Here is a 72,089-nt window from a genome sequence, read left to right on the forward strand (position 1 = left end):
CCTTCTCTGTGTCATTGTGATTGTGTTTATTGCTAATGATTGGGAAAGTTTCTCCTTTGTATTAGGAGAAGGAATTGAATTGATTAAAGAAAGACAGACAGACAGACAAACTAACTATTTTTGGTATTTTATTAGCTCGCTGAGATTCCTTGTGAACCTCATGCCTACATATCCCTAGTGGAAGTCAGAGCTTAATGTAGTTCGGGGAACTAACTAGGGGAATTAATTATTTTTTTGGTGCCTTGCTTGAAGCTCAAGGTTGAAGCTTGAATTAAATCTCTGTTTACAGTAAAGAGACATGAAATCATCTTTACAGAGAGGTATTTGTACTATTCTACCACAAACATTTAAAGGAGTGACAGAATAACTGAATTCATTTTATTCAAGAGGGGGACCTTACTTGTGTATGTGCAAGTATACCAGTCAATTGCCTCTTAAATGAAAGAAAGATGCTCATCCAAATTAGGGAAAGTTACCACATGTCTGGGTTTTACTGCCAGCTCATGCCTTTCAAAATCCTAAATGGGAGACTTGATTAAAATTGAAATGAAATGTAATGTTTGTTTGAATGTGGTATAGTAGTAAAAATATCTCTCTATAGAGATAAGCTATGTCTATCTACTATATACAAGATTTGACTTTAGCTGGCTTGTATGAGGCCCAAGCTTGAGGCTTTTTGATTGATTTTACTGACTTATTGAAATGATAACTCTACTGGGGAGAATTTAAACTAAGGAGTTTTTGGTGTTCTGTACAAAACCCAGAATTGAGGCTGACTCTAATTGGAGAGTGTTTATTTGATGGATTTTATTTGGTGTTCTGTACAAAGCCCAGAATTGAGGCTGACTCTACTTAGGGAGACTCTATTTGTGTGCCTTGTACAAAGCCCAAGGTTGTGGCTAACTGCTGAGGATAACTGAATTTTTGAGACTATGAATGACTCTATTTTGGTGTGCCTTGTACAAAGCCCAAGGTTGTGGCTAACTCTAGCTAGGGAAAACATTATTTTCTGCCTTGTACAAAGCCCAAGGTTGTGGCAGACTCTTGACAGGGGAGTTTTATTGTTTGGTGCCTTGTATGAAGCCCAAGGTTGAGGCTAACTGTTTTTGTTGGTTTTGACTCTATTGAGGAGATTTTATTTATTAAAAGACTGTTTTTCTTTGGAAGCTAACCCTTTCCAGGGATTTTGACTCAGCTGGAGAAATTATTTGGTAAAAGACTGACTTTATCATGTTTTTGGAGGCTGACCCTTTCCAGGGGTTTTGACTCTTTTGGGGAAATTATCTCCTAGGAGAATGAATCTTTAATTATTTATTAATTGACTTTGGAGGCTAACCCTTTCCAGGGGTATTAATTAACATGAAGGAATGTGTGGAAGCTAACCCTTTCCAGGGATTTATATTGAAATGATGGATTGATTTGGAGGCTAACCCTTTCCAGGGATTTTTATTGAAATGATTGATTTGGGTAGCACTCCATTAATTATTAAAGGATGAAAGGATTGGCAGAAATATTATCTAGTGGAGACTTCTTGTTTAAAGCCCAAGATGAAGGTTGACTCTTACTGAGGATAAGCAAATATGGATCCTAGACTCTGCTAAGGAAGATTGATGAAGATAAGGGTGACAGAGACTGTCCATGTCTCTCATTCCAAAAGGTGTACTCAATGCAAAATTGAGACAAACTTAGCTTGTTTAAAGGCTGGTTTAAATTGGAAGAAACTCACCAGGGTAGGCTAAAAGGTGACTAAAGACCTGTTCCTATGTTTATAAGAAACCTGATGGGTCCTTGTATACAAGCTCAAGAGGAAGCTGGAAATGCTTTTAAGAAGCCTGTGGGTCCTTGTACAAAGCCCAAGAGGAGGCTAATCGAGGGTCCTTGTTATAGCACAAGAGAAAGCTTATGTAGTTTTGAACTTATTTTGGCTCTAAGCAAAAGGGGTAAGAGGTTTCACCGGGAATAATTCCTCTTTGGGTGGATGTGCCCTTTTTTTTGGATTCTAAGGTTTTTCCCAAGATGTTTCACCGGGAATAATTCATCTTGGGGGTTTGAACTACAGATCTCTAATTAGGAAAGAGCCTTCACCGGGAAGACATTCTCAATCCTAGGCCATATTCCTATAATATATATATATAGTTTAACTGTCCTAGGGTTTACACTCAAACGTAGTTCTAAACAAATATATGTACAGTTTATATTTGACAGTAATTTAAATAAAGACTGTAAATTGAAAGCTTGTAAAGCCTAACCTGGATGGAGTGGAGGCCTTTGAAGAAGTATGTACAGAGCCTCAACAGTATTTTTGTGGATAACAGTTGAATATATATATATGATAAACACTTAATGGTTTTTTGAAAACAGAAGAAGTGAAGATGGACAAAGGTCACATAGGTATCTGAAGAGTTTCACCGGGAATAATGCCCTTCAAATACCAGAAGAATGTTTTGAAAACAGAAAGAAGATTTTGTAAATACAGTTTTTGAAAACAAGCTAAGAAGAGAAGGTGTTTGGGACTTACACTCTATTAGAGGCCCAGTACTTTACAGTACTGGTGTAAAAGCAATTTGAAAATGATTTGGAATGATACAAGGTTTTGTTGTTTGAAAACCCTAATCATTTGATTTATTTGGAGATTGAAAACAGTTTTGAAAATTGACAAAAATCAACTTAACTAAGGTAAAGATGAAGATCTATGCCTAATTAAGACCTAAACAATTAGGGTTTTATCATAAACTTTATTTACAAAATGATTAGGTTAAAACAAAGTGAATATATATATTTAAAGTATTTAAGAAAACACTTAAAACATACTATTTTAAACCTAATAAAAATATATGAAATAAATAATATTTTTATGATTTTTTTATTATTCACAAAGTAGATATATTAAATGACAAGTGTGTGAAAAATGAAGTGAAAATAAATTAATTTGATAGGTTAAATAATTGGTTAAAGTTGTGAAGAAATTAAATGGGAAAAAGTGGTAAAAAATAGGGTTTTGTCACCAACCAGGTTTGAACCCACGCCCTTTGTATTACCAGCCCAAAATAACACCACTGAGCCAACGCGCGCTTGGTGTCATATGCATGATTCCATTGCAATTCATATATTACTCAAATGCATAGAAGCGAAAAAAAAGAAATAAAATCAAAAGGTCTGGGGCGAGGGGGATTCGAACCCCAGACCTTGGGCACGTGCAACACACAAACACTCTTTACCACTGGGCTATAACGATGTAGTCGTTAATGAAACAGGTATCAATCAAAATAAAATAAACTTAGACCTGAATTTGAAAATTGCGCGCCACCACCATCTTCGTCTTCAACCTCAACCTCTCAAATTTCAAATTTATGAACTTGCTCATTTCTCAACCATTTGCAAAGATGTAAAGACCAAACTTGCTCTAAATTCACTCACGATTCTAAATATGTAACTAACATAGATTTATATTAACTACATCTAACTAATTTACCAGAAATCGTGAAGAACCCTAAAACTTAAAAATCAAATTAAATGGCTATGCTGAAAGATAAATGACTGATGATAGAGGGTTTTCAATCCTCTGATGATGCTGAACAAGATAGAATCGAGCTATTTCTTAAAGAATGCTTAAATTAAAGAGGTGAGGTTCAGAAACTTACCTCTGAAAATGGAAGTCGTGAGGATGATAGAGAGCAACTGAGCTTGTATGAATGATCCCAAAAGCTTCCTTGTGACTCAGTGATGCTAACTGAATGCTTGTAGTAACCTCAATCTTCCTGAATTACTCTATGGACCTCCCTCGATTTCAGCTTCAAGTGAACATGGAGGGTGATGATTCTTGAGTTACAGATGAGCTGCAGCCATCTGAACAGCTTCACTACCTCCTATGGAACGTGCCTGGATGCTTAGCTTGATTGGAAACCTTCTGAATTGCACTATGGACCTCCAACTGCAACTGCTCCAAAGTGAGAGCAACAATGGTGTTCCTCCACTTGCAGAAGTGATCCAGGTGCTTGGATCACCTCAAATGACCTCCCTTGAGATATTAGAATGCTTACTTTCCAAAGATAAGCTCTGGTTTGAAGAAATCGATTCTTCTTGCCAAAGAACTTTGAAAAACAATAAGCATGAGAAGAGAAAGAGAAAGCAAGGAATATGGTTGCTTTGGTGTGTTTTTCCACTGAAGTATGCTCCTCTATTTATAGGTAAATGGTTCAGTATTGATTGAGAGAGTGAGCTTGCTTAATGAGAGAGTTTTGGTTTCTTAGCCATGAAGAAATTTCAAAGAATATCCAAGTGTGATCATTGCATTTTCGAGCCAACTCTCCTATCCATTGATTCTATCTGATCTTAGGGGACATTTCAGATGCAAAGTGAGCTCTAATTGGTTGGTGAGAAGATTCCTTGGGTGATTCATCAATTTGCCATAAATTCACAAATGTAATCATTACATAATCACATGTTCTTATTTTAGGAATCTTCTTCAATTATCATGGCATGGTGAAAATGAATGCATGGTATGTTTTCAGATGTGTTATGGGTCGTGTAGCATCCATAATTGAGGTCATGTGCACAAAATTTCAAAGTTCAAAAATTATGCATGACCTATAATTTTACTTCATGAGGCCAACTTTGAACAAGCATAACTCCTAGCTCAAATTGAATTTGGAGAAGGTTGAACACAATTTGGAAAGCCCTAAACATCTACTTCAAATCATTAGTTTGAAGTTTCTTCAGAATCCTTTGGCAGAAAAATGAGGCCAAAGTTGGAAGAAAACTAGGTTAAAAACACTTAGAAAATTTCTAAGTGTTTATGACCTAAAACTTCAAAATCTCCAAATCTCTTAAATGATTGATTTCTTGAAAAAAGTTGCATTGTAAGATGTTGTTTTATTTTGCAAGATCTACAACTTTCATGTTGGAAGTTTTTTGAGTTGAGTAGGTGAAATTTTGAGTTCTCACCATGCCTTCAAAAACCCTAATTCCCGACTTTTCGCTCCTTGATGAATTTCTTTGAATTTCTTTGGTCAAATGACTTTACTATCCATATATTGATGATATTGATCCTTGAAAGTCATTTTTTGACCAAAGATCTCAAAAGTCAATGGTGATCCTATACAGTTGACTTTTTCCAGATAAGGTGAGATTTTGGACTTTTGTTTAGAATCAAGATCTTTTCCTCAAATGAATGATGTAAATGGATTATATTGAGGTAGTAGAGATTCTTGAATCATGTCTTGAGTTTTGGATTCATGCCCTGATTAAAAGTCAACTATCTTGGTGAATTAGGTCAAAAACCCTAATTGTCGACCAGATGAAAATAATGACTGTAGACTTTGAAATGAGGTGTGATGTCCAGTGGATCTTGTCATATGAGTTATTTGAAGATGATTGATGTCTTTGAATGATCCCCTAGGGCTTTTTATGGTTTCCTTAAGGTGATCCCTGATTTTAGTCCTTGATAAGGCTCAAAACCCTAGTCTGTTGATCTGAGTAATTCTGTACTTAGATGACTGGGTGTCTAATCAATCATGGGTGAAATAATGAAACTCTTGAGTCTTATGATTGTATTAGAGACTAATCCTCCTATTGATTGATCCTTTGCCTGAGTTTTCCTGTCTTTGAACACCCTCGATTGAATGTCAGACTGCCCTAGATATTTACTTTGACTTGATGAAAATCCTGAAGATATGTCATCTCAGGGGGGTCAAAAATTAGGGTATGACACAACACATTAACACTTGGGGATCCAGATGAACTTATTGTCTTAGCACCACTTTGTATTAAGCACATTAAAATTCTGACAAAAATCGGGCAGAGTAACGGCTGTTTTTGGGTAAAATCCTTATCTCAATGCCTTGGAATTAACCATCAAGGGCTTTCAAGGAAATACCTGCACACATAAACATACAACAGAACAAAGCCAGACAGACAGAACAATCACAAGATAGTAATAGAATGAGTCCAGAGGTACTAGGTCCATAAGTCCGAATCTCCAAAGTGCTAGGGATAGTAACCGATAGTCCAAAGAGAACCTTATGTATTTTTTAGGTTTTGGTTATTTATTAGTGTTTTAGCAAGAAGAGTAGAGTATGGTCCAAGTGGACAAAAGAAAAAAAACAGAAGCATAAACATATGTCCAAGTGGACAAAGGGAAAATGGCAGAAAGTAAATATGATGAAATGATAAAATAAAGCGATAAAGCGAGAAATATAAAGAGCGGTATAGTAAAGAGCGGTAATATAAAGAGCGGTATAGTAAAGGTGCGGAAATTAAAGTTAGTTGTTAAATGTTAAAGATAACCATCTTGAAACTTGTCAAGTATGTTATCAAAGTTAGTAGGAAGATCTATGGTGAGTGAATGATGTACTCGGATTTAAAGTCAATGGGGCTTATCAGAAGCTTGATAAAATCATAGCGACTACACGATAAAAACCTCCACAAGTCTTAAATCAACTGCATACAATTCTCTTCCATATTTGATATTTTTTATTCGGGACACGAAATATTGCGCTATGTTAAGCAGATCGCCAAGTGATTTATGTAGAAATCACCCTACAACGAGGCCGGTCAAAACTTTATGTGCTAATGCATGCGAGAAGAACGATATGTAGATCGCCTTCCGAAAGCAATACCGCACGAAAAGAAAATAGGTAACGGTCTAGTCTTTACTAAGAATCCATAAGAATTCTCAAAGTATTAACACTTTCATCGATCAAAAGAAAAAAAGGAGAAGAAGAAGATAAAATGCATAAAGATAATCAACTCAGACTATCATTAATATCATTCATCTACTATTATGGATTTGGTTCTTTCAAACCTATCAACATCCTAGATCCAATGATATTAATGAAATGGAGGAAGAAGAATAAAATTCACAAAAGATAATCAACTCACACTATCATTAATATCATTCATCTAATATTATGGATTAGGTCATTTCAAACCTATCAACATCCTAGATCCAATGATATTAATGAAGTGGAGGAAGTAGGAAACCAAAACAAGCATAAAAAAGGCAAAAAACCACATCCTGCCAGTAGGAAATCGATTTCATGCAGGGGGAAATCGATTTCCATAGTGCAGTTTTCAAAAAAAACAAGTTACGCTCAGCAGGAAATCGATTTCAGCCTTAAGGAAATCGATTTCCTCAGTGTAAAATCCAGCAAAAACAGCATTTAGAGCCATAAAACTTGACTTGAACAAATATACAAACACCTTATGATCAAACATCAATTGGAGCACGAATTTTCCATCAAATCACCAACAAATAGCACCAATATAGCATCAAAGATGCATCACACACAAGCAACAAAGATCTACATCATGATATACAAAAAGGATGAAGAAAATTTACCAAATCTTGAACAAAACTTGGATCTACTTCAAGAATCACCAACACAAATCTTGATCTCTCAACAATTGAAGAAAAAAGAGTGGAATGGGTGGTGGTTTAGCTCAAAGTTTGTGAGGTTCAAGATGTAACTCACAAACTTTATGAAAGAACAAAGAGCTTTGGTGAATTTGGTAGGGATGAGGAGAGAAATTGCAAGGGGTTTTTTGGCTCTCAAAGCTTGAGAAATGAGAGAGTAGTGGGCTCTATTTATAGGATGAGAGCAAGAGTAGTGGTAATTTGGTCTTTTTGCATTTGGTAATTAGCTTGTGTTTAATTGGTGATTAAAGTGGCAATTAAATGGTAAGAAATGGTAAAATGAGGTTTAAGTGGGTTTAATGAAGGGATTAATTTTGATGAGGTGGAAAATTGGTAAAATGATCAAAGAAAAAGGTGCCAAAATGATGTCAAGCTTCCCTCCTTATATTTTTTGAATTTTGCCTTAAGGAAATCGATTTCCCCAGGAGTGAAGTCGATTTCACTCTGTTCCAGAAGAGAAATTAGCGCAAAATACACTAGGGAAATCGATTTACCCAGGAGGGAAATCGATTTCATGCTGTCCAAAATGTGATTTTGTTGAAGATTGCTGCAGGGAAATCGATTTACCCAGTAGGGAAATCGATTTCATCAGTCAAAAATGTGAAAAATGCCTTGTTTATTGCATGTCTTGGCTTGGTACCTACAAAACAAAAGCCTACAAAGAAACAAAGCAATATTTTTGGTATTTGGGTTAGTACAATATGCATACAAGATAATCAATCATTGGTGCTTGATGGTCCCTCTCATTGATGAGGTGAGTGCAACACCATAAACAAAACTTCCAAATGAAGATCTTGATTAGTGATTGAGATATGAATGATATAGGATCTTAGGGTCAAAAATTGGGGTATGACAGATGCCCCTATTTAAGTTTCTTCGATTTGGAGATACGATGATTGGAAATCTTCGTTTTGACAAAATCGAAGAGACTTAAATATATAAAACACAATTTTTGATCCTAAGATGCAATGCAATGTTAATGAATGCATGTGATGATAATAAAGCATGACAACACTGTGGAGTAACAGGTAATCCACTGGGGAAGACAAATATCTTGCTATAACTCCGCTGGGGAAACAAACGTCTTAGAAGCTCCACTGGGGAAGGCAAGACTTTGTTGGAGAGACGGAATTTTGGTGGGAAAAGAAACTTCTCTGGGAAAAACACTTGCGTTAGAGAGGTTATATCATCCTCTTTCACTGGGGATGAGAAAAGGGGATCATCCTCTTTCACTGGGGATGAGAAAGTATGCATCAGAATGCCAATCTTCCATTAACAGAAATCACACCATCGTGCCACTGATGGTTGAAGAGATGTACCGCCGTACCACTGACGATAACACATACCAACATTCCACTGAAGGCATGAAGAGAAATATACCACTGTACCACTGATGATATGAAAAGAGATAATTCATCGACGTACCACTGACGATAAAGATAACAAAATACACCAATGTTCCACTGAAGGCATGAAGAGATATATACCACCGTATCACTGATGATATGAAGAGAAATGCATCGACGTACCACTGACGATGAAAAGAGATGAATCATCGACGTACCACTGACGATAACACATACCAACGTCCCACTGAAGGCATGAAGAGAGATATACCACCGTACCACTGATGATATGAAAAGAAATACATCGACGTACCACTGACGATATGAAAAGAGATAATTCATCGACGTACCACTGACGATAAAGATAACAAAATACACCAACGTTCCACTGAAGGCATGAAGAGATATATACCACCGTACCACTGATGATATGAGGAGAGAATACATCGATGTTCCACTGACGATGAAGATAACAAAATACACCAACGTTCCACTGAAGGTGAAGAGAAATACATCGACGTACCACTGACGATGAAGATAACAAAATACACCAACGTTCCACTGAAGGTGAACTACTAACGTTCCACTGGAGGTAGAAAGAGATGTATCGTCGTACCACTAACGATAACGCATACCCACGTTCCACTGAAGGTAATGAAGAGAAATACATCGACGTACCACTGACGATGAAGATATCAAAATACAGCAACGTTCCACTGAAGGTGAACTACCAACGTCCCACTGGAGGTAGAAAGAGATGTATAAAAATGACATAATCAAGCATGTCCCAAGCTGAACACCAGAGCAGAAATTGCTAGCTATCTTTCGATGGCTTCAGAATATATGCTACCCATCACTAGGGAATATTGAAGCTGAGAGAACACAGTAGTTGAGTTCTAAACCAAACTCGAACCAGGCCAAAGGTGTATTGAGTGGAATACGTTCTTCTGCATATGAATACATCAACATATCCATTCTTTGTAATACACTCATGAATCAAAGTAAAACTTCTTTTATAATTTTCAAAAGGATTTTGTTGAAATCAATTTTCTCATTGTTTCAAAAATTACTATCAGCAATAAATGACATTTTGAGAGATATGAAAGAAATAAGATTGCCAAATAAAAGGTAAAGGCTCAAACTTTTTAATGGAATGGTAGCCTGCAAAAGGCAAGACCCCATGGATTATTACAAAGTTTGGAAAGTTGTAATTTTGTGGAAAAGGTACATTGAAATGTAATGACCCCATCCTCTCTCTCAACTGGGAATTCCTGAGCAAAGGCTTCTGTTGAAAAGTGTCGAACTTCTTCATGATAAATAGATGACTGCTGATGATCAAGTCTTGTCTGATGTAGTTACTTGCCATAAATCCCTAACTTTTGCCTGAACCGCCCTTTCGGGTTTTCAGTCCACCGGGTATTTTATTCTGTTTATGTCTCTAATTTTTGCCTGGATCGCCCTTTCGGGTTTTCAATCCACCGAGACGCTCTTTTTTGCCTAAGCCGCCTTTTCGGGTTTTCGACTTAGCGAGCTGTTCTTTTTATTATTTAGGCGAAGTATTTCTTGACTACATCAGCATTCACGGGACGTGGGAGCTCTTCTCCATCCATAGTTGCAAGAATTAATGCACCGCCAGAGAAGGCTTTCTTAACAACATACGGTCCTTCAAAATTAGGAGTCCACTTGCCCCTTGAATCGGAAGTAAAAGACAAGATCCTTTTGAGCACGAGGTCGCCTTCTCTGAATGCACGAGGTCGAACCTTCTTATCAAATGCTTTCTTCATTCTTTTCTGGTATAACTGACCATGGCATAAAGCTGTCATTCTCTTTTCTTCTATCAAATTCAATTGATCAAACCTGCTCTGACACCATTCAGCCTCTGACAACTTGGTTTCCATTAAAATTCTCAATGATGGAATCTCAACCTCAATAGGGAGCACTGCTTCCATGCCATAAACCAAAGAAAAGGGAGTTGCCCCTGTTGAAGTACGAACAGATGTACGGTACCCATGTAAAGCAAATGGGAGCATCTCATGCTAGTCCTTGTACGTAACAACCATCTTTTGCACAATTTTCTTAATGTTCTTATTTGCTGCTTCAACAGCTCCATTCATATTTGGCCTATAAGGCGGAGAGTTGTGGTGTTCAATCTTGAAGCTTTCACACAGTTCTCTCATCATGCTATTGTTCAGATTCGAGTCATTATCAGTAATGATCTTGCTCGGTACACCATATCTGCAGATGATGTTGTTCTTGATAAATCTGACCACAACTTGCTTTGTTACATTAGCATATGAAGCAGCTTCTACCCACTTGGTAAAGTAATCGATTGCTACCAGGATGAATCGATGTCCATTTGAAGCCTTGGGTTCAATCATGCCAATCATATCAATGCCCCACATAGAGAAAGGCCATGGGGAAGAAATAACATTGAGAAGTGTCGGAGGCACATGAATCTTGTCAGCATACACTTGACACTTGTGACACTTCTTTACAAACCTGTAGCAATCAGATTCCATGGTCAGCCAATAGTAACCTGCTCTAAGCATCTTTTTAGCCATCGAATGTCCATTGGCATGGGTACCAAAAGAACCTTCATGAATTTCATGCATCAACATGTCTGCTTCGTGTCTATCCACGCATCTGAGCAAGACCATGTCATAATTCCTTTTGTACAAAACATCAGCATTGATGAAGAAACTGCCAGCCAATCTCCTCAAAGTTTTCTTATCTTTATTTGATGCCCCAAGTGGGTACTCTTGAGTCTGGAGGAAGTGCTTAATATCGAAATACCAAGGCTTTTCATCTGTTGCTTCCTCAACTGCAAATACATGAGCAGGTCTATCAAGACGCCTGATTGTAATCCGAGGCTCCTCATTATGGAAATTCACTTTGTACATGGATGACAATGTGGCTAAAGCATCGGCCATCTGATTCTCATCTCGAGGGATATGGTGGAATTCAACTTTGTTGAAGAATGTCAATAATCTTCTGGCATAATCTTTGTAAGGAATTAAACCAGGATGACGAGTTTCCCATTCTCATTTAATCTGATTAATCACAAGCGCAGAATCTCCATAAACATCAAGAATCTTAATTCTCAAATTAATGGCCTCTTCAAGTCCCATGATGCAAGCTTCATACTCAGCAATATTGTTTGTACAGTCAAAACATATCCTTGCAGTGAAAGGAACATGTGATCCATGTGGAGTGATGATAATGGCGCCAATTCCATGGCCATGAATATTAGAAGCTCCATCAAAAATCAAACCCCATTTGGATTCGGGATCTGGCCCTTCTTCTGGCAACGGTTCATCCCAATCTTGAGATCTCAAATACATTATATCTTCATCTGGGAAGTCCATTCTGATAGATTGATGATCATCAATTGGTTGGTGAGCGAGGTACTCTGCCAACACACTTCCTTTCACAGCTTTCTGAGCTCGATATTCAATATCATATTCTGATAGCAACATTTGCCAGCGAGCAATCCTTCCAGTTAATGCAGGTTTCTCAAACACATACTTAATTGGATCCATTTTAGAGATCAATAGGGTGGTGTGGTTCAACATATACTGTCTCAGTCGGCGAGCAACCCACACCAAAGCACAGCTGTTAGAACAAGATTTGTTCTGATCAATTATCTTAGTTTTGATGATAACAATAATATGAATTTTGCTTAAGATAATATGGTACTCTAATCCAATGCAATTTCCTTTTCAGGAAATATATAAAGAGTATGCATAATTCAGCGCTCAGAAGCTTTGTCTCAAAGGGTTCAGCATGCAACATCAGAACATGGTCTGGCAAGACATCAGAAGATGGTCGAAGCAGAATCAGAACATGGGTCTATAGAAGCATCAGAAGAACATGAGATCAGAAGCACTAAAGTTCTGATGGTATCACGCACAGAAGCACTTCAAGGTCAGAAGATCAGAAGATTCTATGCACCAAGCTGTTTGACTCTGATGATATTCAAATATTATATTCAAACATCAGATCAGAAGGAAGTACAAGTGGCAGGCTACGCTGACTGACAAAAGGAACGTTAAAGCTATTAAAGGCAACGTCAGTAGACACAGCGTGAACAAGGCTCGAGGTAGTTGACAAAAGCGTATAACATTAAATGCGATGCTGTACGGAACACGCAAAGCATTAAATGCACTCAACGGTCATCTTCTCAAACGCCTATAAATATGAAGTTTTGATGAGAAGCAAGGTTACGAATTCTACACCTATTCTGTGAATATCAACTTGCTGAAACGCTGTTCAAATCAAAGCTCAGAATCTTCATATTCATCAAAGCTCACTACATTGCTGTTGTAATATATTAGTGAGATTAAGCTTAAACGTTAAGAGAAATATCACAGTTTGTGATTATAGCTTTTAAGAAGCAATTGTAATACTCTTAGAATTGATTACATTAAGTTGTAAGGAACTAGAGTGATCGTGTGGATCAGAATACTCTAGGAAGTCTTAGAGGTTATCTAAGCAGGTTGTAACTAGAGTGATCGTGTGGATCAGAATACTCTAGAAAGTCTTAGAGGGTATCTAAGCAGTTGTTCCTGGAGTGATCAGTGTGTGATCAGAAGACTCTGGAAGACTTAGTTGCTGACTAAGTGGAAAACCATTGTAATCCGTGCGATTAGTGGATTAAATCCTCAGTTGAGGTAAATCATCTCTGCGGGGGTGGACAGGAGTAGTTTAGTTAACAACGAACCAGGATAAAAATAACTGTGCGATTTATTTTTATCTGTCAAGTTTTTAAAGCCACACTTATTCAAACCCCCCCTTTCTAAGTGTTTTTCTATCCTTCAATTGGCATCAGAGCGCCGGTTCTAAGGTGCAAGCACTTAACCGTGTTTAGAAAAGATTCAGGAAGAGAAAAACGCTTCAGTAAAAGATGGCTGATGAAACTGCAAAATCTACATCTACATCTGGCTCTGCTGAACAACACAACGGTAACAATGGTTATACAAGACCGCCGGTTTTTGATGGTGAAAACTTTGAATACTGGAAAGATAAACTGGAAAGTTACTTTCTTGGTCTAGATGGTGATCTATGGGATCTTCTGATGGATGGTTACAAACATCCAGTAAATGCCAGTGGCGTAAAGCTGACAAGGCAAGAAATGAGTGATGATCAGAAGAAGCTTTTCAGGAATCATCATAAATGCAGAACTGTTTTGCTAAACGCTATCTCTCATGCTGAGTATGAGAAGATATCTAACAGGGAAACGGCCTATGACATATATGAGTCCTTGAAAATGACTCATGAAGGAAATGCTCAAGTCAAGGAGACTAAAGCTCTCGCTTTAATCCAAAAGTATGAAGCCTTCAAGATGGAGGATGATGAAGACATTGAAAAGATGTTTTCAAGATTTCAAACTCTTACTGCTGGATTGAGAGTTCTTGACAAGGGATACACCAAGGCTGATCACGTAAAGAAGATCATCAGAAGCTTACCCAGAAGATGGGGTCCAATGGTGACTGCATTCAAAATTGCGAAGAATCTGAATGAAGTTTCTTTGGAAGAGCTTATCAGTGCCTTGAGAAGTCATGAAATAGAGCTGGATGCAAATGAGCCTCAAAAGAAAGGTAAGTCTATTGCATTAAAATCCAATATTAAGAAATGCACTAATGCTTTTCAGGCTAGAGAAGAAGATCCTGAAGAATCAGAATCTGAAGAAGAAAATGAACTGTCCTTGATCTCCAGAAGGCTAAATCAACTCTGGAAGAACAAGCAAAGGAAGTTCAGAGGCGTCAGAAGTTCAAAGAAATTTGAACGTGGAGAATCTTCTGATGACAGAAGATTTGACAAGAAGAAGGTCATGTGCTATGAATGCAATGAGCCAGGACACTTCAAGAGTGAATGTCCAAAACTTCAGAAGGAAAATCCCAAGAAGAAGTTTCATAAGAAGAAAGGTCTTATGGCAACCTGGGATGAATCAGAAGATGATTCAGACTCTGAAGATGAGCAGGCTAACTGTGCGCTGATGGCGACAGAAGATGACGGATCAGAATCTACATCAGAATCAGATTCTGAAGAGGTATTTTCTGAACTTACTAGAGATGAGTTAGTTTCCGGGTTAACTGAACTTCTGGAATTCAAGTCTCAGATTAGTCTCAAATACAAAGAGCTGAAAAAGCTATTTGAATTTGAAACAAAGAAGCTTGAGTTGGAGAATTCTGAATTAAAAGAAAAACTTTTAAAATTATCCAATAATGTTGGATCTCCTTCTGATTCAGAAAAATCCACTCCTAGTCTAAACCATATTCTGAAAGAATATGATTTAAGTTTCAGGAAGTTCTTATCTAGAAGTATTGGCAGAAGTCAGCTAGCTTCTATGATATATGCTGTGTCTGGAAACAAAAGAGTTGGCATTGGTTTTGAGGGTGAAACCCCATACAAACTTGAACCTGTTGATGAAATGAAATTCACATACAAGCCATTGTATGATCAGTTCAAGTACGGCCACTCCCATGATATTAGGCACACTTCACATGCTCAAAGTTTTCACATAACACACACCAAAAAGCATGTGACACAACCTAGGAAATATCATGAAACTCTCATTAAAAATTATCATGTTGTTCCTCCTATTGCTTACAATGTCAAACCCAAGTTCAATCAGAACTTGAGAAAATCTAACAAGAAAGGACCCAAGAAAATGTGGGTACCTAAGGATAAGATTATTCCTATTGCAGATATCCTTGGCTGCAAAAAGGACAAAGCACAACATGTCGTGGTACCTGGACTCTGGATGCTCACGACACATGACGGGAAGAAGGTCTATGTTCCAAGACCTGGTGCTTAAGTCTGGAGGAGAAGTCAAGTTTGGAGGAGATCAGAAGGGCAAGATAATTGGCTCTGGAACTATAAAGTCTGGTAACTCTCCTTCCATTTCTAATGTACTTCTTGTAGAAGGATTAACACATAACCTCTTATCTATCAGTCAATTGAGTGACAATGGTTATGATATAATCTTTAATCAAAAGTCTTGCAAGGCTGTAAATCAGAAGGATGGCTCAATCCTATTTACAGGCAAGAGGAAGAATAACATTTATAAGACAGATCTGCAAGATCTTATGAGTCAGAAGGTGACTTGTCTTATGTCTGTTTCTGAAGAGCAGTGGGTCTGGCACAGAAGGTTAGGTCATGCTAGTTTGAGAAAGATTTCTCATATTAACAAACTGGATCTTGTCAGAGGACTCCCTAATCTGAAATTTAAATCAGATGCTCTTTGTGAAGCATGTCAGAAGGGCAAGTTCTCCAAACCTGCATTCAAGTCCAAGAATGTTGTTTCTACCTCAAGGCCATTAGAACTCCTGCACATTGATCTGTTTGGCCCAGTCAAAACAGCATCTGTCAGAGGGAAGAAATATGGATTGGTCATCGTAGATGATTATAGTCGCTGGACGTGGGTAAAATTCTTGAAACACAAGGATGAGACTCATTCAGTGTTCTTTGATTTCTGCATTCAGATTCAATCTGAAAAAGAGTGTAAAATCATAAAGGTCAGAAGTGATCATGGTGGTGAATTTGAGAACAGATCCTTTGAAGAATTCTTCAAAGAAAATGGTATTGCCCATGATTTCTCTTGTCCTAGAACTCCACAGCAAAATGGAGTTGTAGAACGAAAGAATAGGACTCTGCAAGAAATGGCCAGAACCATGATCAATGAAACCAATATGGCTAAGCATTTCTGGGCAGAAGCAATAAACACTGCATGCTATATTCAGAATAGAATCTCTATCAGACCTATTCTAAATAAGACTCCTTATGAATTGTGGAAGAATAAAAAGCCCAACATTTCATATTTCCATCCTTTTAGATGTGTATGCTTTATTCTGAACACTAAAGACCATCTTGGTAAGTTTGATTCCAAAGCACAAAAATGTTTCCTTCTTGGATATTCTGAACGCTCAAAAGGCTACAGAGTATACAATACTGAAACATTGATTGTGGAAGAATCAATCAATATCAGGTTTGATGATAAGCTTGGTTCTGAAAAACCAAAGCAGTTTGATAATTTTGCAGATTGTGATATTGATATATCAGAAGTTGTTGAGCCAAGAAGCAACGCATCAGAAGCAGAGCTTCTCAGAAGCAAAGAATCTGAAGATCAAGTATCAGCTTCTCTGGACAATCTAAGCATTTCTGAAGAACCATCTGTCAGAAGATCATCCAGACTCATTTCTGGTCATTCAGAAGATGTCATTCTTGGAAAGAAGGATGATCCAATCAGAACAAGAGCATTCCTTAAGAACAATGCAGACTGTCAATTAGGTCTTGTATCTTTGATCGAACCAACTTCTGTTGATCATGCTCTAGAAGATCCAGACTGGATAATTGCTATGCAAGAAGAACTGAATCAGTTTACAAGGAATGATGTTTGGGATCTTGTTCCTAGACCAGATGGATTCAATATAATCGGTACAAAATGGGTCTTCAGAAACAAGCTCAGTGAGAAAGGTGAAGTGATAAGGAACAAAGCCAGACTGGTGGCTCAAGGTTATAGTCAGCAAGAAGGGATTGACTATACAGAAACCTTTGCACCAGTGGCCAGGTTAGAATCTATTCGTCTATTAATTTCATTTGCCACTCAACATAACATCACTCTCTATCAGATGGATGTTAAGAGTGTCTTCTTAAACGGTTATATAGATGAAGAAGTTTATGTCCATCAACCTCCTGGTTTTGAAGACTCTATGTCTCCTAATCATGTTTTTAAACTAAAGAAATCGTTGTATGGATTGAAACAAGCACCCAGAGCTTGGTATGAACGCTTAAGTTCTTTCCTTCTGGATAATGGTTTCACTAGAGGAAAAGTGGACACTACTCTCTTTTGTAAAACCTTTAAAAGGGATATTTTAATTTGTCAAATATATGTAGATGATATTATTTTTGGAACATCTAATGCTACACTTGGAAAGGAGTTTGCTGAGTCTATGCAGGCCGAGTTTGAAATGAGCATGATGGGAGAACTCAAGTATTTCCTTGGAATACAAATAAATCAAACATCAAAAGGAACGTATGTTCACCAAACCAAGTATGTGAAGGAACTTCTGAAGAAGTTTAATCTTCTAGACTGCAAAGAAGCCAAAACTCCTATGCATCCAACATGCATCCTAGGTAAGGATGAGGTAAGTAAGAAGGTAGATCAGAAGTTATACAGAGGTATGATTGGATCTCTTCTGTATTTGACTGCTTCTAGACCTGACATTCTGTTCAGTGTTTGTTTGTGTGCTAGATTCCAATCAGATCCTAGAGAATCTCATTTAACTGCTGTTAAGAGAATTCTAAGGTATCTGAAAGGTACTACTAATGTTGGCTTAGTTTACAGAAAATCTGAAGAATACAACTTAGTAGGATTCTGCGATGCTGACTATGCTGGAGACAGAATTGAAAGAAAGAGTACTTCAGGAAGTTGCCAATTTCTTGGAAGTCATTTGATCTCCTGGTATAGCAAGAAGCAAGCAACTATTGCTCTATCAATAACAGAAGCAGAATATGTCGCTGCTGCTGGTTGCAGTACACAGATGCTCTGGATGAAGAGTCAGTTAGAAGATTATCAGATATATGAGAGTAACATTCCTATATTCTGTGATAATACTTCTGCTATATGTTTATCTAAGAATCCTATTCTTCATTCAAAGGCTAAACACATTGAGATTAAACATCATTTCATAAGGGACTATGTTCAGAAGGGTGTTATATCTTTAAACTTTGTGGATACAGACCATCAATGGGCTGATATCTTTACAAAACCCCTGGCTGAAGATAGGTTTAAGTTCATTCTGAAGAACATCAGTATGGATTTATGCCCAGAATGAGAAGATGAGAAGTTCTTACGTATGAGTATCTTCTGAAATGAATGTGGATTTTTTTTTATCAGAAGTTCTGATTAAAATCTTTTAGAAATTATGATTCGGTTATTACTAACGTCTCATTGTCTAAGTTGATTCAGAACCTCTTTTAAAGCAAAACAGCTGTAACGTTTCATCTCGGGATGGTAAACCTGTCGTTACTGTTCATGGATAAGCGCGCGTGCAGTTGAAGGGACGCCGACCATAGGTAACTGTGCTAGTCACCTCATTTGTCTTTATTATCTCTCCTCATGTCACGTAACATTAAATGCTATTCATCATTTGTCTCATTTTATTTTCATTTAAATATTCTTCAAACGCTTTTCCTTCTCTATCTCTTTACATTTCTCATCAACTTTTTTCTCTCTCTCTCCTGATTTTTTTTTTCTTGCTCAAACAAAGTTTTTTTTTAAAACCTAGCATTCATTTTGAATCCTTTGTCTGGATCTATGACTCAAAGGCGGCAGATCTCTGCATATCTCGGGATGGCTCTCCTAATACCTCTCAAGTCAGACCTCTTCTTTGATGTTGATATCAACTTTCACCCAAAGACAGAAGACTTTCTTGAGTTATGGGAAGAGGTTAAGAATGATATTCTTAACTTCTATGTTAAGAGAAAGCCCCGTTTGCAACAGCAGTTCTCTGTCTGTGAACTGTCCCTCTCTTCCTCTTTGGTCTCTGGGATCTCTCCTACAGTGGAGGTTCCAGTCTGGAAGACAAGAAGACCACAGGGATTCTTGTTGGGTTGACACAGAATGTGTCTTGCTAGGGTTTTGTTTTTAATTTTTGTAGTCATTTCCTCTTGGGATGACTTTTTATGTATTTGCTAGGAATGTTTCTCATCTTGTTAAACATAAGAACCTTTTGTAATCTTTCTTTTTGATTATCAATGAAAAGTTTCTTTGTTTTTACATTCCAGTAATTTTATTTGTCGTTTTATACATCTGAATCTTTTGAAATATTCTTTTTGATGTTATGACAAAAAGGGGGAGAAGATAAATGATAAATGATTTGATTAATCTATCAGTTGCTGGGTAAAGCTCCCACACATTTACTAACAAGAACTGCAAGTTCTATATGGTTTAAGTGTTTTGCAGGTATAAAGAAGTGAAGACAAGAAGCAAACACAAGAAGCAAAACCATAAGTAGTGTTATTCTGTAAAAAGAATAAGCTCATGGAAACTGAAGCAAGCTGAGTTCTGTCAAGCTTCAGAAATCAGAAGCAAGAAAGAAGAATGAATCAGAAGCACTGATAATAGAATTTGATTTGTCTATTTGCTCTGACAAAATTCTATTTGCTCTGACACATTATTTTAGCCTATATGGCTCTGATACATATCATGTGTTCTAATATACATTTTATGTTCTGACTCGTTCATGCTGACTTTTGTCGTTTAGTTTTTGTTCTGTAACATTTCAGGATGTAGAGATGCTCTGATGATGCTCTGGTACATTCAACAATGTTCTGATACAAATCTAGCATGAAGTGATGTTGGTAGAAATTCAAAGCTCTGAAGCTATCCGAGGGAAGCAGAAATCAGAAGCTGTGAATGTTCTAAAGATCCAGAAAACTCAAGTTCTGAAGCTGTCCTAAATGGAAGCAGAAATCAGAAGCTGTGAATGTTCTGAAGATCAAAGAAATTCAAGTTCTGAAGCTGTCCTAAATGGAAGCAGAAATCAGAAGCTGTGAATGTTCTGAAGATCAAAGAAATTCAAGTTCTGAAGCTGTCCTAGATGGAAGCAGGAATCAGAAGCTGTGAGTGTTCTAAGGATCTAAAGAAATTCTAGTTCTGAAGCTGTCCAATGGAAGCAGAAGTCAGAAGCTATGAATTCTCTAAAGACAGAAGCTTATGTGATCGTCTCTACCGAAATAATCAGGGAAGTCTTTTATTAAAGTTCTTCGAGTATTTATTTCAGGGGGAGATTATTTATCTCAGGGGGAGATTGTTAATCTCAGGGGGAGACATATTCATATGCTTATGCTATAGCTGTGTAATTTGTCTTTTGCCGTCTGCTCTTTCTGATCGCAAATTCATATCATTTATATATGTTTTTGTCATCATCAAAAAGGGGGAGATTGTTAGAACAAGATTTGTTCTGATCAATTATCTTAGTTTTGATGATAACAATAATATGAATTTTACTTAAGATAATATGGTACTCTAATCCAATGCAATTTCCTTTTCAGGAAATATATAAAGAGTATGCATCATTCAGCGCTCAGAAGCTTTGTCTCAAAGGGTTCAGCATGCAACATCAGAACATGGTCTGGCAAGACATCAGAAGATGGTCGAAGCAGAATCAGAACATGGGTCTATAGAAGCATCAGAAGAACATGAGATCAGAAGCACTGAAGTTCTGATGGTATCACGCACAGAAGCACTTCAAGGTCAGAAGATCAGAAGATGCTATGCACCAAGCTGTTTGACTCTGATGATATTCAAATGTTATATTCAAACATCAGATCAGAAGGAAGTACAAGTGGCAGGCTACGCTGACTGACAAAAGGAACGTTAAAGCTATTAAAGGCAACGTTAGTAGACACAGCGTGAACAAGGCTCGAGGTAGTTGACAAAAGCGTATAACATTAAATGCGATGTTGTACGGAACATGCAAAGCATTAAATGCACTCAACGGTCATCTTCTCAAACGCCTATAAATATGAAGTTCTGATGAGAAGCAAGGTTACGAATTCTACACCTATTCTGTGAATATCAACTTGCTGAAACGCTGTTCAAATCAAAGCTCAGAATCTTCATATTCATCAAAGCTCACTACATTGCTGTTGTAATATATTAGTGAGATTAAGCTTAAACGTTAAGAGAAATATCACAGTTTGTGATTATAGCTTTTAAGAAGCAATTGTAATACTCTTAGAATTGATTACATTAAGTTGTAAGGAACTAGAGTGATCGTGTGGATCAGAATACTCTAGGAAGTCTTAGAGGTTATCTAAGCAGGTTGTAACTAGAGTGATCGTGTGGATCAGAATACTCTAGAAAGTCTTAGAGGGTATCTAAGCAGTTGTTCCTGGAGTGATCAGTGTGTGATCAGAAGACTCTGGAAGACTTAGTTGCTGACTAAGTGGAAAACCATTGTAATCCGTGCGATTAGTGGATTAAATCCTCAGTTGAGGTAAATCATCTCTGCGGGGGTGGACTGGAGTAGTTTAGTTAACAACGAACCAGGATAAAAATAACTGTGCGATTTATTTTTATCTGTCAAGTTTTTAAAGCCACACTTATTCAAACCCCCCCTTTCTAAGTGTTTTTCTATCCTTCAACAGCAAGTTTTCTCAAGCAGCGAGTATCTTGTTTCGCACTCGGTAAACTTTTTGCTAAGGTAGTATATTGCATACTCTTTTCGACCAGACTCGTCATGCTGACCCAACACACATCCCATTGAGTTCTCAAGCACTATGAGGTACATAATCATAGGTCTTCCCTCAACTGGAGGGAGCAAAATGGGAGGTTCAAGCAGATATTCTTTGATGTTGTCAAAAGCTTTCTGACAATCTTCATTCCACACACATCCCTGATTTTTCTTTAACAGCTTGAAGATCGGCTCACAGGTAGCAGTCATATTGGAAATGAACCTGGAAATGTAATTCAAACGTCCGAGGAAACCTCTCACTTGTTTCTCAGTCTTTGGTGCTGGCATTTCCTGAATTGCTTTGACTTTATCAGGATCTACTTCAATTCCTTTCTGACTGACAACAAAACCCAATAACTTTCCAGAACGGACACCAAAAGTGCATTTGTTTGGATTTAAGCGGAGACGATACTTTCTCAAACGCTGAAACAACTTTAACAGATCTTCCATGTGCCCCTCTTCTGACTGGGACTTGGCAATCATATCATCCACATAAACCTCAATTTCTTTGTGCATCATATCATGGAAAAGAGTAGTCATGGCCCTCTGATATGTCGCACCAGCATTCTTCAACCCAAAAGGCATCACTTTGTAACAGAATGTCCCCCATGGGGTAATAAAGGTTGTCTTTTCCATGTCTTCAGGTGCCATCTTAATCTGGTTATATCCTGAAAAACCATCCATAAAGGAGAAAACTTCAAACTTTGCAGTGCTATCTACCAACATATCAATGTGAGGTAGAGGAAAATCATCTTTCGGACTGGCTTTATTCAAATCTCTATAATCAACGCACATGCGAACCTTTCCGTCTTTCTTTGGAACAGGCACAATATTGGCAATCCATTGAGGATATACAGAAGTGACAAGGAAACCTGCATCTATCTGTTTCAAGACCTCATTCTTAATCTTTTCTGCCATATCAGGATGACTCCTTCTTAACTTTTGCTTGACAGGAGGACAATCTGGTTTCAACGGCAAACGATGCTCCACAAAATCTGTGTCCAACCCAGGCATATCTTGGTAGGACCACGCAAAAATGTCAACATACTCTTTAAGAAGCTCTACCATCCTCTTCTTAACATCTTGACCAAGCAGTGCCCCAATCTTGACTTCCTTTTTATCCTCTTCAGAACCCAAGTTGATGACTCCCAATGGCTTTTTATATGGCTGAATAGTGTCTTCCTCGTGCTCAAGCAGTCGGGAAATCTCATCAGGAATACATTCATCACTCTCTTCTTCCGCCTCATACACAGGACACTCGAAGTTAGGAGAGGGCGCAGGGTCATTACTTTCAACGGTTTTATTGATTAATCTGCACAAATGATTATTATTTCAGGAAAAGGAAAGATATATGCAAACATGTAATCGTGCAGATTATGGAAAGGAATGAAAACACTTTTTAAGGTTTTTTGTGTTACCACTTTCCAGAAAAAGCAAAAAGATAAAAAGCATTTATATGCAGAAACAAAATGACTTTTATTGATGATTTTAATGTTTAAAACAAACAGAAAACAGCCCCAACAACTTCACTTTCATCTTGGGCAGAATGAAAGGATTTTGAAAAACATAAAAGTGAATTACTTTGAGACATGAGTACACTCAGGAATGTCAATGGTGATCCAGTTCTTAATCATCTTTCCATGGGTCACGAAGCTTGGCACTTCTAGCTCTGATTCATCTTCAACAATAGCGTTCACCTCTGGAAGAGTCGGGTGTAGAAACCCAGCACTATGAAACATCTCTTGATAAGGACGAAAAGCAGATTCAGACTTCATTACAGACTTGTCTGAGGCAGAAAATCCCAGACCAGCTCTATTCTTGTTCTCTTGTAGACTCACCACTTGTCCCCAGACTCCTGAATGTCCATTCTGAACCACCAGCTGAGCATCTTTGAAGGAGGCAATGGAAGCTTCATCCTTTTTGAATTCATCACTAACAGACAGGGCTTGGAATGTAGTTCCAATGACCACTTCATCAGCTTCTATGGTACGGAACGAAGAGAGATGACTAATCAGCAAAGCTTGTTCTCCATTTACAACGACCATCTTTCCATCTTTCACAAATTTCAACTTTTGGTGAAGAGTTGAAGTAACTGCCCCAGCCTCATGGATCCATGGGCGTCCCAATAAGCAATTGTACGCAGGGAAAATATCCATCACTTGAAAAGTAATCTTGAAGACAAATGGTCCAATACCAATAGGCAAATCAACCTCTCCGACCACTGATTTCTTCGATCCATCAAAAGCCTTGACAATTACATTGCTAAATCTCATTGGTGTGCCACCATAAGATAGCTTAGCAAGAGTGGATTTTGGCATGACATTCAGAGATGATCCAGTATCGATCAACACATTGGACATCGAGTCCTCTTTGCAATTGACAGAGATATGCAAAGCCAAATTATGATTTCTTCCTTCCTCAGGCAAATCTTCATCACTGAAGCTCAAATTGTTACATGCAGTGATATTACTCATAACCCCATTAAACTGCTTCAAATGCAACTTGTGATCTACATAAGTGTTATCTATCTCATCATCCAATAGCTCCAAACCTATCAGTGTCTGAACATCATCTTGGAGGGCAGCACATCCCATAGGATCTTCACCATACAAAGGACAACCATCATGATTGAACTCTATCACGCCTTTTCTAACAAACCTCTCATGTATCTCCTTCAAAGATCCACGTAGAGCACAAATATTAGGCACACGACAGTGTCTCAACCTATGTTCAACCATATTGACAGCAGACGCTTCATGAGTTGGCAACGGATTGTTCTGCACATTTGGACCAATATCACGGAAAGAGAGCATTCCAGAACGGACCAATCTCTGAACTTCATTCTTCAAGGCCCAACAGTTTTCCAAGTCATGCCCAGGAGCATTCTGATGAAAAGCACAAGTGGCATCAGCCTTGTACCACCAAGGGAGTTTCTCTGGAACAGGGGGTGGTGACCTTGGTTGAACCAACTTCTTATGAATTAGAGCAGGATACAGTTCAATGTACGTCATAGGGATAGGATCAACATTAACTCGAGGATACGGATTCCGCCTTGCTGGTTGTTGATTAACAGGAGCTACAGGCACTGAATTCACGACAGGAGTTACTGATGCCACTTGCTGAGATTGATTCCTGAATTGACTATTCCTCCCATGAGAAACAGCATTAGCATCTGATTCCTTCTTCTTCTGGAATGAAGAACCATATTTCTTCGCACCACCAGACGAATTGTCATTTCGAACCAAACGACCTTCTCGCACAGCTTCTTCCAATCTGACACCCATACCCACCATTTCAGTGAAGTCTACAGGAGCACTAGCAATCATCTTCTCATAATAAAACGGACCAAGAGTCTTCAAAAAAAGCTTAGTCATCTCTTTTTCTTCCATCGGAGGAATCACTTGGGCGGCAACCTCACGCCATCTCTGAGCATATTCCTTGAAGGATTCTTTCTCTTTCTGCATCATAGCTCGCAATTGATCCCTATCAGGAGCCATGTCCACATTATACTTGTATTGTTTCACAAACGCTTCAGCCAAGTCATTGAAAGTGCGAATATGGGTGCTATCAAGGCCCATATACCACTTAGAAGCAGCTCCAGTCAAACTGTCTTGGAAATAGTGAATCAACAGACGTTGATCATCAGTGTGAGTGGACATCTTCCTTATATACATCACCAGGTGTGCCTGAGGACAGGAATTTCCTTTGTACTTCTCAAATTCAGGCAGCTTGAACTTAGCAGGTACTTTCACATTGGGAACAAGGCAAAGATCATGCACATTCTTTCCAAACAGTTCTTTCCCACGCAAGGCTTTCATCTCTTTCTGCAGTTCTTCAAACTGATCTTGGAAACCATCCATTCTGTCATGAATTTCACTTGGAGCAGCATCATAAATGGGCTCTGGGACAAAAGGACCAGTATGAACAATAGGAGAGGTGTTGACCATAACAGGAGTCAACGGACGAGTCATCTCAGGAACAGACAAATAACCTTCAGGCATGCCCCAGGGGTATCCATTAGGCATTCGTTGCTGAGTAGCACCAACAGGAATAGCAGGAATGGTTGTAGCAGCAATCTCAGAAATCACAGTGGTCTGACCCTGAGCTTGGGCATTAGGAGGAGGAACTTGATTCTGATTCTGATTCTGAGCAGCCATCAATGTCTCAACTAGAGCAGTGAGACGATCCACACCAGATCTCAAAGTAACAACCTCTTCACGTAACTCACGATTCTCTTGTTCAAGACCTACCATCTTCTTCTTGAAGTTAGCTCGAGTATTATACCGGTGAGACAGCTTGACTCTGTATGAAGAACACTGAATAAGACCTCGGGAATACTCTCGGAAGCAAGACCAAAATGCAGAATGATGCATGAAATGCAATGCAAATGATTTTTGTTTTGGTTTTCCAGGAACTTTTAAGACATTAATTGTAAACATTAGCAAAAACATCATAAAACATAACAATATTCTTTCATTAGTCATGGAAAAGCATACAAAAGGATTCAAAGATCCAAAATTACAAAACAAAGGAAAAGGCTAAAAACTGGAAGGGAACACTTCTGATGAAGATCCAACTCCTCTTTGCAGCTTCTTACGGAGCTTCTCCAATTCATCTTCATAAAAGGCCTTCAAATGAGCATTCTCGACCATCAGCTTATCAGCAACTTCTTTCCATGCAACTGAATCTTCTTGTGGTCTCTTTCGCTTTTCACCATGTTGTTGAAGCAACTCTTCTTGATGACGAATCTGATCTTCCTTTTCCATCAACCAACCATCTTGGATATCAAGCATTTCATCTTTTTCTTTCAAGTGTATCTTCAACTCTTTGTTTTCAAACTCCAAAGCATCTCTTTCCGCTCTCAACTTAGCCACGAGCTCTAGATGTTCTTCACTACTTTCAACAGGAGTAGTGATAGACAATGGTGGAGTAACGAGTAGAGAAGGCTCCTCGAGTAAATAAGGCATCTGAAAAGTATGAGCTCTAGCTTGAACCCAATCAGTGTAGTCTTTGAGAGCAACACATTGTTTCTTTCCCAAATGTCTCTTCCTATCAACATGGTGCCAAGCACGCACAAACCGATTTCTCGTATCCAAATTTCCATCTTGATTAAGATAGAAGATTCCTGACACAAGGATATTAGCGGGTCTCTCCTTCATAGGATAGCAAAATTGACGCCTTGCAAGAATGGGGTTGTAGGTAATTCCTCCTTGTATACCAAGAAGAGGTACATTAGGGAATTCTCCACAACTATCAATAATCTCACCAATGTCATAAGCAGGATTATACCAATGGATATTCCCATTAGTAAGAGGCATGATCTTCTGAGACCATGAGAGACCATCAGGATTGTTCAAGAAACTCTTAGCTTGAGGTAAGTGCGAAATAAACCACTTATAGAGCAAAGGAGTGCAACAGTTGATAAGTCCACCTTTCTTATCATTCCTATAGTGAATGGAATGATAAGTATCCCCAAGCAAAGTAGGCACAGGATTCCCAATCATGAAAATCCGAATAGCATTAACATCGACAAAGTTGTCAATGTTGGGAAAGAGTATCAAACCATAGATGAGCAAGGCCAAAAATGTCTCAAAAGCAATCATACTTCCTTTACTAGCCAACATAGAAGCTTTTCCAATCAAGAACTTATAAGTTAACCCCCAAATTCCTCCTTTTTTGGTCATGTTTGGTTTCACATCTGATATTTTCAAATGAAGGAGTTCTGCTATCTCATCAACCTGAGGCTCTTTCTCCAGACCACTAAACGGTATGTCATTCGTAACCGGTAGACCAATCCATTAAGAATACTCCTCCAAAGTGGGCATAAGCTGATAATCAGGAAAGGTGAAACAATGATAATCCGGGTCATAAAACTGCACAAGAGTCTCAAGAATCCCCTTTTCCACTTTAGTCTTCAAGATAGAGATCAATTTCCCATAACGGCTTTTGAAGTTGTCAAGATTAGGAACCAAAGTTGCTAGCTCTTTCAATTCCTTTGCACTTGAATTTCTGAAAGTGTACTTCTTGATGCTTCTCTTTTGATCCATGGTACGTGTGATGTTTACAAAAAATGTCTCTAAGTTCCTTGAAAACCATTTGTGAATGTCATTTTTATGAATGCATGAATGCATGGTTTATGCATCAATCACAATCAAGAGCACACAAGATCACATCAAATCACACAAAATTACACAGTCCAGGTTCAAAGGTTCGACGTCACGAGCATGGGGCCATGGGTCTACCCATCCCACAAGGAGTGATCTAGGGAATTTTGTACCTGCCAACCGGGTTCTACAAAGGTTCCCAGAGTTTTCAATCTTCTATCGGATATTACCGGCACGCACAATTGCTCATGGGCGCCAATAATATGCCTAAAAAGACCTCGTCTGAGCGTAGTATCGCATGACAACAAGCTCAAATTGGTACTTGATCTTGTTTCTGCACTACATCCTAAAAAGGATTAGATTGGTTAAAAGGGTTCTAGGTCATTCAGCTTCTACGGACACTCACTATTGAAAGTAATAGCGTTATCACGATGGTTCGTAACAACCTCTACTACCTTCCATGAGGCCTCCACTGATTGGGGTTCCACCATATGACGCTCATGGTAAGGATTGCTCCTGACATGCGACTATTGGTCTTACCACCTCCTATCTCAAGTTACTCACCAAAGTTCGGGTTAGAACTTTGTCTCATCACAGAGGAACCATCGAGCACCAAAAAAGAAAAAAAATGAAAATAAACACACAAACCACACAACAATATATACAGATAAAAACACACAGATAAACAAAAATAGGCTTAACACACTTAAAAACGGGATCCCCAGTGAAGTCGCCATTTTTCTGTAGCGGGAAAATCTGATATCGAAGCCATGGGATTGACTCGAATCAATATTCCGTTTGAAATCGCCACCGCGCTTTATTTTTTCAAAGGAAAAGGGAAAAGAACGTAAAACCCAAAGTTTTGTTTTTTAAAACAAAGAAAGAGAACTCAGGTTCGGGTGTTGATTATATGAGGGGAAGGTTTAAAGCACCCCTCATATCCGTGGTACTCCACGGGAACCTTTTTGAAAATTTGTGTCGTGTGTGCTAAAAAGGGTTTGTTTATTTTTAAAATAAGCTCGGCAAAGCGTTAAGCCTTGGGCCTACATACCTCCTCGGTGCAATGGAGAAGTCAGAGCTAATGTAGTTCCGCTTTTGGGAAAAACGTTTTAAAACGAATAAACACTTTGTTGTCGTTAGAGAGAAATACTCAGCCATTGATCTTGAGCATGAGAACAAACAAGTTCTTTGCATCACAAATGAATGAAGGGCTCCAACTCGGATAAAATCAACGAGTATGCCACTAGCTCTCTCACGCGGAAAAGATCTCGTTATTATCAATCAATTTCAAAATCGTGGGGTATAACCACTCGTTTCGACAATTAACGGTGTCTAAACTTTTGAAGAAAAGCCACTAAGGGCGAAAGATATTTTTAAGAAAAGATTTTGAAAAGGTTTGCAAACATAAGAATATTTTGGAAAAAGGGAGAAGATTTTGAAATTTTAAGAATGGGAGGAGATGAAGAGGCTAACCTAGTGCATAAAATAAAAGCTAAGGAAAGAAACGGTCTAACCAAATAAGAAGCCAACACTCGACATTAAGAGCCAAGGTAGTTTTCCCATCCTTTGGATTTATCAATACCAACACATTAACACTTGGGGATCCAGATGAACTTATTGTCTTAGCACCACTTTGTATTAAGCACATTAAAATTCTGACAAAAATCGGGCAGAGTAATGGCTGTTTTTGGGTAAAATCCTTATCTCAATGCCTTGGAATTAACCATCAAGGGCTTTCAAGGAAATACCTGCACACATAAACATACAACAAAACAAAGCCAGACAGACAGAACAATCACAAGATAGTAATAGAATGAGTCCAGAGGTACTAGGTCCATAAGTCCGAATCTCCAAAGTGCTAGGGATAGTAACCGATAGTCCAAAGAGAACCTTATGTATTTTTTAGGTTTTGGTTATTTATTAGTGTTTTAGCAAGAAGAGTAGAGTATGGTCCAAGTGGACAAAAGAAAAAAACAGAAGCATAAACATATGTCCAAGTGGACAAAGGGAAAATGGCGGAAAGTAAATATGATGAAATGATAAAATAAAGCGATAAAGCGAGAAATATAAAGAGCGGTATAGTAAAGAGCGGTAATATAAAGAGCGGTATAGTAAAGGTGCGGAAATTAAAGTTAGTTGTTAAATGTTAAAGATAACCATCTTGAAACTTGTCAAGTATGTTATCAAAGTTAGTAGGAAGATCTATGGTGAGTGAATGATGTACTCGGATTTAAAGTCAATGGGGCTTATCAGAAGCTTGATAAAATCATAGCGACTACACGATAAAAACCTCCACAAGTCTTAAATCAACCGCATACAATTCTCTTCCATATTTGATCTTTTTTATTCGGGACACGAAATATTGCGCTATGTTAAGCAGATCGCCAAGTGATTTATGTAGAAATCACCCTACAACGAGGCCGGTCAAAACTTTATGTGCTAATGCATGCGAGAAGAACGATATGTAGATTGCCTTCCGAAAGCAATACCGCACGAATTAGAAAATAGGTAACGATCTAGTCTTTACTAAGAATCCATAAGAATTCTCAAAGTATTAAGACTTTCATCGATCAAAAGAAAAAAAGGAGAAGAAGAAGATAAAATGCATAAAGATAATCAACTCACACTATCATTAATATCATTCATCTACTATTATGGATTTGGTTCTTTCAAACCTATCAACATCCTAGATCCAATGATATTAATGAAATGGAGGAAGAAGAATAAAATTCACAAAAGATAATCAACTCACACTATCATTAATATCATTCATCTAATATTATGGATTAGGTCATTTCAAACCTATCAACATCCTAGATCCAATGATATTAATGAAGTGGAGGAAGTAGGAAACCAAAACAAGCATAAAAAAGGCAAAAAACCACATTCTGCCAGTAGGAAATCGATTTCATGCAGGGGGAAATCGATTTCCATAGTGCAGTTTTCAAAAAAACAAGTTACGCTCAGCAGGAAATCGATTTCAGCCTTAAGGAAATCGATTTCCTCAGTGTAAAATCCAGCAAAAACAGCATTTAGAGGCATAAAACTTGACTTGAACAAATATACAAACACCTTATGATCAAACATCAATTGGAGCACGGATTTTCCATCAAATCACCAACAAATAGCACCAATATAGCATCAAAGATGCATCACACACAAGCAACAAAGATCTACATCATGATATACAAAAAGGATGAAGAAAATTTACCAAATCTTGAACAAAACTTGGATCTACTTCAAAAATCACCAACACAAATCTTGATCTCTCAACAATTGAAGAAAAAAGAGTGAAATGGATGGTGGTTTAGCTCAAAGTTTGTGAGGTTCAAGATGTAACTCACAAACTTTATGAAAGAACAAAGAGCTTTGGTGAATTTGGTAGGGATGAGGAGAGAAATTGCAAGGGGTTTTTTGGCTCTCAAAGCTTGAGAAATGAGAGAGTAGTGGGCTCTATTTATAGGATGAGAGCAAGAGTAGTGGTAATTTGGTCTTTTTGCATTTGGTAATTAGCTTGTGTTTAATTGGTGATTAAAGTGGCAATTAAATGGTAAGAAATGGTAAAATGAGGTTTAGGTGGGTTTAATGAAGGGATTAATTTTGATGAGGTGGAAAATTGGTAAAATGATCAAAGAAAAAGGTGCCAAAATGATGTCAAGCTTCCCTCCTTATATTTTTTGAATTTTGCCTTAAGGAAATCGATTTCCCCAGGAGTGAAATCGATTTCACTCTGTTCCAGAAGAGAAATTGGCGCAAAATACACTAGGGAAATCGATTTACCCAGGAGGGAAATCGATTTCATGCTGTCCAGAATGTGATTTTGTTGAAGATTGCTGCAGGGAAATCGATTTACCCAGTAGGGAAATCGATTTCATCAGTCAAAAATGTGAAAAATGCCTTGTTTATTGCATGTCTTGGCTTGGTACCTACAAAACAAAAGCCTACAAAGAAACAAAGCAATATTTTTGGTATTTGGGTTAGTACAATATGCATATAAGATAATCAATCATTGGTGCTTGATGGTCCCTCTCATTGATGAGGTGAGTGCAACACCATAAACAAAACTTCCAAATGAAGCTCTTGATTAGTGATTGAGATATGAATGATATAGGATCTTAGGGTCAAAAATTGGGGTATGACACAAGGATCTTAGTACAAGGATGGTCAACCTATCTAGATAGATTGGTTTGACCAATTTATCCTGATCTCGTAAAAGACTTATGGGTTCATGCAACGATTACTCCAACTGCAATCATCTCCTTCGTGTTAGGGCATGAAGTTGTAGTTACTGAAAAGCTTATCAGGAAGTTATACAACCTGGATGATGAAGAAGGTTGCACCGGTCCTCTTCCTGGAAGCGTTAACTGGTTTCAGGTTGAACAACAAATCTCTTATGCTACCGGTATTGAATCTCATAAAACTGGTACTCTGAAGGAATTTTATCAGGTGTGGGCTGAAATTACTCTGGGTTCTCTTCACCATAGAAAGCAGTTATTCTCCTCCTCGGCCTACACCAGTCCTGATCACAAATATACTCTCTTCTGCATTGGAAGAGGAATGGAACTCAACATCTCTCACATTCTATTTCAGAATCTGAAGACATCTATTGCTGAGTCTAGAGACGAAGAACGGGCGAAGTGTCCTCATATTCCAAGAAATACTATTCCTTTTGCCAGAATGATCTCTGATATTCTGATAGAAAGTAATTTGTTGGATTCTATAAGGACCACTGGAGCGTCCCAATTTCTTGGAGTTGTTCAAGGTCCTGTCTTCGATGGTGTTGATCTGTTCAGACTTGATCTCATCAAGACGGTATCTTCTGTTGGTACAAGCTTTCCAGATATTCTGTCGAGGAGAGTTCCTGTTGAAGTTTTTGCTACTTTGTTTCATTTCGAACTTCACAAGGCTGTCAAGCACTACTTGGAAGATTCTGTTAGGACTCAATCTGCCATTGACCCTGCATGGATTCGTGGTAGAGTGCTTCTTTCACTGGCTGATCTTCAGAAGAAGGATCAAAAGAAACAAGAAGCAAGGCTAAAAAGAAAGCCTCAAGAAGATGAGGCCAAGAAATCCAAGAAGCAGAGGGTCACCTATGATCCTGACAAGGTTAACACTCCAGAATATCAGCAGCAGAGAATAAGAGAATCTCTTCGTGCTTCCAGATCTGCCAATGTCTCCAGGCATGTTTTTACTCCTCCTTCTGAACCACAAAACACCTTTACCATACCAAATCCACCTCCACCATCTCTTTCAACTCTTGTCTTGAACCCTACACCACTAAATATCCAGCCCCCAACTCCTTTTGATATGCCATCCTCATCAACCCCCATCACTGCCATTCCATCCTCACCAACTCCCATCACAGATATTCCTTCCTCCTCAATCATCCCCATAGATATTCCATCTTCTTCAACCACTGCACCTCCACCTTCTCTATCCCATCCCCTAACTACCAAAAAATTCAACCCTTACTGCCTTCTCTACCCTGACTACAAGTTCACATTCAACCCACCTAAACTTGAACCCCATATCTACCTGGAGCTGTTCAGAAATGAAGTGATAAGTAGGCTGGACCTCTTGAAGAATGCTTTCTTCAATGGTCTTGATGATGTTTCTACAAGAAACCTCTGGAGAAGCTTTCGCCAGGATTTTCAAGTAGGAGCAATGGTTGTTCAGAAGAAACTAGTGGCTGCTTCCCCTGGATATGCTGGTTATCTTCTGGAGGGTGATAATGGTATCTGCCATCATCCCATTAGAAACAGGAGAGCTGTTGAGGAGAAGAAGTTTGTGGATGAACTTGAGGAAGCAAGAATTGCTGCAGCAATGGAAGTTAATCCTTGTAGGGAGATTGTGGTCTGGAGACCTCAGTATCCAGTTTTGACTGAAGACTTCAGATCTCTTTTTGACTTTCTGAGGGAAAATCCTTCTGAGGAAGACCCAAGCTTGGTCATTCCAGAAGTTGTTGACCCGCCAGAAGTTGAAGGTCCTTCTGCACCAAGGAATCTAGCTGCCATTCTTCATGCTCTTGAGAATGGAGATTCTGAGGTGCCTGTTGCAAAGTATGGAGATGCTTTTATGGAAGAAGCAGATGCTGAAGATCATCCTACTGAAACTATTCCTGTTGAGGAAAATCAAGATGATGATCTGACTATGGAAGCTGCGGTTCAGAATGTCATCCCTCTGGACAGAAGTTGTGAAGCTTCTTCTGATGAACCTTCTCGTCTCGCAAGGACTCTGGAAGTCATTCAGAAGACCCAAGATGAGCAAAGAACGATCAATGCTGAGTTTCGCGCTTTCTTGGAGAGGCAGACTGAGAGCAACAATGGGATTCATGACATACTGGCCAAGATCATGTCCAAGCTAGGGTCATCTTAGTCATTGAGTCTTAGTTTTTTTTGTTTGCTGCATCTGTTCTTTACGCATCTTCCATGTACTCTTGTACTTCTGACAACTTTCTCTTTGCTATTAATGAAACTATCATTTTCTTCTCTCATATTGTTTGTTTTGTTTTTCATCTGAATCTTTTATGCTTTTGATGTTATGACAAAAAGGGGGAGAAAAATATGTGATAAATGATCTGATTTAGTTTATCTGTTGCTGGGAGAAAGGCTCCACATTTCTAACAGAACTTGCAAAGTTCTATGTCTTTGAGTGTTTTTGCAGGAATTGAAGATCCTCTTTAAAGCTCAAATATGAGAAGCAAAGACATGGGGAAAAACAATTCTTTATAGAAACAAGCTCATGGAAATTGAAGCAAGTTGAGTGCTATAAAGCTTCAAGATCAGAAGCAAGAAGGAAGAATATTCTGATATTCTGATGATAGAATATGCTTTCATTCTTATTCCTTATATGTTCTGATGCATGTTTTTAGTTATAAAATATGCTCTATAACATTACTGTTGTTTGTTCTGATACATATTATATGTTCTGATACATATTTTATGTTCTGATTCATTCATGCTAACTTTTGTCATTTAGTTTGTTCTGTAACATTTCAGGATGTAGAGATGCTCTGATGATGCTCTGGTACATTCAACAATGTTCTGATACAAGCTAGCATGTAATGATTCAAGAAGAAATTCAAGCTCTGAAGCTGTCCAATGGAAGCAAGAATCAGAAGCTATGAATATTCTGAAGATCGAAGAAATTCAAGTTCTGAAGCTGTCCTATGGAAGCAAGAATCAGAAGCTGTGAATGTTCTGAAGATCTAAGCATATGTGAACGTCTCAACTGAAATGCTCAGGGAAGTCTTTTATTTATAAAATTCTTCTAGTATTTATTTCAGGGGGAGATTATTTATCTCAGGGGGAGATTATTTATCTCAGGGGGAGATTGTTAATCTCAGGGGGAGACATATTCACACACAATATCTATATGCTTATGTTATAGCTGTGTAATTGTCTTTAGCCGTCTGTTTTTCTGATCGCAAATTCATATCATTTATGTATGTTTTTGTCATCATCAAAAAGGGGGAAATTGTTAGAACAAGATTTGTTCTGATCAATATTCTTAGTTTTGATGATAACAAGCATATGAATTTTGTATGAGATAATGTGGTACTCTAATACCATGCAATTTCCGTTTCAGGAATTATATAAAGAGTATGCACAAAATCAGCGCAAGAAGCACTGACTCAGAAGGTTCAGCATGCAACATCAGAACATGGTCTGGCAAGACATCAGAAGATGGTCAAGCAGAGTCAGAACATAGGTCTATGGAAGCATCAGAAGAACTTGAGATCAGAAGCAGAAGCACTGAAGTTCTCATGGTATCACGCTCAGAAGCACTTCAAGGTTAGAAGATAAGAAGATGCTCTGCACCAAGCTGTTTGACTCTGATGACATTCAAACTTTGTTTACACAAACATCATATCAGAAGCAAGTACTAGACTGACAGGCTACGCTGACTGACAAAAGGAACGTTAGAAGCTATTAACGGCAACGTTAGTAGACACAACGGAAACAAGGCTCGAGGTAGTTGACAAAAGAGTGAAACATTAAATGCAATGCTGTACGGATTACGCAAAGCATTAAATGCTCCCAACGGTCATCTTCTCAAGTGTCTATAAATATGAAGTTCTGATGAGAAGCTCAATACAACACTTGCGCATTATACAGAAACGCTGTCAAAATCAAAAGCTCTCAAACTTCATCATCAAGCTCACTACATTGCTGTTGTAATATCTTAGTGAGATTTAAGCTTAAACTTAAGAGAAAATCACGGTTGTGATAATATCTTTATAAGAAGCAGTGTAACTCTTAAAAGATTTTGTTTACATTAATTTGTAAGAACTAGAGTGATCAGGTTATTGATCAGTATACTCTAGTAAGTCTTAGAAGGTATCTAAGCAGATTGTTCTTAGAGTGATCAAGTTGTGATCAGTATACTCTAGAAGACTTAGAGTGTTTCTAAGTGGAAAACCATTGTAATCAAGTGTGATTAGTGGATTAAATCCTCAGGTGAGGTAAATCACTCCAAGGGGGTGGATTGGAGTAGTCTATTTAACAACGAACCAGGATAAAAATCATTGTGCAAATAGTTTTTATCTTACAAGTTTTAAAGCTACACTTATTCAAACCCCCCCTTTCTAAGTGTTTTTCTATCCTTCAGTTAACACCATGTTTTATTGGTCCGTTTCATATTACAGAAAGAGTAGGAGACGTGGCTTATCGTATTGCTTTACCACTGATGCTTACAAACTCGCATGATGTATTTCATGTGTCTCAGTTGCGGAAATACATTGCGGATCCGTCTCATGTGATCCAAGTGGATGATGTGCAAGTGAAGGACAATTTGACAGTTGAGGCATTGGCTATGAGGATCAAAGACCGAAAGTTGAAGCAGTTGCGTGGCAAAAAGATAGCATTGGTCAGAGTAACTTGGGGAGGAGCAACAGGTGGAAATGTTACATGGGAGTTAGAGAGTCAAATGAAGGACTCTTATCCTGAGCTGTTCAATTGAGGTATGTTTTTGAGGACAAAAGCTCTTTAGTGGGGGAGAGTTGTAACACCCCATATTTTCCATTATTTAATTTAATTAAGGTTTAAATTATTTAATGGGAATTAATTGGAATTTTGGCGAATTGTTAGAAATTAAGAAAAAAATAAACAATTGGGCTTAATGTAGTGATTAGGAAAATGGAGGTGTTAACTATGTAAGCCTTATTGAGATACTTTTTATTTTTATAAAATAAGGGAAATTGGGAAAGAAGGAAGTTAGAAGCAAAAGAGAAGAAAGGGAAGAACGAGGAATACGTGAAAGTGCAGAAGCAGAGGAAGAGGAAAAATCCAAGAATTTGGCTAAGGTAAGGCTCTTCCGGTTAATATCTATTATGTGATTATAGGTGATAGAATTGATTAAGATATGGTTTGATTCAATTGGATATATTGGGGTTGGGATTGTTAGGTTTGGGAATGTCATAGTTTAGGGTAATTGAAGAAATTGCATGAACTATTGATTGAAAATACGTTTTTGTTGATGTTTGATGATGTGTGATGGTGTATATGATGATTTTATGCCTTTAATTGATGTTTAGAAAGGATTTTGAGTGAAGGATGTATGGAATCGCATGTCTGTCGCATAGGTGAAAATTCTGCATAATCGCACGTTCGCTGAGCGGCCTCAGGCTCGCTAAGCAGATGCTGTTCGTTTTTCAAAAAGTAATTGAGCTCGCTAAGCGGACCTAGCCTGCTAAGTGGAGGTCCCAACGTAGTTAGCTACTGTCATTGACCGCGTGAAGCGGGGTAATTGGAAAAATGATTCCATAAGCTCGTTGGAGGGTCACTAAGTGGACCCTACTGTGTATAAAAATTTCCGAACTTTAAAACTATGTAACTTTTGATCCGTGTATCCTTTTTATGTGCCATTTTAGGCGATCCGAAGTTAATTAAATGTTTTATAATACAAAATAGAGAAATGGGCAGTGGCCGATTTTATTTTTTAAAACTCGATTTAATTGCTTTGGTGAAATGATCATTGTGCATATGTGGTTTTGTGAATATGACAATGTATTGGTATGGTAATGGAAGAAATGTGATTATTGCAATGATTGTCATGATAAATGTGTGAATAATTGAATCATGCGGAGATATGTGCATATTGTTTGGTGATGATAATGTTGAGTTACGGTGAGATGATGTATTTCATCGGATCGGTGATGTGTAAGTATGTCATATGTGTGCATTCATTCATTAATCATTTTCATAACTGAATTCCGGTGATATTTGGATTAGTGGTGGGCATAATTCCCATTGTGTGGAATTTGTGCCGGTAGGACCGTATCTCGGTGATGTTTAGATCGGTCAGGTGGATTAATTCCACGGCTTATTGGTACCACATGCATAGTGTCAGTTGGTTCATATTGTCATAACATGATTGAATGCATTTCAGTGTTATGTTGGGTGATGTACTTGTTGTGGTTGATGAATGACAATTGAAAATCTGAATATATTACAAATTGGGTGAATGATATATTATGATGTTTTGTTGCTTATGAATGCATAATATTTATTAATTGTGAATGAGACTCACCTTTACATGTTGACATTTTCAGATTGAAGAGTAGCGACTTATTTACTTGGTGAGGATAACTCGTAGAGTTAATCCGGTCGTTGGGTCGTGGCGGTCATGCTCTGGTCTTGTAACACTGGGAACGATAGATTTAGAGTTTAATTTTGTTACACTCTATTTTGTTTGGTTTGGATTATCTTCCATTGGAATTATGTTGGAAGATGTTTTGCTATTCCGCTGTGATAAACATGATAATGTTATTTGGTAAACGTTCCTATTAAAGCATGACATAAGACTAAAATTGGTTTATTTGTTTTATTTAATTGTGGCACCCTTGTTTTTATGTTTTACTCTGATTATTTTAATAATTGCCGCGGGGTTTAGAAGGGTGTTACACAAAGCACAATACTCATCATCATCACCATTCCGATTATCGACATTCACTTGAGAAATCTGACCAAGAGATCCAACCAATATCCTCAATGCATCAACAATGACATAATCGTTCCTTCTCGCAACCATCATCCTAATACAACCATCAACCAAAACAGACAAAACAGTATTGATCGTGTCAGATACACAAATCTAATACAATGAGAATAAAGGACATTAATGACCTTGACCAACTGGTCGACCATGCTCTGATACCACTAATGTAACACCCATTTTCTAACCCCAAATTATAACAATTATTCACAAAGTGTTGATATGAATATAATAAAAAGGGCGTCACATATTATTTTCACCGTAATGAATACCTAAAAGAACATACAAAACATGCACTAATCATATTGTAACACAATTCGACACTTGATGCTTTCATATATAATGCATATCGCACGCGGAAGAATAAATACAATTCAACTAATTTCAATGAATATATCCCATACTATATTCATCTACCAATTCAAAATAACATAATCACTATGCTATATGAAATCCAAGATCTAGGCAACATAGTCTTTAATAGCATATCAAAATATCATGTCAAATACGAAAAAGATAACAATATCCAAACAACTAAAACATGCGTTCAAATAAACCCTCCCAAGTGTTACATGACCAGAGCATTCTACTCTCTACCTAATCAAAGGATAAACCAAAGCTCCTCGGCTAAATCCTCAAATAAGCTCACTACTCGTCGGAACTTGCACGATGTTACGATGAACATCATTCAAATAGAAGGGTGGGAATTCAAACTATTATAGATAACCATAATAATAGGAAATACAAAACATAACAAGAATACATTTCAATAATTCATCACTCTTCTAAAAACATGCATTCATATACCATATATCATGGTTAACATGTTTAGCTCATTCGACTAACTTCTATAATTCGAGTAATCATATCCAATTATCAAAACCAACAATTGTAATCCAACAATTAAATACCATCAACTATACAATATCAAATCACAAACATCCACATATATACATATATCACTTATACATATATATTCACATCTACAATCACATATGCTTCAATCGCATATATCACATCCACAACGCTTTCAACAATTCATATCAAATGATTCACCAAATCCACATATATGCATATCAACCAAAGCTCGAATCCACACATTCATATCACATGATCACACACAACAACAATTCACACCGACACGTGCGACTCTATGCAATATGCATGTGAATCCCTCCGTTATCATTTCCAGCAAGCTGATTGTCCATCTCTCGAACTAGATAACCACCTCAAATCCCCATACTCGTTAAGATTTCAAACCCCATACTCGTTAGGTTTGGGACAAACAAATAATCTCAATGAGATTACCCGACATTGCCTCTTTCAAAGACTTATGCTAGTGTAAGTGTGCAACAAACAAGACTTATGCAAGTAAGATGATTCTCAACCTCTTAAACTACATAATCACATCTTTCCAACATTGCACCATATTACACAACATGACTTCAAACCAATCATCAAAGCATCAATTAACACATAATAATACATATCATGGATATCATATCTTGTACATACCAACAAATGTCATCCACAATTCATCGATTCATAACTCACATAAACATAATTACATGTTATTCATACAACAACATCATAATTAATTCAATAAGTGCCAGCCAATCCTACCATATCATATAGATAATTACATTGGCTTCCCAACAATTCGAACGACGCATAAAACATAATTACGGATCAAAAGTTATGACATTTAGAAGTTTTATAAAATTCCGCATAACAGGGTTCGCTTAGCGGCCTCCTAGCGCGCTTCCCCAGACGTAAAATAGAAAGGATCCATTTTTGCAATCTTGCTTAGCGGGTCAAGTTCGCTTAACGAACTCGCGATTTCTTAAATTTGATCCCAGACTTCGCTTAGCGGTCTGAGCTCGCTTAGCGGACTCACGATTTTGCAGAAAATTGCAGAGTAATCAGTTCCGCAAATGGGTGCTTCTACCCCTCTAAACCACTTTCATACAATGAGTAATAGTACTTACAACCAATATTTAGCACATATTACCAATAATTTATACCAAAACATGTTTAATAGCACAAATCTCATGAATTTAACATAAACCCTAACACTTTTCAAATCCATGAAATTGAGAGATTAAAAGATTACACAAAGCATACACACAACATTATCCAATTATATAAACCTGTAATAATCTGGGTTCTAACCCTTACCTCAAGTTAATCTCCTTCTATCTTCAATAATCTCACAAATCCTCTTCTCTTCTCTCTACTATTTTCTTTCTCTTTTCCCCAAAATGAAAGTTATGAAACTAACCTTGCCCCCTTACTATCTTTCTCAAGTTAATTGGACTTAACCCACCAATTCTCCTAATGTTATATTTCTACCACTTAGGCCCAATAACATATTATCTCATAATATTTACTAATAGTCCAGTTAATCAAAGTAGCACAAAACTCAAATTAAATAAATATCATACAACATAATTAAATAAAATAAACAATTAATAAAAACACCAAATAAACTAATTAAAAAAATAGCTAATAAAATTTGGATGTTACACATTAAGCGTTGATGTATTACTCCATCATTCTTAAGACCATATGAAATTAATTACCTTGTAGTAGTTGTTATTAGTGTTCGTCATAAAGGAAAATTTGGATGCATATAAGAAATCCATATAATCGACATCTGGGCATAATGTATTCAACTTGGTGAAGTTCACATACACCATCATTTTTCCACTTGACCTCCTTACCATTACCACACTTGTCAACCAACTCAAAATTTCATTATTTAAAAATGAATAAGCAAAGTATTACAACTTTGATTCCGGACCCTTGCAATCAAATTAGGCGTGTTTGTGGTACATCTTGGATCAATTTTGAAGTAAAACTCATTAAATTCAAAAATAAAATTACTCGCATTACGATTTTGGATGAAAAAAATATGATTCAATCTTATTTAGTTTTATAAAATTTAATTTGAATCAATTTTTGAATATATAAATATCAATATTATAAAATACTATAAAATTATAGAATTGAAGTAATATATCATATAATATATTAAAAAATAAATTTACAAAATGAGAGCGACCAATTATGTTTGAATCAAATAAACTATTAAAAATAAATAGAAAAATAAAACTAATAAATAGCATCAAAATAAATTAAATATCAATGAATAATAATTTTTTACAATATGTGTAAATTTATGTATGCAATTCAATTTTGTTTGGACTTATTTTAAAAAATCAATATGAAATTCGTTTTACTATGACCTATTTTCTTAAAAAGTAAATTCAAACACATATAATAATATTTGATTTTTTTGTGTTTGTTTAAATAAATTTACTTAATGTAAAGTTTTTTATTTAGATTGATTTAAATTTAAACACTCTTACTTACAATCGAATATCCTCCACTCTTAATTAATTTAATTTTATGTAAGTTTTAAAGAATTTAAATTGGAAAAACCAATGACATTAAGTGGTTCAACTCACTACTAAAAAAAAAGGAAAATTTAACCTACCACTCTGTCAGTTATACCTGACATTCCCATATATTTCTCATATATTTCTCATATATTGCATGTTTTTACCGTTATACTCTTGTCTAAAGTTATTGAATATAAAAAGTATGAATTTTTACTAGAAATTTCAAAACTACAGTAGAAATTTTGAAAAAATATCAATTTTTTTGAATTTTTCGGTAAAAAATAATAATTTTCATGAGTTTTTACTAGAAATTTTAAAACTACATCGAAAATTTTGATAAAATACCAAAAATTTCATAATTTACAAAAAAAAAAAATCACAACGTTCATAAGTTTTTACCGAAAATTTTTAAATTTGTGATAAGAACTCTTGAAGTTTTTCATCAGAAATTTTGAAATTTCTAGTAAAAATTCTTGTCTTTTCTTACTAAAAATTTCTAAATGTGTTTTTTTAGGAATTTAGAAAATTTTAATAAAATTCATACTAACAATTTAAAAATAAACTACCAAAATTTTGGTCTATTACTGAAAATTTTGAATGAACTATCAAAAATTTGATCGCACTTTTTATCTCAAATTTATCTATAGATAGTTTGGAAATTATAAAAATATGTAGAGGTGTCAGGTATAACTTGAGGGTGACATGTTAAATTAAAAAAAAATTAGATTTATCTATAGATAATTTTGAGAATTGTAAAAATATATGGAGGTGTCAGGTATAACTTAAGGGTGACAGGTTAAATTAAAAAAAAAAGTTATAAATTTTTCGAGTATAATTGTTAATGGGCCTTAAGCCATATAAGAAATCCAGCCCAGTCCCGTCTAGCCCAATAATAGAGGCCTGTTCGGCGTTACGTTCGATTTTGTTTCTCTCTCCTATTTCCTCCTTCCTCATCTCGGCGACGCCTTACAGCACTTTTCCTCATCTCACAAATCCTACCCCTTTTTATTTTTTATAATTTTGATATTAATTTCCCTCTTTTATATTGTTTTATATACTAGTACTAGAATATAAAAAATAAAAATTGGCGAAGTAATAATTTTAGTGAAAGGGGAGGGAACGATCCCCTAAAGACGAAAAAAATTGAAATCTAAATCTACAACACAAAATGGCATTTCACGTTGCTTGTCCAATTACATGGTAATGCTCACGCTTACGCTTCTCTTTTATTTCTTTCTCCTCTTTTTCTCTCTTATAAACACTCTTATTGTTTATTGTTATCTTCTTTCAGTCGAAGAATCTGTTTCTGTGCGTTAGGGTTTCCGCGTTCTCTCAATGGAACCATCGCCAACAGCAACAGCAACAACGACGCTGCCAATGGTTTTCTCAACGACGTTTCTGTGCTCGGAGATTTCATTGCTGATGCTCGGAAAGAGGACTCTACGATCCAAGTTGCGGTTCCCAAGGTTGTGCCGCCGCCTCCTGAGGTTGTTCCGGTTAGCGGTGATTTGGTTGATGAGTCTGCGTCTATGAAAGCGAAGCGTGTTGCGCTTCAGAGGAAAGGTGCGGCGGCTATGATTGCGGCTGAGGAGTATGCGAGGAAGTTTGAGTCTGGTGATTTGCTGGTGAGATTGGGGGAATATGGTTTTGTGGTGTTTTGTGTGTTTGAGTTTAGTTGAATTGTGGTTTTGGAAACCTAGTTGGGGATTTTATGAGGTGAAATTGTGATGTGTGATGTTGGAATTGAATTTTGGTTTGAAAATTGTGCTGGAGTTATGCTTAATGTTGTTGCTGTTGTTGTTGGTTTGGTAGGAAATTGATATAGAGTTTTGATTAGATTGTTATTTTTGTGCGAGTGGTGCTTAATTTGATGTAGAGATTCTTTTTTATCTTGTGGATTTCTTGTATTTTTTGGGAATTAGGTTATCATGAGTAAAGTATAGCTGTTTTGATGTGCTGGTGAGTTTGGAGAATTATGATTTAGTGTTGTTTTGTGTGTTTATGTTTATGTTTAGGTGAATTGTGGTTTTGAAACCCTAGATGGGAGTTTTATGCATTGGAATCGTGATGTGTGGTGTTTGAATTAAATTTTGGTTTGAAATTTGAGCTGGAGTTATGCTTTATGTTGTTGTTATTGTTGGTTTGGTAGGAAATTGATAGAGTTTTTATTTTATTGTTATTTTTGTGTACGAGTGATGATTAATTTGACGTAGAGATTCTTTTTAATCTCGTGGATTTCTTGTATTTTTGGGAATTAGGTTCGCACGAGTAAAGTATAGTTGGTTTTGATGTTTTATTTTACTGATACGTGGTTGTATGAGCAGGATACTTCGGGAAATCTTATCGGAGAAGAACAGGGTCAATCCAATGTTAAGGTCTTTTGTCGAATGTGCAATCGCGTTGAGAGTGAAGGAAGCGAGAAAGCGAAAAAGATGCTTTCGTGCAAAAGTTGCAGTAAGAAGTACCATAGGAACTGCTTGAGAAGTTGGTCTAATAATAGAGGTGAGAAGGTGTATGTGTGCAATTATGCTGTTATGTTCTTAATGGTGCATGTTTTCATTGTGTCTTTTTTTGGCAGATTTATTTCATTGGAGTTCGTGGACTTGTCGTGCTTGCCGAATATGTGAGGTAATGGGTGATGTGCAGTGCTAGTGAGCTAGTGCTTTTTCACGTGTTTTTTGTTTATGGTTCTATTCTTTCTAAATTTTAATCTTAAGACGGATGCTGCAATTGTAACTGATTATATTTATAATGTCCATCTAGCTTCAGTTTTGCAAAAGTATCTTCATATCGCCCACACTTAAATGAAGACGTGTTCTAACATTGGATGTTTCATGTTATTTTCTTGAATATGTGATACTGTGCTTTGAAATATGTTGCTTGACATCACTTATTTTTATGAGTTAGACAGGATTTAGGATTTGCCTGTTTAATCAAATAAGGTTGAGTATTTTTTTTTTTAAATTGTACATAATGGAAATCTCTCTGTCTGTCTTTTCAAAATTTTCATTAAAGTCGGATTGATTATCATACCCTGGGTTGTATGCAGGCTTTCTGTTTCCTACGTGCTGTATATTTATTTGTTTGCAAATTAAATTGATTTTGTATCCTGCATGACAATATGATTAGACCATTTATCCACCTTTTAGCCCTGGATTGTCTTCCCTATGCGTGATTGGGGAACCAGTTGGTTTTAGAGGCTTTGGGAGCTTGGTTGTGTCCTTTTAACTCAACACCTACAAAATATCCCCTAGACCACTTATTTCCTTGTGCAATGTTTGCAGTTACTTTCTCATGTGCTTTAGCGTAGTTCCATTGGCTTTACACATACATTATTTTTATGCATATATAACTTTTATACATAAAATTGATTGTCGTTGCGTTGGTTGTTGTTAGAGAAGTTGCTAATACTAGCTAAAGGTTCATTAGAGTGCTGTTTGTCTTATGCTTTGTTTTCTTCATCTAGGCTTGTAGACGGACTGGTGATCCAAGTAAGTTCATGTTTTGCAAAAGATGTGATGGTGCTTACCACTGCTACTGCCTGCAGCCTCCTCATAAGGTAGATTCTGTTTCCATTACTAGTGGGATTAGTATTGATTTCAAATGCACCGTTTCTTATATGATTTTGTATAATGCAGAATGTTAGTACTGGGCCCTATTTATGCCCAAAACACACAAAGTGTCACAGTTGCGCATCCAATGTCCCTGGAAATGGACTAAGTGTGAGGTATGAATCCAAAATAATTCATGTTTTTTGCTACTTAGATGTATGGTGTTGTTATCCTCAACATTGTTGCCATTCCCATGGTGTATTATAATGTTTCTCTTATACATGTTGATGCTCACGTGATTGGATGATGAAAGCTATGCTAGTTTTATAGATAAAATTTACCTTCCTAATTGAAACAAAGCCAACCTCTTTTGCTAGATCGTATGTAATTACTACCGTGTTTATTTTAATTGTTTGCTTTTTACTTGACTTTACCGCCTGCTGCTCAGAGGGGTTTGGAAATGGTAAAATAATTTGATTGATATTGTTTAGAACTGGCACATTATTTTTTAATTATTATTTAACAACACTTCAGAATAATTTATTTTTCCCAATTTTGAAGCATGTAAACAGATTCTTTTTTGTTAATGCCTAGTAGTACTGCAGTAGCATCTTTGAGTCTAGTAGGCTACTAAGTTTGACATTTTCTCTAATTTTATGTGTGGCACTGTGGCAGTTAGTTCATTTTCACTTTGCGGCTTTTACAGAATCTATTTGATGGATTGACATACGACTCTTCTCTTGTAATAAAACTGATAGGTGGTTTCTGGGATACACGTGCTGTGATGCATGTGGAAGATTGTTTGTGAAAGGAAATTACTGCCCTGTTTGTCTGAAGGTGCCAGTCTTTTCTCTATACCTCTTTGTAATCTTATTTTAGCACTTGGTTAGTAAATCATAGCCAGCTATCATTCAGAAGTTCCTAGAACAACCTCAAAGGAAATTCTGGGCTATATTTTCTAGTTTTGAAAGGAACATATTGGTAGTATTCTTATTACATATGCTATCTTATTAGACCCTGAGTAATTTTAGGAGATGAAACACATGCATGTTTTATAAAATATTGTCTAGAATTGGGCAGGTTTGAATCAGGTCCCATTAACATTCAAGACTGCATCTGAAATATTATGATGTACTTGTGCAAATACCATAATATCGTCACTGAATTTCATTTTCGCTTGACATTCATGTTGTCTTGTGCCGCTTAAATACTGTGTGGTACACTTGTGCTCACGCACACAGTGTGAGGCAGGAAAGGAATTCTGAATGATTGCATTGTTTTTGGCTTATTTTGTAGGTTTACAGAGATTCAGAATCAACACCAATGGTTTGCTGTGATAATTGCCAACGCTGGGTACATTGTCAGTGTGATAATATTAGGTTAGTCTGCTTCTTGTATTTGTTAAGATGCATTGATAACATTTTGGCATTTACTTCTCAGTCCTATTTGTTAATGTTGCATCTGTATATCTGGAATGGAGATATTATCAATTTTACTTGATGCGATCTATTGTACAATAAAATTGAAATTTGCACTTAACATAGTTAATTGCACTTTTCTTCTTCTTCCTGAGGTGCTTATAGATGCTTGGTGTTTGTAGAAAACTTTCTTGGAACAAGTTTGCTTCTAATTCTTTTACTTGAATGATTGTGCTTGCTGATTCCCGACCATGTCTTGTAAATTGTGCTATGCAGTCTGTTTTGGGCTGTGCATTTTTTAAACCAATTTGTTGTATGCTTATTTTTGAAAAAAAATGTTTTCCAGTGATGAAAGATATCACCAATTTCAAGTAGATGGAAATCTGCAGTATACATGTCCTACTTGTCGTGGAGAATGTTATCAGGTGTGCACATGGCTTTAATATATAATTACTTTTGTTTCTTAATGGAAAAAATGTTATTTTCTGAACACACCATATAACTATCTGTATGTTCCAGGTCAAGAATCTTGAAGATGCTGTTCAAGAGCTTTGGAGGAGAAAGAATGACACAGATAGAGATTTAATTACCAGTCTGAGGGCTGCAGCTGGATTACCAACACAAGAAGAAATATTTTCTATTTCACCATATTCTGACGATGAGGATAGTGGGCCTTTAAAGTTAAAGAGTGATTCTGCACGTTCCCTTAAGTTTTCTTTTAAGAATTTTCCCAATAACTCACCTATTAAGATAAAAGATTATGGAAAGAAATCTTCAAACAAGACTGCCAAGAAAAAGGATTCTCTGTCATTCATGACTGGTAAAGTTGATGCACACTATAGTTTTGAAGGACACAGTGATGTTAAATCTTTGCATAGCTTCGATGATGATAAAAATGATGATGACCTGCAATCCCAGAGAAATGAAGGTCCTGATGTTTATTCATCACCTGCTACCGGAAGCCTGAGTCAAACTGAATTATCTTTTCCTGTCAACCGTCCAAGTATTTTGAAACGTAAGTTTGTTGATGAGGTGATGGTCAGTGATGAAGAAAGGAAAACCAGAGTTGTTCGAATTAAAAGCAATAAGGCAAATGTTTTGGATAGTGAAGAGGAGAGTGGAAAACATGGTGATAAGACTCAGAATGTAAAAGGGAAAAAGTTGGTTATAAATTTGGGAGCACGTAAGATCAATGTAGCTAGTTCTCCGCTGTCTGATAATGCAAGCTTCCAAAGAGATCAAGATCTAGTTAATGCAAATGGTATGTTTTAATGAAGTTTCATTTATTTGTTTTCTATGTCTCCGTATTTTAGCTTTGAGAAACGGTGGGATTTGATTATGTAAAAATGGGTTATGTTATGGCTATTTTTTCAGTTAATATGACTTCTTTATCTCCATTAAGTCAGTGACATGACATGTTTTATACATTGTTTGGTAAAATAAATGTAATTAGCACTTACGTAATTTTTTCTACTATGCAACAGCATTTATAGTTATTGTATGATTTGTGTCCGTAGCATCATTCACATGTGCACATGATGTTGAATGGTTTGATAGCTTTTTTCTGCCATCTCTCTTTCTTTATGTGACTTTTTCCAGTTCAAATTTATCAGGAAATGAAAATCTAGCTCATTTGATGAAGGGAAACAAGTATGCATTAGATAGACAGGATGGAATGGCTAGACATGTTGATGGCAAAGGTAGGGTTGTAATTTCCCCCCTCCTGAATCTGTGTCTTTTTTTCCACCACACCAAGCATTAAATATGAGTTGTTAATGTCCATATTAAATATCTTGGAAAAATAACACAGGTTCATTTAATTTTCAGGAAGTAGGGTTGACTCTGGCCAATTAAAACATTTAAAGGTTTCAGGAAGAGAAGGAAATATGATCAAGTTGGGAAAAGTTAAGCCAAGTGTTTCTGAACTCAACCTTACCTCTGGTAAAGGCAATATGTCTGATGGGTGTGAAGTTGATCATTTAGAGCGATCTCACATTATGCGGGGTAAACGTAGTACTCATGGAATGAACAATCAAGTTGGATTAGATTCAACATCAAGAGGTGAAAGGGCGTATTTGGCGAGGCAGTCTGAAGGTAGCTCTGATGTATATGACGAGACACATGACAATAATCACACGCCTTCACATTCTTTGCCAAAAGATTCTAAAACTTTACTGAGATTTAAATTCAAAAGGCCTAGCATTGAAAGTCAAAATTCTCCCCATCAGGAAGAGGAGAAGACCACAGTCAAGGGTCAGAGGTCAAAAAGGAAGAGGCCTTCACCTTTCAAAGAAAAAACATTGTTTAATGACTCTGAAGGTGTTAGTCAATCTTCTGGAGACAATATAAATCATGAGAACATGGATGCAAACTGGATTTTGATGAAATTGGGAAGTGATGCAATTGGAAAGAGAGTTGAAGTTCATCAGACATCGGACAATTCTTGGTTAGTGGTTTCTCTAGCTTTTTATTAATTTTCTTTAGGCAATGAAAAAGGATGACTATTAAATATTATTTTAAAATAATAATGTCATACAATTACAAACTACATTTTATATATCTATGGACTGTGGAAGTATTTTCTTTGTATTACATATTTACAATCTACTTACTTTCAAATCTTAAAACTTTAGAAATTTAGACTATGTTTGAATTGATGGAACATAACGGAGCGGAATGGAATATAAATGTCACTCCATTGTTTGGTTATTTTATTTAAAATGTCTATTTCATCCCATACACCCCAATGGGATATGGAATAGGATGGAATGCATTCCATTATGTTCCGCTTCATTCCATCATCTTTTTATCAATCCAAACAATGGAATATAATATTATTCCATTCTGCTCCGCTCCGTCGTGTTCCATCAATCCAAACATAGGACACATGAATCTTAAAAAATTGTTTATGTTTTATTTACTGTACTGATGAAAATGAACTATGTTAACAATGACTTGATCCGAGACTTTATAAGGATTGCAGTTTACATTTTTCCATTCATTTTTGTCCAGGCACAAGGGAGAGGTTACTGACACAGTTGAAGGCACCTCAAAGTTACATGTTACTTACGATGATGGAAGAGTTAGTATCTTGGAACTCAGAAAGCAGGGGGTCCGTTTTGTTCCTCAAAAGCAAAAGAGATCAAAAACATGAACTCAGGTCATTCACCCTTGGGGATTATTTTATGTGCAGACATCTTATTCATCAGACTTAAAGATTATTTCGTCTTTGAGGCCTCTCAGTGAATTTATATTCCTAGCCGCCCATATTGATGCTGGTTTTTTGGGTAAAGCATTCTCAATTGGAGCAATTTCAGTTTTCTTGGAAGGATTAGCCTTATCCCACCGGAGCTCTTTTCTGAACCGCAGGATCTTGATCGCAAATTAGATTTTTGTTTTATTGTTTTTCTACATGTAACTGATTTCACAAAGTAGATTTCTGCCTGTGATGTACAGGTCACCATTTCTGTAGAATAGGGAGATATGTGCCCTAGGTGTTAGATGTATATTTAAACGCCGCCATTAGTTTTTTTTTTGTTTGTGAATTAGTGTTCATGAGATGATATTATCTTGAAAGCATACATTATTGATTTTTGTCATTTTGTTGAAGGAAATGTTTTATTTCCGTGTTAATCTCAATAATTGCAAAGACTAATCTTCCCTTCCAGAACACAACCAATCTGCCCTTTCAATACAAAAAGAGAAAAACCTGCTTGCTTACTGTAAGCAGAAGCTACCCAAATAAAGCATGATCTAGAAAAAGAAAAACTTATTCAGTCTGTACCTTTACCATGGTTATAACCATGTTGTATACTCAGGTAAATGTAGTTGATCTTTGAAGAGGTAACCCTTTTCAAAAGTTGATAACTAAACTTGCAAGGATTAGTGTTAAACAATTGTTACTTGTGTCATAAACTTTGATGTTAGCACAGTAACATTTTCAAGTTGTTTCAGAATGATTTACGGAGTATTCCTATTTTTGAGAAGTTTGAGCTAATTGTTGGGGGTAAAAATAATTCCATTGAAGCTAAGAAAGTTTATTTCATTTGAAGTGTGAGTAGACATTCTTGCAAGTTTTTGGCTTTCTGTTAAAGCTCGGGGCCTGAAAAATACTATCTCAAATGTAGTCAAAAAAAATGGTAATCAGTTGTTTTTCTTTTGGGCGAGCTTTGAACGACGAATAAAATCTACTGATCTAGGAGCAGAGTAGCACAAAAAAAGAGGGAGATGTTTTTCTTTTGGTCTCAAAGAATACAACTAAATTTTGACCAAAAGAAGAATCAAACTGCACGACAAGGGTTAATCAAAACCGGATTGAATATCGAACCGGTATACTTATGTATTCAGGGTTTTAAGATTTGACTGAAGTCAGGTTAAACCGGTTATATATAAATATTTTTTTTTTGTTATATATAAGAATAATTAAATTATTTAAATAGTAAAAAAAAATATTAATAATTTTTTAATAACTAATACTTAATAGATTTTTACCATAGGCTTTAATATTTTTAATAGGTTAGATAGGGAAGCTCAAAATTTTTATTTTAATATAATAATAATAATAATAATAATAATAATAATAATAATAATAATAATAATAAAATTCACTTTCATTCATCAAATATATTTGGTATGCATTAAACGGTATTTTATCGTATTTATCTATTATATTATATAAAATCCATTTTCATTCATCAAATGAATAGAGAATATCAAAAAAATTTAAAATAGCTTTTATTTTGATTTTTCTACGATAGTGTGTACTAGAGTGATTGGAGAAGAAAAATGAAAATTATATCATGTATTATTTTGATTCAAAACGAATTTTTTTATCATATTTTTATAAATCAAAAGCAAAATTCGTTCTGACCTAAAAATCGCCTAAATCGCCAATTTTCCGGTTTTTTATCGATTATTGACCGATTTTTTGGTTAAAATTCCGATTCTTCTGCATGCCGATTTTAAGGTTCCAACAACCGGTTGAACCGCCCAATCCGGCCTGGTTTTGATTAACATCTTTGTAATATTATGATTTTACAGCTGAATCGAAGGACAATGATCGCGACTTTACGTGTCTATAAATCTGATGACTGCAAGTGCACAGTCGTGTCGTGTAGTTTTAAAAGATATCGAATCCACGGGGACTATGAATCGATCTACCGTTATCTAAGGTTACTATGTAAAGCTAAGGCTACTAATAATTTGATTGTTCCTAAGGGAAAGTGATTGTGAATAATAAGAAATATAATAATAGACGGATATCAGTATGTATTTCGTTTAACTTTAGGTGATCCGAAGGTCCATTGGCTAATGCATAATTCAATTAAAAATCTTTATTAATTCAATTGATTAAAAGTCCTCCTCTCAAACTTTCGCTCTGTTGATTTAGACTACTATCCTAACTCGTAATATACGCTTTCGCCATCCCATTAGATTTTAGAAAAGCTTTTTGGAAACAACGTAATTAATAAAATGCTTGTTTTATGAAGTCGTTACCTATTTAAATCTCCTAATCTCAAACTTTCGCTCTGTTGACTCGGAACATGCTAATATCCCTAACGTACGCTTTCGCCATCCCGCTCGGGTGTAAAAACAATTTTTGAAAATAAATAAGTTCTAATTAGTTTTAATACACTTTCGCCATCCTTAAAACTAATGTCCTATGTCTACTATCTAGTTAAAGATCTCAAACTTTCGCTCTATTGATTTTAACCTTTGACCGTCTTAAACCCTCAAACTTTCGCTCTATTGGTTTTAAGACTTACTGATTAAATTAGACATACAAACCAAAAACAAGTGATAATTAATAAAACATAATTAAGCCAATTTATTTCGGATCCCTACGGTTAACTTACTTTACATACCGATATCTTAGTAAATTAGCCAGACATATTAATACGGTTAAGCATGCATAAATTAATTTGGTTTATAATAGAAGGCATGTTAAATGGCATATAATATATCATGCAATAATAATATAAATAAAGACGGTAAATAATAAACCTGAATAAAATAAATTGCAATTGAATCTTGAAGTACCGAACTTCCACCACAGGTTGGCTGGATCGTTCTTCGGAATTAAACGGACAGAAATCAAAAACAAGGAAAATAAAACGATAAATCTAACGTAAGGCTAGATTTATAAAAGATTCACAACAATTTCCGGTGTAGAAATTGTTATGAGAAAATAAGACTGTTTAAATGAAAGCAGGAAGAAAATAATAAGCGCGGAACAATTTCGGCAGCACTTCGTTAGCAGGAAATCGGACCCCTTTTGAACTGAAGTAGCAGCCTCTATTTATAGGCGAGGGACTGCAGTTGGAATGCGTGAAAGTAGGAACTTCTCAGACTGGGCTTGGAGACGTGCGTCTCCACTTCTTCAGGGAGGGCCTTTGAATGACTTGAGACGTGCGTCTCGAGTGGAGAAAATGTAGGAAGAGCTGGAGACGGGCGTCTCCACTTTGGTGACGTGGCATAGAGACGTTGGAGACGTGCGTCTCCACGTGCTGGAATGGTTTGGGCAACGCGCAATTGGCTTCTTCGTGGGCTGGTCTGTCTCTTTGGGCATTTGGGCCTTATTTGCACCTCTTTTTCACTTCAGCACCCCTTTTTCATCTTTTAGGCATAAATATTGGTCATTTTAGCTCCATTTCTTTTCCTTTTCACAAATAGTCTCAATAAAAGAGTAAAACCTGAAACAAAGCAAATACTCGCATAATATCATAATAAATTAATATAATAAACGGAAAATGCTATAAATATCTACGGATTTCAAGCTAGATATATGATATAAAATCGTGTTATCAAATTCCCCCAGACTTGAACCTTTGCTTGTCCTCAAGCAAGATAATAAGATAAAGATAGGAGGACAGCGGAATTAAATACGCTTCCACCACGTCGTTCGGTCATACTCAGCTACAGAGTGTTCTTGTTTGAAAATAATGTTGCAGATCCTAGCAATAAACTTATAGTAGCGACACTAGACAACTCCCAGCGTGCATACCAATCCGAATCATGCCATTATAGCTTGACCTTGACTCGTCATCATGTTTTACCCTTTTCATTCGCGCGCAATCACATTAAGCCCATTATCTTGACACGCACATAGCAGAGTAGTCGGTTAGTGACTATGATCCTTCTTATGGAGTTCTGGCACATTTATGTGGTTTAATCCTTAGCGCTCACTTGTAGATTGTGGGGAATCGGACAACAGTCCTTCCTACCAAGTTCAGTACCAGATATCTTCTGAACCAATCAACAATGAGTTTTTAAATCCTTTGTATTTGAGATTTGTGACCGTTAGGTTAAATGATCTTGTGAGGATCACCTTACTTAGTAGGCACATTTCTTATTAGCGGTTAAGCACATAATTATTATTATAAGGATCATACACTTATATTCATCGACTCTCTGCGTAGTTGGTTTCTAAGACGGTGCCGACTGCTAGAATAAACTACTAAGGGTTACTTCAAAAATTAAAGTCGGTGGTTTCGGTATAAAGGGTATTCAAATCGGTTACGCAAACTTGGGGGTTTTAGAGTGTTGGGACAATAAGGGTATTGTCTTGAATCTTTATTGTGATTTCTATGCGTTGAGTATTTGAGTAGCTTCGTATTTCACGAACGTGTGGGGTTATGCGTTTATCGTTTTGGAGCAAATTTTTTGTTATGGCTCAAGAAAATGGAAGAAATTATAATAGTCACGGAATTATACATATAAGACTCGAAATTTCCATAAATATTCTTTATTGAATTAGAAAAAACATTACAAGGAAGGGAAATAAACTGAAAGGAAATAAAAATAAAGCAAGTAATACGACTCCCCCAGACTTAAATGATGCAGTGTCCTCAATGCATGTGAACTACTCCTCAGTGTTGCGGTTGCGGGAATTGCTTGCGCCTCTTGTACCAACACGGCGACGTCTATCAGTAGGAGAGCAACTTACACGAATGTTAAGATCATGCAATTGTGTAGCAATTTCGGTGTATTGACTTTCGTTCCTAATAGCGTAGTCACGGTGCTCTTGTTGCATCTCTCGAATAAGCCTTAGTGTTTCGTTTTGATTTGTCTGCATAGCTTGAAAAAGTTGATCTTGGCGTTGAATAGCAGCATACATGGCATCAAGAGTAATAGGCGGAGGGTTGTTTTGAGGAGGTTGGTTGACATCAGCTTGTTCTTGGTTGAGTTCTTCTTCCATTGCATCCACAGGTTCATTAGGATGTTCAAGTTGGTTTTCTTGAGGATTATCATTAATAAGCCTCCAACGCTGAACATAACGGATGTTGATTTGCTCTGGGCATGGCAGGATGACATAAGGAATTAGAACTTTGTTGACGACCAAAGTGTAGCGGCCATCATGGCGGGGTGAAACCAAGTGAGAGTCACGGCAGTAAGTGAGATCGAGTGATTGAGCAGGCATCATGAGATGAGAGAGGGAGATGAGGTCATCTGTAACACCCCATATTTTCATTATTTGATTTAAATTGGAATTAAATTATTTATTTGAAATTATTTGGCATTTGATTGGAAAATGATGGTTTATGGTATTGGGCCATGTGTGATGTTAGTAAAGAGGGGGTGCTATGTTAGTAAAGCCCTTTACTAAATTAAAATCTATTTTTCATAAAAATAAGGAATTGAGGAAAAAAGGAAAATAGATGTGGAAGAGGAGCAGAAGAGTAGAAGTGCTGATACGTGAAAGAGGAACAGAAGAGGAAGAGGGCTAATCAAGATCCTTGGCTAAGGTAAGGGGGGACTCTTCCGGCTAATATCTTTTATCGTATTATAGATAATAGAACTGATTTAGATGCATTGTTTGTGTCAATTGGTTGTATGATGGATTGGGGTTTTGGGAGGATTTTGAGGGGAATTGTATGATTTGATGAATTGTATGATTATAGGATTGTTATGATGATTAAATGATCCTCTTTGGGTGTTATATTTGTGTTATAACATGTATGTGGCTGATATGGTGGTATTTGAGGTTCATAACATAACTTGGTTTGGTTTTGGGGATTTTGGGGTAAATCCCGTAATGCTGTCAAATGCGATGAAAGCTCTGACTTTTGCCAGTTCGCGCCGCGAAGGTAGGTGCGCGCCGCGAAGGCGTACTTGTTTTCTCGCATCACTCCGCGTGCATAGGTTGGCGCCGCGAACATGTTTGTGTGCTTCACGTCGCGCCGCGAACTTTGGTTGCGCCGCGTGCTGTAGCGATAACTGTTTTTCTTGTAAAAGTTAAAGATGTGTAACTTTCAAACCGTAAGTCAGTTTTAGACGCCGTTTTGGACGTTGTTCCTTAAATTGAATGTTATACCATATGAAATGAATAAAATAATAACAACTTGATTTTATTTTAAAAAGTATCATTTTCTTCAAATGTGGTTGACTCTGGTTTTGCATAGCTGATGAGGTGCAATGGTTGTTGTGTGCATAATTGAATATGTGCAATGATGTATGTTGTGATAATGTGGTTGCTTCTGTTAATTGTGCAAATGGGTGTTGTTCATGGTAAATATGGTTATCATGTGTTTTGATGAATGATGAGGTAAATACCCTGTCGTTGATGAGTTGCTTTGTCGTACTTGGTACACGATTGTGAGGGGTGTTATCGTTGTTACACTGTATAATGAATGATTTACCTGTTATGATGTTGTGGGTGTAATTGGTGTTTGTTATACATATATTGTTGATGTAAAATATGTATTTTATTATGGTTGAGAAATAGCATAACTGTGTATGGCTATTGATTATTGTGGTGGTTGATGATTATGACATTTGGTTGATTTATGTGGGTGATAAGCATGTTATGGTTGATACATGCATTCATAATCATTATGTGGCTGATCCTTGACGATGGTGGATCAGTGGTAGCTAATTCCCATTGTGTGGAATTAGTGAGTGGGTGTTGCCGTATCCTTGACGATGGTGGATCGGTGAGTTGGGTTATCCCAGATTTTGGTACCACATGCATATAGTTGCATTTGCATTAGGCTACTTGTGTTATTATAACATGAATGGAAGATTGTCCAATGTTATAATATGTGATGATTGTGTAATGGTTATGATTTGTTTGGATGAATTATGGTGTTGCCTCTTGGTAATGTATTCTATTTGTTGTTGTGTGTTGATGAGTACTTCCTGACAATCTGAATATAATGAAATTGGATGAATAATGTGACTATGATGTGTTATTGTTTATGATTCGATAACATTTGTTAATTGTGAATGAGACTCACCCTTACTTTGATGATTTCAGATTGGCGAGTAGCGGCTTTTGGCTCGGTGAGGATTAGCTCATGAGTCAGTTTGTTTAGTATAGCGTTCGGTGTCATGCTCTGATATTGTAACACTGGGGGAAACGATAGCTTAGAGTTTATGATGATACTCTATTGTGTTGTTACTGTATTAATTTTGTGGGATATTGCATAGATGATGTTATGCTTATTTGTTGATTAATGTTCCGCTGTATAGAAACATGATTTTGTTAAATGGATGATTTTCCCCTAAGTGAAGCATGACAATTGATTTATGATAATTTGTTTTAAATTGAATTGTGGCACCCTTGTTTTCATGTTTTACTCTGAATTATTTTATTAATTTCCGCGGGGTTTAGAAGGGTGTTACAATAGTGGTATCAGAGCAGGTCGGTCCGTCCGGCCAATTGTTGAGTCAGTTGAGTTGTGCGACATGTGTATAGTGTCGGCGTTTTATCCCTGGGTACGCGACATGTGAGTGAATCACTGTTGGTACTTGGTTGTTTGTTGCAGGTGTTGGATTGAAACAAGTGGGGGAGAAGCTTCGCTTCTCGGTTATGTTTCAGTTGTAAGAAGATTGATTCAGTAGGCTGTTGTTGGCAACAGTGCGAGCGTTGTCGGAGTTTGTTGTTCCCCGAGTTGAAAGTGACTCGGAATTAAGACTTCACTGGGAATTGAGTTGGAACATCTTGAAGGAAGATGATTAGAGGTAATTGACAGTTATTGTAAGAGAAGGAAATTGGAAAGTTGCAATGTGTCAGCTCTGCTGGTGTGCTGCGAAGTTGTCAGTTGAGTAGCCTTACGACTCAGAAGAGGTTCAGCTGCGAGTTTGCGAAGAGGATTGATGTCGTAACGTTCCAGAAATTGCGCTTCGGCGATGGGAAGTGTTGCTCAAGTTATAATAATGTTTGGAAGTAAAGAGATATGATAAGGGGCTGTTTGGAATGTGATAGAGTTGAAGAGAATGAGTTTTGGAGAGAGATTTTCGTAAGCAAAACGCAGGAAAATTGCTGAATAGCTGCGGAACTTCGAAAATTCATAACTGGAGTTCTGGACATCCGAATTGAGTTCCGTTTGAAGCGTCGGAAAGCTAACGAGATGAACTTTGTTATAAAAATGGTTGCAGCAGCTGTAACATAATTAATTGTGACAGGATGACGTTGGAAGGAGGCGAAGTTACGGTTACTCTTGCTCTTATAACTAGACTTGTTTATTGGTACTGCACGGGATGTTAGTGTCAGTGTTGAATGGATCGAAGGAATACTTGGAAGGTTTTTTGAGAAGTAATTTTAAGAATTGAATTTACCAATTGAGGAGTTTTGGATATATCGTATAGAGTGTCGTTGCATGATGTCAGTGTTGCATTTTTCGGACAACGATTGGAAAATTCATATCTTGAGTTCCGAGTGTCGGATTAACGTGCCGTTTGAACCTATGAAGAGGAGAGATTATGTTCTACATTATGGGAGAGTTATAAATACAGTAGAGGTGATCCTATGAGAAGATATTCTGAATTCAGTTAAGGAAGCGTGAAATTTGTTGAATAGGAATGCCTACTACCGCGATTATTGGAAACGAAGTTGAGTAGAACATGTTGTTGATGAATAAGTTTATGAGATGCTCTGTAATAAAGATGATTTGAGTGCCGATGGATTTTAGTAAAGACTGAAATAGTAGTAAAGATGGAATAAACTTTAGAACCCTTGGAATCGTATTTGTGATGGCAAGGTAACGATAAGTATAAAAGAAGGATTGTAGGGAATTTCTAACATTGTTGACGTGAGGGAGACTTTGTTGAGATTCCGAGTGGGATGATAATTGGACGTGAAGGATGTAATAGAATTTGGATTAAAACCACGAGTTATGAATGTTGTGCTATTGTGTTGCGTAGGAAGTCTTTAAATATGTCGGTGCTAAGGATGAATGAGTTGGATTTAATTGGACAATTTAGAGACTTGAGTTGGTATGTGAAGGTGATCCTAATAGTTTTAGATTGAGTATGCTAGAAGATGACTAGTGGTATTCTTAACGAGATTAGAGAAGGTCGGAAAGATGATGTTGAGTTGATCGATAGGTTGACTTTGAATTACCAAGGTAAAGGCGGTGAATTCAGAATCGACGGGAATAATATAATGAGGTTGAGTGATTGGATTTGTGTGACTGATGTTTTGAGCTTCGGAAGAATATTCTAGAAGAAGGACACCGTAGTGGATTATTGAACTATGACGATGCTAATGAGTTTGGGTGCAAACTCGGAAATGGACACTGTTACGTAGTAACAACGATTTATGCTTAAATATGATTTTTAACTATCTATTGACAAATTGAGGACTTGATCACCCTTAATCTCTTGTTGGTAGTAGACGAAAACCATATAAATGAGATGAACTTGTTTTGTTACCTTAATGGTATAAGATGTGATGAATACTAAGCCGTGAGAATAATCACTCACTATGTTGTGTGAACTTATGAAGAAGTGAATATGAAAGAGTGCAACATGGTGGATGATGACTTAAGACGGGTAATCAGAGTCGCGCAGCGAAAGTACGATGTGGAGTAGTGTTATGAGTACTACTTATGGGAAGTAAGGAATTAATATGTCGGAAGCCTACATAGAGAATATGTATTGATCTATATGTTGGATTTAGAATCCAGTGGATGTAAGGATGTCGTGTCGAAGAATTTTAACTCTTTTGAATAATTTCCGAGATGATGAAGAATGATTCTTGAAACGAATAAGTAAAGAGAGTCGGAATCGGGTAAAACTCAGAAATCTATTGGTATAGATGATTGTGATGAGTAGTCAGAGTAGTGCGGAAAAAGCGGAATGTAACGTGTTGGATAATTACTGGTGTGATTTAAGAGGAGTCAGATAATTGGAATTCAATGGTATAGGAATATGAGTATTGAGTTTCTTGAAGGAAGCGGTTGGTGAAAAGTGTAAGTATTACCTTATCGCTCAGATGGAAAAGCGTGTCTAAGGTTGGTATGTTTGGTAGAAGGGATCCATTACTGTATTGTTGATCAAGTGTGATCATACTATAAATTGTGTAATTGTATTACTCGTTTGTTGAGCGTATTGTATAGGTTGTACCTCAATGTTCTGTTGTTGTTAACCTTTTGGAGATATAGCGAGTGGTATATGTTTGGATAGCCAAATGCGACGTAAGAACTGGGATTTGAATGTATGAAACATGTTTCCTGTTGGTTATGTCAGATGGATTTCTGAGGATTGACTGATGGAAATGTTACAAGGGAACTGGAGAGTCGGATGAAGGGCTCTATCCGGGACTTTTCACTTGAAGTATGTTTTCGAGGACGAAAACTCTTTTAGTGGGGGAGAGTTGTAACACCCCATATTTTCATTATTTGATTTAAATTGGAATTAAATTATTTATTTGAAATTATTTGGCATTTGATTGGAAAATGATGGTTTATGGTATTGGGCCATGTGTGATGTTAGTAAAGAGGGGGTGCTATGTTAGTAAAGCCCTTTACTAAATTAAAATCTATTTTTCATAAAAATAAGGAATTGAGGAAAAAAGGAAAATAGATGTGGAAGAGGAGCAGAAGAGTAGAAGTGCTGATACGTGAAAGAGGAACAGAAGAGGAAGAGGGCTAATCAAGATCCTTGGCTAAGGTAAGGGGGGACTCTTCCGGTTAATATCTTTTATCGTATTATAGATAATAGAACTGATTTAGATGCATTGTTTGTGTCAATTGGTTGTATGATGGATTGGGGTTTTGGGAGGATTTTGAGGGGAATTGTATGATTTGATGAATTGTATGATTATAGGATTGTTATGATGATTAAATGATCCTCTTTGGGTGTTATATTTGTGTTATAACATGTATGTGGCTGATATGGTGGTATTTGAGGTTCATAACATAACTTGGTTTGGTTTTGGGGATTTTGGGGTAAATCCCGTAATGCTGTCAAATGCGATGAAAGCTCTGACTTTTGCCAGTTCGCGCCGCGAAGGTAGGTGCGCGCCGCGAAGGCGTACTTGTTTTCTCGCATCACTCCGCGTGCATAGGTTGGCGCCGCGAACATGTTTGTGTGCTTCACGTCGCGCCGCGAACTTTGGTTGCGCCGCGTGCTGTAGCGATAACTGTTTTCTTGTAAAAGTTAAAGATGTGTAACTTTCAAACCGTAAGTCAGTTTTAGACGCCGTTTTGGACGTTGTTCCTTAAATTGAATGTTATACCATATGAAATGAATAAAATAATAACAACTTGATTTTATTTTAAAAAGTATCATTTTCTTCAAATGTGGTTGACTCTGGTTTTGCATAGCTGATGAGGTGCAATGGTTGTTGTGTGCATAATTGAATATGTGCAATGATGTATGTTGTGATAATGTGGTTGCTTCTGTTAATTGTGCAAATGGGTGTTGTTCATGGTAAATATGGTTATCATGTGTTTTGATGAATGATGAGGTAAATACCCTGTCGTTGATGAGTTGCTTTGTCGTACTTGGTACACGATTGTGAGGGGTGTTATCGTTGTTACACTGTATAATGAATGATTTACCTGTTATGATGTTGTGGGTGTAATTGGTGTTTGTTATACATATATTGTTGATGTAAAATATGTATTTTATTATGGTTGAGAAATAGCATAACTGTGTATGGCTATTGATTATTGTGGTGGTTGATGATTATGACATTTGGTTGATTTATGTGGGTGATAAGCATGTTATGGTTGATACATGCATTCATAATCATTATGTGGCTGATCCTTGACGATGGTGGATCAGTGGTAGCTAATTCCCATTGTGTGGAATTAGTGAGTGGGTGTTGCCGTATCCTTGACGATGGTGGATCGGCGAGTTGGGTTATCCCAGGTTTTGGTACCACATGCATATAGTTGCATTTGCATTAGGCTACTTGTGTTATTATAACATGAATGGAAGATTGTCCAATGTTATAATATGTGATGATTGTGTAATGGTTATGATTTGTTTGGATGAATTATGGTGTTGCCTCTTGGTAATGTATTCTATTTGTTGTTGTGTGTTGATGAGTACTTCCTGACAATCTGAATATAATGAAATTGGATGAATAATGTGACTATGATGTGTTATTGTTTATGATTCGATAACATTTGTTAATTGTGAATGAGACTCACCCTTACTTTGATGATTTCAGATTGGCGAGTAGCGGCTTTTGGCTCGGTGAGGATTAGCTCATGAGTCAGTTTGTTTAGTATAGCGTTCGGTGTCATGCTCTGATATTGTAACACTGGGGGAAACGATAGCTTAGAGTTTATGATGATACTCTATTGTGTTGTTACTGTATTAATTTTGTGGGATATTGCATAGATGATGTTATGCTTATTTGTTGATTAATGTTCCGCTGTATAGAAACATGATTTTGTTAAATGGATGATTTTCCCCTAAGTGAAGCATGACAATTGATTTATGATAATTTGTTTTAAATTGAATTGTGGCACCCTTGTTTTCATGTTTTACTCTGAATTATTTTATTAATTTCCGCGGGGTTTAGAAGGGTGTTACAATAGTGGTATCAGAGCAGGTCGGTCCGTCCGGCCAATTGTTGAGTCAGTTGAGTTGTGCGACATGTGTATAGTGTCGGCGTTTTATCCCTGGGTACGCGACATGTGAGTGAATCACTGTTGGTACTTGGTTGTTTGTTGCAGGTGTTGGATTGAAACAAGTGGGGGAGAAGCTTCGCTTCTCGGTTATGTTTCAGTTGTAAGAAGATTGATTCAGTAGGCTGTTGTTGGCAACAGTGCGAGCGTTGTCAGAGTTTGTTGTTCCCCGAGTTGAAAGTGACTCGGAATTAAGACTTCACTGGGAATTGAGTTGGAACATCTTGAAGGAAGATGATTAGAGGTAATTGACAGTTATTGTAAGAGAAGGAAATTGGAAAGTTGCAATGTGTCAGCTCTGCTGGTGTGCTGCGAAGTTGTCAGTTGAGTAGCCTTACGACTCAGAAGAGGTTCAGCTGCGAGTTTGCGAAGAGGATTGATGTCGTAACGTTCCAGAAATTGCGCTTCGGCGATGGGAAGTGTTGCTCAAGTTATAATAATGTTTGGAAGTAAAGAGATATGATAAGGGGCTGTTTGGAATGTGATAGAGTTGAAGAGAATGAGTTTTGGAGAGAGATTTTCGTAAGCAAAACGCAGGAAAATTGCTGAATAGCTGCGGAACTTCGAAAATTCATAACTGGAGTTCTGGACATCTGAATTGAGTTCCGTTTGAAGCGTCAGAAAGCTAACGAGATGAACTTTGTTATAAAAATGGTTGCAGCAGCTGTAACATAATTAATTGTGACAGGATGACGTTGGAAGGAGGCGAAGTTACGGTTACTCTTGCTCTTATAACTAGACTTGTTTATTGGTACTGCACGGGATGTTAGTGTCAGTGTTGAATGGATCGAAGGAATACTTGGAAGGTTTTTTGAGAAGTAATTTTAAGAATTGAATTTACCAATTGAGGAGTTTTGGATATATCGTATAGAGTGTCGTTGCATGATGTCAGTGTTGCATTTTTCGGACAACGATTGGAAAATTCATATCTTGAGTTCCGAGTGTCGGATTAACGTGCCGTTTGAACCTATGAAGAGGAGAGATTATGTTCTACATTATGGGAGAGTTATAAATACAGTAGAGGTGATCCTATGAGAAGATATTCTGAATTCAGTTAAGGAAGCGTGAAATTTGTTGAATAGGAATGCCTACTACCGCGATTATTGGAAACGAAGTTGAGTAGAACATGTTGTTGATGAATAAGTTTATGAGATGCTCGGTAATAAAGATGATTTGAGTGCCGATGGATTTTAGTAAAGACTGAAATAGTAGTAAAGATGGAATAAACTTTAGAACCCTTGGAATCGTATTTGTGATGGCAAGGTAACGATAAGTATAAAAGAAGGATTGTAGGGTATTTCTAACATTGTTGACGTGAGGGAGACTTTGTTGAGATTCCGAGTGGGATGATAATTGGACGTGAAGGATGTAATAGAATTTGGATTAAAACCACGAGTTATGAATGTTGTGCTATTGTGTTGCGTAGGAAGTCTTTAAATATGTCGGTGCTAAGGATGAATGAGTTGGATTTAATTGGACAATTTAGAGACTTGAGTTGGTATGTGAAGGTGATCCTAATAGTGTTAGATTGAGTATGCTAGAAGATGACTAGTGGTATTCTTAACGAGATTAGAGAAGGTCGGAAAGATGATGTTGAGTTGATCGATAGGTTGACTTTGAATTACCAAGGTAAAGGCGGTGAATTCAGAATCGACGGGAATAATATAATGAGGTTGAGTGATTGGATTTGTGTGACTGATGTTTTGAGCTTCGGAAGAATATTCTAGAAGAAGGACACCGTAGTGGATTATTGAACTATGACGATGCTAATGAGTTTGGGTGCAAACTCGGAAATGGACACTGTTACGTAGTAACAACGATTTATGCTTAAATATGATTTTTAACTATCTATTGACAAATTGAGGACTTGATCACCCTTAATCTCTTGTTGGTAGTAGACGAAAACCATATAAATGAGATGAACTTGTTTTGTTACCTTAATGGTATAAGATGTGATGAATACTAAGCCGTGAGAATAATCACTCACTATGTTGTGTGAACTTATGAAGAAGTGAATATGAAAGAGTGCAACATGGTGGATGATGACTTAAGACGGGTAATCAGAGTCGCGCAGCGAAAGTACGATGTGGAGTAGTGTTATGGGTACTACTTATGGGAAGTAAGGAATTAATATGTCGGAAGCCTACATAGAGAATATGTATTGATCTATATGTTGGATTTAGAATCCAGTGGATGTAAGGATGTCGTGTCGAAGAATTTTAACTCTTTTGAATAATTTCCGAGATGATGAAGAATGATTCTTGAAACGAATAAGTAAAGAGAGTCGGAATCGGGTAAAACTCAGAAATCTATTGGTATAGATGATTGTGATGAGTAGTCAGAGTAGTGCGGAAAAAGCGGAATGTAACGTGTTGGATAATTACTGGTGTGATTTAAGAGGAGTCAGATAATTGGAATTCAATGGTATAGGAATATGAGTATTGAGTTTCTTGAAGGAAGCGGTTGGTGAAAAATGTAAGTATTACCTTATCGTTCAGATGGAAAAGCGTGTCTAAGGTTGGTATGTTTGGTAGAAGGGATCCATTACTGTATTGTTGATCAAGTGTGATCATACTATAAATTGTGTAATTGTATTACTCGTTTGTTGAGCGTATTGTATAGGTTGTACCTCAATGTTCTGTTGTTGTTAACCTTTTGGAGATATAGCGAGTGGTATATGTTTGGATAGCCAAATGCGACGTAAGAACTGGGATTTGAATGTATGAAACATGTTTCCTGTTGGTTATGTCAGATGGATTTCTGAGGATTGACTGATGGAAATGTTACAAGGGAACTGGAGAGTCGGATGAAGGGCTCTATCCGGGACTTTTCACTTGAAGTATGTTTTCGAGGACGAAAACTCTTTTAGTGGGGGAGAGTTGTAACACCACATATTTTCATTATTTGATTTAAATTGGAATTAAATTATTTATTTGAAATTATTTGGCATTTGATTGGAAAATGATGGTTTATGGTATTGGGCCATGTGTGATGTTAGTAAAGAGGGGGTGCTATGTTAGTAAAGCCCTTTACTAAATTAAAATCTATTTTTCATAAAAATAAGGAATTGAGGAAAAAAGGAAAATAGATGTGGAAGAGGAGCAGAAGAGTAGAAGTGCTGATACGTGAAAGAGGAACAGAAGAGGAAGAGGGCTAATCAAGATCCTTGGCTAAGGTAAGGGGGGACTCTTCCGGTTAATATCTTTTATCGTATTATAGATAATAGAACTGATTTAGATGCATTGTTTGTGTCAATTGGTTGTATGATGGATTGGGGTTTTGGGATGATTTTGAGGGGAATTGTATGATTTGATGAATTGTATGATTATAGGATTGTTATGATGATTAAATGATCCTCTTTGGGTGTTATATTTGTGTTATAACATGTATGTGGCTGATATGGTGGTATTTGAGGTTCATAACATAACTTGGTTTGGTTTTGGGGATTTTGGGGTAAATCCCGTAATGCTGTCAAATGCGATGAAAGCTCTGACTTTTGTCAGTTCGCGCCGCGAAGGTAGGTGCGCGCCGCGAAGGCGTACTTGTTTTCTCGCATCACTCCGCGTGCATAGGTTGGCGCCGCGAACATGTTTGTGTGCTTCACGTCGCGCCGCGAACTTTGGTTGCGCCGCGTGCTGTAGCGATAACTGTTTTCTTGTAAAAGTTAAAGATGTGTAACTTTCAAACCGTAAGTCAGTTTTAGACGCCGTTTTGGACGTTGTTCCTTAAATTGAATGTTATACCATATGAAATGAATAAAATAATAACAACTTGATTTTATTTTAAAAAGTATCATTTTCTTCAAATGTGGTTGACTCTGGTTTTGCATAGCTGATGAGGTGCAATGGTTGTTGTGTGCATAATTGAATATGTGCAATGATGTATGTTGTGATAATGTGGTTGCTTCTGTTAATTGTGCAAATGGGCGTTGTTCATGGTAAATATGGTTATCATGTGTTTTGATGAATGATGAGGTAAATACCCTGTCGTTGATGAGTTGCTTTGTCGTACTTGGTACACAATTGTGAGGGGTGTTATCGTTGTTGCACTGTATAATGAATGATTTACCTGTTATGATGTTGTGGGTGTAATTAGTGTTTGTTATACATATATTGTTGATGTAAAATATGTATTTTATTATGGTTGAGAAATAGCATAACTGTGTATGGCTATTGATTATTGTGGTGGTTGATGATTATGACATTTGGTTGATTTATGTGGGTGATAAGCATGTTATGGTTGATACATGCATTCATAATCATTATGTGGCTGATCCTTGACGATGGTGGATCAGTGGTAGCTAATTCCCATTGTGTGGAATTAGTGAGTGGGTGTTGCCGTATCCTTGACGATGGTGGATCGGTGAGTTGGGTTATCCCAGATTTTGGTACCACATGCATATAGTTGCATTTGCATTAGGCTACTTGTGTTATTATAACATGAATGGAAGATTGTCCAATGTTATAATATGTGATGACTGTGTAATGGTTATGATTTGTTTGGATGAATTATGGTGTTGCCTCTTGGTAATGTATTCTATTTGTTGTTGTGTGTTGATGAGTACTTCCTGACAATCTGAATATAATGAAATTGGATGAATAATGTGACTATGATGTGTTATTGTTTATGATTCGATAACATTTGTTAATTGTGAATGAGACTCACCCTTACTTTGATGATTTCAGATTGGCGAGTAGCGGCTTTTGGCTCGGTGAGGATTAGCTCATGAGTCAGTTTGTTTAGTATAGCGTTCGGTGTCATGCTCTGATATTGTAACACTGGGGGAAACGATAGCTTAGAGTTTATGATGATACTCTATTGTGTTGTTACTGTATTAATTTTGTGGGATATTGCATAGATGATGTTATGCTTATCTGTTGATTAATGTTCCGCTGTATAGAAACATGATTTTGTTAAATGGATGATTTTCCCCTAAGTGAAGCATGACAATTGATTTATGATAATTTGTTTTAAATTGAATTGTGGCACCCTTGTTTTCATGTTTTACTCTGAATTATTTTATTAATTTCCGCGGGGTTTAGAAGGGTGTTACATCATCACCAAGACCTAAGGCACAGGCCAAGGAAGTAATAATTCCGCCAAACAGGAAGGGGTTTGTAGCTGGGGCGTTGATGCAGCCTTAGATGTGTTGGAGCATAAAAGGTGCGGCATTGAAACGAATATTGTTAAGCGCACAGTATAAGAAAAATAATTCATTTTGGTTTACCTTGTGGTTGTTGGATCTTGCAAAAATAGTGTGCCCCAAAACACGTTGAAAATAACGTATAGCGGGGTTTTGAATATGAGAAGCATGTAGAGATCTCCAACCGGTAGGAATTTCGCCAGTGAGATTAAACCAAAATTCGAAAGCGAGTTCTTCCCAAGATCGGCCATTGAGTTCTTGAAAGATTGTGCGGAGATCATTTGGTGCATTATTAAAATGCAAGTACGTAGCCACTGCTTCTTGATCCAGAGTAAATTCACGGTTAAACATCTGAAATTGGATGCTACCGGTTAAAAATGGTTGATCAGAAGGAGTGTCGTAATTGAAAGAGCTCAAGAACTCTAAGACGAGCGACTCATAAGTTGGTACGGGTTCGGTACAGAGATGGTGTAGGCTAGATTTTGTGAGCAAACGGGTGACACCATCTATGAGACCCAGAGTTTCTAGACATTCGATGTTCACGAATTTCGTGGGAACAACCGAACGTTCATAGAATGCGAGGTATTTGGTTCTTTGAGCATCGTTGTCTTCCTCTCGAAAGATAATATTTGAAAGGTCGGGAGGTGGCCTCTCAGGACGCACACTACGGATGATTGAACATGGAGGCATGATGTGTTTGGAAAGAAAAATAGTATGGAGAGTAGAAGAGTAGAAAATGGTTTGGAGGTTGTGAAGAAAAAGAGTGGTGGTGGTGGTGTGGTTTTATAGTGAGGTTTGAAAATGGTGGAGTTAATATAGAATTAAAATGGAGTTATGGTGGTGTTTGAAGTTTGAATGGAATGGAGAAATGGGAAATGATGTAGAGTTAAAGAGGTGAATGATGGAGGATGAATGAGGTTTATGGTGTTTAAATGGAAGAAATAATGGGGAGAAGGAAGAATATTGAATGATGAATTTTGAAATTCAAATTCAAAATTCAAAGAGGGAGTAAAGATGCTTCTGCGTGGTCAAATGCAGACTGCTGCCCTTGGGAGACGCGCGTCTCAGGAAGTCAGTCTGCTGGGGGACAGGGTATGGAGACGGGCGTCTCCTGTCCTTTGCGTGCAGAGTGCTGGTCCCACAGAGTTGGAGACGTGCGTCTCCTAGCTTAGGGAGGTGGTTCCACGCATGCACTAGTTTGGACAAGTTCTGACAGATACCATTAATTAGTGAATAATAGTGCAGAACAATGTCATTGTTTCATACTATAAACAGCAAAAATAATGGTAACCAGGAATATATAGCAGTTAATAGTAATGCAGTATAACACAGTAGCAGTAATGAATATAATAATGCATTTAAAATTAAAACTGGTACTGAGTGTTGACAGAAGCAGAATGTAAAATTGCAGAAAATGAAATTCTAAACTAGAAATTGAAATTGCTAGAACTAGAAATAAAATCTAATAATCTAAGCGGTAACATCTAGCCACGTTTATTGTTGTGCACATTAGAATAAATGTGTTTGAAAACTTCGTCAAACTGAGCATTGACGGTGTCGATGAAATCGAAGAAGTGCATTTGCAGAGTGTGTAACTCGTTGCGCACATGTTGTACATCTTGTTGCAGTGCATTAATGGCTTGCTCATGTGTATTTTTATTAGGAGTTCTTTGGTTCACTGATTCGGTGGACGCAGCAGGTTGTTGTGGTTCAAGCTCGACATCAGTCTTATCTTCAGTATAATCTTCAGTAGGAGTTTCAGGCTCATACTCAGGAATGGGTTCATCTTCAGGAAGAGGCTCATATTCAGGCACATGATCATCCTCAAGCATAGGTTCATATTCCGGTTCAAGGTATTCTAAGGGTATATTTCCTTGTTCATAGTATCCAGGAGGAGTGTCAGGTTCAGATTCCGATTCGTGCATTTCTTCATCAAAATGTTCATAAGCTTGTGGGGTTTCCGGTGAGGCTTCTCTCTCAGGAATCTGACCATAGTAAAGCCAGTTAGCAGGGTTGTGCACACTCGTCCTTGGACTCGGTAAGGTGAACTGATCCAGTACTTTATTATCAATGAGTAAATCAAATTGATCAGGTCCAAGGTTACAAATGATACCTCGATTAAAGCAGAAGCGAATGTCCATAGAATTGTGGGAACCAAAAGGTGTCAATCTAAGTAGAGGTATTCTCAGTCCTATAGCATTAGCAATCATAGTGACAAATCCGTCGATCAGAATAGGTGAAACTTCGTCTTGCGTAATGCGCTCGAAGTTTGTTAGCATAAATGCGATGGCGTTGACCGGACGATTCTGAGAGGTGCGGAACATGATGAATAACTCTTCTCTAGTAACTTCAGTAATATTATCGGGTTTACCGAAAATGTAGTGAGCGATGATCTTATGCAAGTATCTGAAAGCAGGGTTATGGATGTTCTCGGATTGAAACTCATTCTCTTCAGGGTTATCGTTTCCACTGATCTTGCCCCAAAATCTTTCCAACTCCCAGTATGCAAGACTGTGTTCAGCTATTGTGGTGTATGCATCTGATCCATGAGGTAGTTCTAACATTTCAACAAAATCTCGGATGCAAAACTGATATTCTAAACCAAAGAGTCGAAAGAGGATAACTCCTTTCCTCAGCCCTTGTCCACAGTTAGGAAGATAAGTCAAGGAGCTCAAGAATTCCAGAGTGAGCTTTCGGTAAGTACTAAACTTGCGGAACAGGTGAGAACCGGTCCAACCAATTTGGTTCAGCAAGTGCATGACGCTTTCTTTGATACCAAGTCTTTCCATAGTCGGCTGGTGAGGATAGCGAGTCAAATCCATTTGCCTCTCAGCCAGCTTAGCATATCTCGCTTCTTGTCCTCTACCACGCAACACAACTTCCATATTGTCAACTTCTTGCATCTTGATGAGTTAGTAATTAAGAAAAACCTATAAGTTGAAAATATTAAGACTAAGTTAGAACTAGGCTAGTGTTGTTTTAAAAAGGAAAAATAAAGAGAAAAATAAAATAAAAATGTAACAAGTTATAATAATAAATATAATTATAAAACGGAAAGATTTTCACGATTTAAAGATAGCGGTTATAATTATAGTAATTATTATAAAATGTAGGAAAAATATAAAAATAATTAAAATTAAAATAATTCAAAAATAGAATAGAATATTAAAATAAAAAAAAAATTAAAAAAAAAATAATTAAAAATAAATGTGGGTTGTCTCCCACCAAGCGCTTTGTTTTATGTCGTAAGCTCGACGATTTTAAAATAGAAAACTATTTTTTCGAAAGAGCGGGCAGCTCGTCAAGTTTAAAAATTTGGATGTTTTCATCGTGTTCGAGATGATGGTAATACTTAAGACGTTGCCCATTGTCGCACGCTCGCGAAAAATCAGACAGAGTCGCCACTAATATATTTATCCCAAAGAGGGAAAGGAATATCAGAAAACCTGGCATAAAGAAAGGATAAGGGAAGGTCTTTCGACCAGAGATAGGGTACGGGAGTCGGTTACGCGAGGGGAAGGTATTAGCACCCCTCACGTCTGTGGTACTCCACAGGATCCACTTATGTTTGTTCTATTCTAAGGGTGTATAAATCTAAAGCTTAATT

At 37.0% G+C, this 72,089-nt stretch overlaps 1 protein-coding gene across 1 annotated transcript; it reads left to right on the forward strand.

The window, feature by feature from the left end:
- Positions 1 to 43,454: 43,454 nt before the first annotated feature.
- LOC131601627 (uncharacterized) lies at positions 43,455 to 51,122 on the forward strand. The gene is made up of 13 exons (XM_058873496.1): positions 43,455 to 43,704; positions 43,796 to 44,129; positions 44,829 to 45,006; positions 45,083 to 45,132; positions 45,971 to 46,063; positions 46,143 to 46,231; positions 46,814 to 46,892; positions 47,352 to 47,434; positions 47,820 to 47,898; positions 47,993 to 48,734; positions 49,087 to 49,173; positions 49,301 to 49,919; positions 50,486 to 51,122. Exons 1-13 carry the CDS (start codon positions 43,673 to 43,675, stop codon positions 50,625 to 50,627), a joined length of 2,607 nt encoding a protein of 868 aa, XP_058729479.1. The 5' UTR covers positions 43,455 to 43,672; the 3' UTR covers positions 50,628 to 51,122.
- Positions 51,123 to 72,089: the final 20,967 nt, after the last annotated feature.

Source organism: Vicia villosa, linkage group LG5, assembly GCF_029867415.1.
Source record: "Vicia villosa cultivar HV-30 ecotype Madison, WI linkage group LG5, Vvil1.0, whole genome shotgun sequence".
NCBI classification, from domain to species: Eukaryota; Viridiplantae; Streptophyta; class Magnoliopsida; order Fabales; family Fabaceae; genus Vicia; species Vicia villosa.

Coding starts and splice junctions, on each gene's coding strand:
- LOC131601627 (XM_058873496.1), top strand. CDS start 43,673: ATGGCATTTCACGTTGCTTGTCCAATTACATG. Junction 43,705..43,795: donor GTTGCTTGTCCAATTACATG/GTAATGCTCACG, acceptor ATCTTCTTTCAG/TCGAAGAATCTGTTTCTGTG. Junction 46,893..47,351: donor ACTGCCCTGTTTGTCTGAAG/GTGCCAGTCTTT, acceptor CTTATTTTGTAG/GTTTACAGAGATTCAGAATC.